Source organism: Hibiscus syriacus, unplaced genomic scaffold (assembly GCF_006381635.1).
Source record: "Hibiscus syriacus cultivar Baekdansim isolate YM2019G1 unplaced genomic scaffold, ASM638163v2 tig00110653_pilon, whole genome shotgun sequence".
Lineage (NCBI taxonomy): Eukaryota > Viridiplantae > Streptophyta > Magnoliopsida > Malvales > Malvaceae > Hibiscus > Hibiscus syriacus.
The window spans coordinates 33,376-105,464 of record NW_024062813.1 but is presented as its reverse complement, the minus strand read 5'-3'; the positions used below and the strand labels follow the sequence as shown (position 1 = coordinate 105,464).

General features: G+C 31.9%; 1 protein-coding gene and 3 pseudogenes across 3 annotated transcripts; all 4 read right to left on the bottom strand.

The window, feature by feature from the left end:
* Nucleotides 1–2,691: 2,691 nt before the first annotated feature.
* On the bottom strand, nucleotides 2,692–13,054 carry LOC120137198 (protein ENHANCED DISEASE RESISTANCE 2-like). Of its 3 annotated transcripts, none has more exons than XM_039153007.1 (11): nucleotides 12,966–13,054; nucleotides 12,798–12,851; nucleotides 12,646–12,711; nucleotides 12,494–12,552; nucleotides 12,129–12,286; nucleotides 12,009–12,055; nucleotides 11,841–11,938; nucleotides 11,238–11,333; nucleotides 11,086–11,150; nucleotides 10,931–10,988; nucleotides 2,692–2,733 (listed from the first exon to the last, which is right to left on the bottom strand). In XM_039153007.1, exons 5-11 carry the CDS (start codon nucleotides 12,190–12,192, stop codon nucleotides 2,718–2,720), a joined length of 444 nt encoding a protein of 147 aa, XP_039008938.1. In that variant the 5' UTR covers nucleotides 12,193–12,286; nucleotides 12,494–12,552; nucleotides 12,646–12,711; nucleotides 12,798–12,851; nucleotides 12,966–13,054; the 3' UTR covers nucleotides 2,692–2,717. The 3 variants fall into 3 exon arrangements, with proteins under 3 accessions (XP_039008938.1, XP_039008937.1, XP_039008939.1); XM_039153006.1 differs by having other exon boundaries at nucleotides 12,129–12,259; XM_039153008.1 differs by lacking the exon at nucleotides 11,238–11,333 and having other exon boundaries at nucleotides 12,129–12,259.
* A 16,003-nt stretch (nucleotides 13,055–29,057) lies between these two features.
* LOC120137197 lies at nucleotides 29,058–33,070 on the bottom strand (annotated as a pseudogene).
* Nucleotides 33,071–35,075: 2,005 nt separating this feature from the next.
* Nucleotides 35,076–56,405, bottom strand: LOC120137195 (annotated as a pseudogene).
* Nucleotides 56,406–58,773: 2,368 nt separating this feature from the next.
* LOC120137201 lies at nucleotides 58,774–61,297 on the bottom strand (annotated as a pseudogene).
* Nucleotides 61,298–72,089: the final 10,792 nt, after the last annotated feature.

The following is a 72,089-nucleotide window of genomic DNA, read 5'->3' as shown; positions in this document are numbered from 1 at the left end:
TAAATTATAATCTTTCAAAGTTTTACGATATGACTTAAACTCACCGTTTAATTTTGAAAATTTTCGTTTTAGTTTTTACACTTCTATTTCTTACAGTCCTATCTAAAAATTATTAGAAAATTCAATCTAAAATTATAAAAAGATGAAACAAAATCTCAACAACTTCCGACAATTTTATTAATATTATTCTTAATTATCAATGATTTTTAACTACTATCGTAAATTGTTATATTTATCATGTTTTTAAAATAATTTTTGACATTATTTTTCTGATTTAATTTATATTTCATTTTTGAAGATGATCTCATATGTAATACCCCAAATTTGTCTAGTGACTAAAGTGTAAGTTTTGAAAGTTTAGTGGTTAAAGTATAAAGTTTGAAAAGTTTAGGACCAAAATTATAATTTTTAAAAGCTATATTTTATCCTGTAAATGAACAGTTTGGATTAAAGCAAATATTTTAGTGGGAATCAGATTTTGGTACGGGAATTGTGTTAAAAGCTATAAAGTAGTAAAATTCGGTATTGAAATCGAATATTTAGATCGAATTGTAATTTTACGAAAATTTGAAACATGTTATAAAATGGTTGGAAATATTATTTTAATATTCTAGATCAGAGAAATTTGGCTCAGAACTGTGCAATGTTTCAGATTTAACTGAAACAGTGGAGTTTAGAGACTAAAATGTAATTTTTGAAAATTGCATGGTGAATTTCGTAAGTTAAAGTCAAGTTAATTCATCTTTGAGCAAGGAATATTTTAATGAAAAATATGATAATGGCAATTGATAATTTTTAAGTTTCATTAATGGAAAAAATGAAATTTTCTATTAAATTAAATAAAAAATCAATTTAATTATATTTAAGACATGTGTTAAAGATAATTATTATTATTATATTAAAGAAAGCTGAACATCTTTCAGCAGCAAGTTCTCTCCACCGACACTTGAGGTTCTTCAAGGTAAGAAATTTTATTTTCAAATTTTGAAGTTATTTACTTGATTTTTGAGTTTAGCTATTAGATAGAGAATTAATCTACATGAAATTCTATTATTGGTACCAAAAATTTCATGGTGAAGATAATGTGTGATGAGATTTTATGATTTGGGGTTATGAAGAGTTTAGTGGTTTTAAAGAATTAGTTTGTAAGAATTGATGAAGAACCTAAGGATGCAAATTAAGGATTTAGATTTTTGAATCTAGCAGTGAATTTGAAACTTCATTAGAAATTCTATAAAAATTATTTTGAGGTTATTTTTATATATTTGTGTTCTTATGTCTATCTAGTTTTGTTTAAACAAATGGGATCAATTTTAAGGTATATACAAAAAGATATGAATTTTTAATCGAAGAAAGGTCAAAAAAAGGGGCATCAGATTCTGATTATGTCGGTCAACTTTGAAAATTGACCATAAATTGTACAAAATGAACTAGAAGGAGTTATTTATATGGATATATTTGTATTTGAGTTTAGTTTTCAACGAAAGAAACAAAATTAAATTTCATTGTGTATATCAATACAGAATACTGATTCTTTAAAGGCAGTTCGAGTTGTCTGAATATGAAAATTTTAGAATTTAAGTGGAAATAGATTAGAAACTGAAGAGTAATGTTTAAATGTTTGATTTGAATGTTGAGTATAATTTTGGATGCTTGTAATTGAAGTTAAATGGCAAGAGACTATTTTGAATAAATTGGAAATGTATTTATGTTAGTATAATACTAACATATGTATCGATATGAATTTATGATTTTGTACAGATCGTGATTGACTCTGTGTTCAAAGCAAATCGAGTATAAAAAGGACTAAGTTGGAGCATAGTGAGGAAAAATCTTTTGAAAATTTTAAAGTGTCAATGTGAGTACAATACATGCATGACATTGCACATAGATGATTTACATCATGTACATAGATGTTTTATACATCAGGAAGACTTGAGATAAGTCTACCTTGTTTTATCAGCATGAAATTTTTTACATGGATGCTATTTTGGGTATGAACTGCCCTAATGTTTGTTTCATGGTTATACGTTGTCATGGATGATTTAATTCATGACTAAATGCTCAAGTATGTTATTGAGGTTCAGTGGTATTAATGACATGCCATAGAGTCTAGTAGCTGTGAAAATTTAAGTAGTACTAATGTGTAGTAAAGACACATAGTACAAGTTAGGTGGGCAAGACTCGACCTCAGCACTACAGTGCAATTTATTAGGTGATCATGGCTCGACCTTAGCGTTATTACGCAATCTTTGACTCCTATACCGGGTTCCTCATAGATTAATAAATTGGTAAAATTAAATTAAAAATAAATTAAAATAAATTTAGTCTTCCAATCAAATGATAACATGTGTCATGACATGTGTGTAACCAATGACACATGTCACCTCTTGATTCGTAGGTAAATTTATTATAATTTATTAAATTATTTTCTTCCAACCAGAGGGTGACATGTGTCACCCTCTGATTGGTAAAATTAAATTAAAATAAATTTAGTCTTCCAATCAAATGATAACATGTGTCATGACATATGTGTAACCAATAACACGTGGTACCTGTAATGCTTAGGAACAAGGTTAGGAGTATGCTAAATTTTAACCTACGAGGCTATAAAACAGTTTATGCTCCTATAGTGTATTATTATGTATATAGTAGGATACAGAGAACACATAAAGATGGAATTCTCTTTACTTATATATTTCAGGCATACATTACTTTTAAGGCAGGCTCAGATATAGCGTGTAACACCCCCAACCCGTACTCGACCTGGCTACGAGTCCGCGATGTCACATTGACTTTCAAAACCTTACTTGAACAAAATAGTGAATAATTTTAAAAACTTTTTTAAATACAATGACTAATTTACATAAATCAGTATCATATGATTTTACAAAAACCAATTCGAGTATATCAATTCAAATTTTTATTTACAGCCAATATACTATATTTTCTTATCTGAACTTTGTAAAGGAGATACTAACCTGTCTTGCTCCCCAATGTTCTCTATATCTTCTCGAACCTACGTGTAAAACAATCACACACTAAGTCGATGACTTAGTGAGGCAAATAAAACATATATAGAAATCATAAAATATTCCATATAACAAACCACATGAACATTTAATACTACTTGTCATACAAAATCATATAACAATTTCATACAAAATCACACACCTTTTATATAACAAATACCACTCATGTACATATATCATCATCTACTTCTTAGATTATCATATATATTATTATAACTATTTCATATCATCATCCATTATTTATCACCTAATATTGTTCTTATCATTAGGTATATCATATCACACATATATCATTTCCCAAGAAACACCCATAAATCATAATTCCTGTAACCAAAAGCACATACATTATATATATGTATTCATGTTATCTCTTTGATTAGCCCATGGTACACTTGTGAGAACTAGATATGTGAGTCTATAGAGGTTGTGCACTAATGCTGTCACCACAGCTCGTATAATGCACCGAAGTGTCGCGTAGAAATGCCCGTAGTGCCACGTAGAATTACACCGAAGTGCCACGTAGAAATGCACCGTAGTTCCATATAATGTCCATAGGACCACATAGAAATTCCTTAAGAATCATATACATATACCAAGGACCAAATATGTGTCTCAAAGACCTCATAAATGTTCCAAAGAATATACATATGTCCCGAAGGAACGCGTATACCTCGACTCTTGGCATGCCAACTATACCCCTAGCTTCATGACACATACATGGGCATTATCATTTATTTCATTTCAAATATTCACATAAACATGTAATTCACTTTCACATATCACGTATCACATAGCTTTCACATAACTCATAGTCATATGTTATCTCATAACATTACATGTTTTCGCCTATATAATTCATATCATTTCTATACCATCACATAATCATTTAACATACATACATATCATGTAACATTATAATAGAAATACTATAAGTCATATCACTTAGATTTCATATACATCTAGTCACATAGATCACTTTTCATGCTTATATCCACATATATTATCTCATGTATACCCATGAATCAAATGGCATATACAAATCATAAAAATATATATATAGTTTATGCAATCACGTACTTATACTCACATGGATCCATATCATAGAGCTTAGTTCCCTTGTACATGTTATCACACCGTCATATAATCTTATATCAATCCTATAGGTAAAGCTATTTATCTTTATCTCATTTTCCTTTGTATCAGCTTACATGATTTATTATACTAACATGTACAATAACATATAACCCTTATCACTTATCTCACGTTATTTAATTATGAATTATTTTATCCATTTAATTTAGTTCCATATAGCTCCTATAACCTCTAAGTTTTATAGTTCTTCATTTTATAACTTCTATATCATAGTTTTCTTTTAAGCATATCACTTTTTCCTATAGAGTTTATCCTATAGGTTCGTATCATTGTTATGCTCATGTCCCCTAATTTATAATATATACCATTTTCATAAAGTCTCTTAATTATTATCTTCTAATTTATATATTATTCTCTTAAATATTCTCATATTACTCCATAGTCTGGTCTTATTTAACTTATCACCATCTCATGTAGTCATAAATATATTATACTGATTATCATAATTAATCACCTATAACCTGTAACATGTATGGTCATCCATTATATAACTTATTTCACTTCCCATGCAATCATATAGATCATTCATATTAGATCCTATAACTGATCACACTACATGTATTCACACAAATCATTTAACACATACTGTAATTTATATCATATATACTCAAATCAAACATATACATATGATCATAAATTCATACATTCTAATATAGGAATAGACTCGTCGCAAGTCTTATTTCCATTAAACATCATAAACTAACTTGTATGCACTCACCTGGGCCTCGTTTGATTCGAATCAATCCTAATCCTTAGTTTGTTCCGGAACAAGCTTTCATTCTATATCATAATAATACATTTATACTTATCAGTATACTAATTGATATATTCGAAACTATTACTCCTTAGGTAAGAGAAAAGCCAATTTCGTCTTTTAATGAAGGTATGCATCGATGCACTGCACAGTGTATCGATGCATTCCCTAACGATGCATCGAGCACTACTTGTGCATCGGTGCTATAAATACATTCGATGTTTGTATTTTGAGAGTGCATCGATGCACATTGAATATGCATCGATGCACACAACCCATAAAATCCATTTTAAGCACGAAATTATTCAACTCTTCATTCAATTCTTCTATTTTAAGCCCCTATCATGTCCTTAAACTCAACTACCATTACTTAAACCAACTTATATCCATATAAACCATATTTATCTTTCATATCTCATCATGATTAAAATTAAGAATCTTACTAAATTGTCAACTTTGTTATAAATCCTTTCTAACTTCATAAATCTCTTATTTTTATTATAACAAGTCAAATTCTTTCTCAAAATTCACTTATTAACTCTTTTCCAACATTTCCTTTTAAAACTCATTTTCTTTAATCTTTCATAACTTCTTCATCTTTGATTTTAGGACAACCTAAGCTTTCCATAAGCTTAAATATTACCTAAGGATCAAAACCCACTCTTAAAATTAACAAATAATCAGTTACAAGGAATCTTACATTTGCCTTGGAGCTTTCACGGGGAAGAAGAAGATGAAGAGAAAAAGAGAGAAGAGATTTCTGGAAAATCTCTCATCCTTATCCATATATATATATATATATCATTATTTTATTCATCTCTTGGTCAAATGACCCTTTTGCCTTTAATACCTTTTATAATTACTAGCATCTTCAAGGTAATATTTCAATAAATCACTGAACTTTTCAACTATTCCACTTTAATCCAAATTCTAAAATATTACAATTGGTCACTAACCGGTATTAAGGATGTTACAAATCTCCCCTCTTTTAAAGAAAATTCGTCATCTAATTTTCACTGCACATCTTGATAAGAACATGTGTTCTAATGTTTCATATTGTTTCCTTTACTTAATCTTTCCTGTCACCATCAGAAAACTTACTTTCATTCCTTTAGTTCTTCATCTACCTTTTCTCTTATACATCCATATCATATCACTTATCAAGTATAAAATACATTAGTTCTTATCACTTAAAATCATAAATCAATCAATTTACTCATCAATTTATAATTACCTTGCAATCATACTCCAACTTTCATTCTATCATCACTTTACTATCTCTTAACTTCTTTAATCATATAATCATTCTTTATTTCTCTGACTACTTCTACTTGACCAAGAAACTAACTTTAAATCTTCATCATGGATGATTAAAACATACATTTTGTAGAATCAAGCAATCTTTCACATCCTCTGACAAACCTTTCTTATTCTAATCACTTATAAGTTATACTTCAACATAACCTTTATCATATCTGATCCTTTAAACTCAATCATTTCATTTCCTTATTCGATTACTTTCCCTAATTTAAATCTTCTTATAGCATAGGTCATATCTTTTCTTCAGACTCTCATAATTTTAGCTTCCTTTGGATACACAAATCCGTATCTTCTTAACTATACCTCATTTACGTTATCAGAATATACTACCATATCTAAATCCACATTAGACTTGATTGACTTAACCTTACATCTTTTGCAAATCTTACAACTTTATCACTTTACTATTACAACTCGTCAATAGCAACTGTTCAATCTAGGGCACAAGCCCTAATCAATCAATCATATACATCATTTCTATTCGAAAATATCTCAACAATAATTACTTAACTTATAAATCCACCTTTATTTCTACACCATGTAATTTCCATTATTCACACTTAACATTCTAACTTCTTTGTCTTATAAACGGATTAATGATGTATCCATTCTTAAATTCTTCTTATCCATCATTAGCTTTACTCAAACATACAAATCCTCACTTCCTTCCCTATATCACTTTACTATGATCACAGTATACAACTGTATCCAGATTCACTTCATATTTGGTTATCATATCCTGACAATATCTTAAAATCTTATAACTCCAATATATTTCATCACACAATCTTGTTAGCCAACGCTAACTCTTTCCATCTTGAATACAAACCTTTATCATATCCACAATCTTACTTATACACAATACTACCCCTTTGATTCAAATCCATAACTCTGATTTCATTTCTTATAAACATATCTGATGCACTTATTCTTAAACTCTTTTACAATTCTAACCACATCATTGATCCTTTAACGTTCTTATGGTGACACTTGTTCACCATATTCTAGCTTCTCCACTTAGTACGAAACTACTCAATTTAACTTCTCCATTTGCAGAAATGAAAACCTTCTAATCATTATCTTCATATCATTTAACCCAAAGGTCTGTAACAACAGAATCTTCCTCAAATCCACCCTTGAACTCGAGTGCTCTTAACTCTTTCAACTAATTCGATACATTCATTCTATGAGTTAAAGAAGTGGAAAATTGAAAACACATCAAAATATCAACATCATGAAGACATTTTCTAATCTTGTACAGGCATTCCCTGAGGTTTTTCGCTATTCTCCTGCCTGGCCAGGACAGATGAATGTTATTACCTTCAGGCCTATCGCCTTGTGCTTCACTTTTGAAGCTCTCATATCAAACATCTAATATAATAACTATTGAACTATTAACAAGACAACACACTTCTTACCGTTCAGACCAGAAACTTTTCACTTCGTGTTGGCATGTACATTTTTTTAAAACACTGTTGACTTCGATTTAAGCCTAGAATCAGCTAATTGTAGCTCTGATACCATTAAATGTAACACCCCCAACCCGTATCTGACCCAGCTACGAGTCCGAGATGTCACATGACTTTTCAAAACTTTTACTTGAACAAAATAGTGAATAATTTAAAACTTTTAAATACAATTGACTAATTTACATAAATTAGTATCATATGATTTTAAAAAAACTAATTCGAGTATATCGAATTCAAATTTTTATTTACATGCCAAATACATATTTTCTGATCTGAACTTTGTAAAGGAGATACTGACATGTCTTGCTCCCCAATGCTCTCTATATTCTTCTCGAACCTACGTGTGAAACAATCACACGCTAAGTCGATGACTTAGTGAGGCAAATAAAACATATAATAGAAATCATAAAACATTCCATATAACAACCACATGAACATTTAATACTAACTTGTCATACAAAATCATATAACAATTTCATACAAAATCACACACTTTTTATATAACAAATACACTCATGTACATATATCATCATCTACTTTCTTAGCATTATCATATATATTAACTATTTCTATCATTATCATCCAATTATTTATCACATGATCTTGTTCTATCATTTATGTATATCATATCACACATATCATTTCACCAAGAAACACCCATAAATCATAATTCCTGTAACCAAAAGCACATATAATATATATATATTGTATTCATGTTTCTCTTTGATTAGCCCATGGTACACTTGTGAGAACTATAGATATGTGAGTCTATAGAGGTTGTGTACTAATGCTGTCACCACAGCTCGTATAAATGCACCAAAGTGCCGCGTAGAAATGCCCGTAGTGCCATATAATGTCCATAAGGACCACATAGAAATTCCTTAAGATCATATACATATACCAAGGACCAAGTATGTGTCTCAAAGACCTCATAAATGTTCTAAAGAATATACATATGTCCCGAAGGACCGCGTAGACCCCGACTCTTGGGCATGCCAACTATACCCCTAGCTCTCATGACACATAACATGGGCATTATCATTTATTTCATTTCAAATATTCACATAAACATGTAATTCACTTTCACATATCACGTATCACATAGCTTTTCACATAACTCATAGTCATATGTCTTATCTCATAACATATACATGTTTTCGCCTATATAATTCATATCATTTCTTATACCATCACATAATTCATTTAACATACATACATATGTAATATTATAAAAACCTATACGTCATATCACTTAGATTTCATACATCTAGTCTCATATATCACTTTTGCATAGCTTATATCCACATATATTATCTACATGTATACCCAGGAATCAAATGACATATACCAAATCATAAAAATATATATATAGTTTATGCAATCACGTTACTTATACTCACATGGATCCATATCATAGAGCTTAGTTCCCTTGTACATGTTATCACACCGGCATATAATCTTATATCAATCCTATAGGTAAAAGCTATTTATCTTTATCTCATTTTCCCTTTGTACCAGCTTACATGATTTATTATACTAACATGTACAATAACATATAACCCTGATCACTTATCTCACTTATTTAATTATGAATTATTCTATCCATTTAATTTAGTTCCATTAGCTCCTATAACCTTCTCATAAGGTTTTATATTTCTTCATTTTATAACTTCTATATCATAGTTTTCTTTTAAGCATATCACTTTTTCCTATAGTGTTTATCCTATAGGTTCGTATCATTGTTATGCTCATGTCCCCTAATTTATATATATACCATTTTCATAAAGTTTCTTAATTTATTATCTTCTGATTTATATATTATTCTCTTAAATATTCTCATATTACTCCATAGTCTGGTCTTATTTAACTCATCACCCATCTCATGTAGTCATAAATATATTATACTGATTCTCATAATTAATCACCTATACCCTGTAACATGTATGGTCATCCATCATATAACTTATTTCACTTCCCATGCAATATAGATCATTCATATTAGATCCTATAACTGATCACACTACATGTATTCACACAAATCATTTAACACCTATTGTAATTTAGATCATATATACTCAAATCAAACATATACATATGATCATAAATTCATACATTATAATATAGGAAATAGACTCGTCGCAAGTCTTATTTCCATTAAACATCATAAACTAACTTGTATGCACTCACCTGGGCCTCGTTTGATTCGAATCAATCCTAATCCTTAGTTTGTTCCGGAACAAGCTTTCATTCTATATCTACATAATAATACATTTATACTTACTTATCAGTATACTAATTGATATATTCGAAACTATCACTCCCTAGGCTAAGAGAAAAGCCAATTTTCATCTTTTAATGAAGGTATGCATCGATGCATTGCACAGTGTATCGATGCATTCCCTAACGATGCATCGATGCACTACTTGTGCATCGGTGCATAAAATACATTCGATGTTTGTATTTTGAGAGTGCATCGATGCATATTGACACAACCCAGAAATTCCATTTTAAGCACGAAATTATTCAACTCTTCATTCAAATCTTCTATTTTAAGCCCCTATCATGTCCTTAAACTCAACTACCATTACTTAAACCAACTTATATACATATAAACCATATTTATCTTCCATATCTCATCATGATTCTTAAAATTAAGAATCTTACTAAATTTTTAACTTTGTTATAAATCCTTTCTAACTTCATAAATCTCTTATTTTTATTGATAACAAGTCAAATTCCTTCTCAAAATTCACTTATTAACTCTTTTCCAACATTTCCTTTAAAAACTCATTTTCTTTAATCTTTCATAACTTCTTCATCTTTTGATTTTAGGACAACCTAAGCTTTCCATAAGCTTAAATATTACCTAAGGATCAAAACTCACTCTTAAAATTAACAAATAATCAGCTACAAGGAATCTTACCTTTGCCTTGGAGCTTTCACGGGAGGAAGAAGAAGATGAAGAAGAAAAATAGAGAAGAGATTTCTGGAAAAATCTCTCATCCTTATCTATATATATATATATCATTATTTTATTCATCTCTTGGTCAAATGACCCTTTTGCCCTTTAATACTTTTTATAATTACTAGCATCTTCAAGGTAATATTTTCAAATAAATCACTGAACTTTTCAACTATTCCACTTTAATCACCAAATTCTGAAATATTACAATTTGGTCACTAATCCGGTATTAAGGATGTTACATAGCGTTTTTGTGGGGGGGGGGCACTTCTTGTGAAACACCGAGTGGTACAAAATAACTGTGATAAAATCAAAGAAAGAAAGTTTGCAATTTTAACTAGATCTGTCAGGACTTCTGAATAAATTTTTTGAGAATCTCCTCAAAGCAATTACTACCATATGTTCCATCATCTTCTCTTCTCCAATATCGTCGCAGCAAGAGATCTCTCATTTTCATTCCCCCGCAATTATATCAAGTTAGTGAATATATATAAACATAAATCTCTATCTTGCAAATATTATGACAAAATCGGGAGTTTGGATCTGAAAAAGGTAACCAATCACTATATAGCTGCTTGTGAACAATATCAGTATGACCATCAAGATGTTCGACCACACTACCCTTGTAGAAACAGAAGTCCCATCTGCAAGACAATCTGTAAAGTTCCATTGATTTTGGAAAAGAAAAAGTCAAATACATTGCTAGGTAATAGAATTCTAAGTTTGCAAATCTTTAAAACACACTGGATAGCATCAAGAGGACAAATAATAAGTAAAATAGATGCATTAAAATGCACCAAGTACAGATACCAAATCTATACACGCTATAATCTTCAAAGAGCAAGTTTCTTCTTTATCTTTTTCAAGTTATTAAACTACTTCATAAGTATCTAGACAAATTGAAGTTCACATCATCAAAAGCAAATATTGCATTGTTTCTATTTCTATCATGCATCAAAACCTAAGTTGACATTGATCACCTTTACAAACTCAGTGAGGAAAAATCTCCAACTAAACGTGAAAAATTATCCAATGCGAAACGGTCTAATGAATCGAAATTCTAGATTTACAACGATTGAAATCAAGCCCATCTCTTGCAAAAGAATACATGAGCTTAATTTAAGGAAAATACAGAGTACTGGCCCGTTTACTCCGTTCTTGAGGGTCCAAGAGACGTAAGTGTCTGGAAAATGGCTTCTGAAGTCCCATCTACGACACCCACAGCCATGATTGCCGGATGGTCATCCCACTGCCAATGAGGAGAGAAATGTCAAATGCAATTGCATGAAAACCATCACTGTTAAGCAAAAGATACCAACCTTTCCTTGAGAATCTCTATCTTTAGCTTCTTTAAACAATCTAAGACCTACATCACATCATGGTTTTAGTAAAACAGTTATGGCTATCTCAAAAGTAAAAAATATTTGTTTTGTAATTACCATTCTGACAGCCAAAGATTGTCCAAGGTGATGGTGCTACAACATCAGCTGTCACTCTGTCCATCTTTGTGGACGAAGAAAGTGTCTAGTCAATAGAGTTGTTATAATTTGCATTACTGGAACCACTCGATCTGCATGCAAGGAGTCCTTCTAAGAAACTGATAAATAATAACATCAGATAATAATCAAACAAGAGTTAAGTCCTCTTACACTCATTACTAGTAATATTCTAAACAATCCAACTAAAGTTATTCAAGCAATTAGCACAGAACTCAAATCGTGCCCAAGCATAGGTGAACAGACAGCGAAAAGCCAGAAATAATATATATTAAATAGCAATGCTGGATGGTAGCTCATTGTTATACCTGAAGGACTGCCATCTGCTCGTTGAACAAGCAACATCAATTCCAGAGTATGTACTACCCTGCATTAATACAATAAAAATATCAATCTCATATTATGCCAAAAATTTATGATGTTCATGTGCATTAACAAGAGGAAGAATTTCATTTCAGACCTTTAAAGCTGCTTCTTGGAAGGATTGAATCCATCTTGCTGCTTCTTCAGGACTACTAGCTCCTAGCTGTAATATTGATTCCATATCTCATACATGAGGTGACTGTATCATACATGTCAATTAAGAACCGTTTTGTGAAATATGTGCCTCACCTTAAGTTGATCATTGTGATTAGAACTATTATAAAGGGTGAAAATGAAGAATACCTACAAGTCAAACAATTATCTGTCCTTATAAAATCTCCAATGCCATGAACCAATCACAAAACGTAAACCAAAAAATTAACATAGTCCAAGAAAAAGAACACATAATTCACATACATTTCTGTGAATGCTCTCCCTCCCGTTGTCTGTAACTCGAATGCAGGAATCAATAATAGCACTTCTACCAGGCTCCTGAAAGGCAAATCAAGGTTCAATCCTTGAGCTTACTAAAATTGCCAAGCATTAGAAGAACAGTCTACATCTAAGAAATATAAACAAAAGAAAATTAACTAAAAATTGAATGTGCACATAAAGGCCATCTTAGAATCCTCATTTATTCATTCATTAAAATGACAAATATACGCAAAATTTCACAAGATAAAATTAATTACAACGGTAATAAACAGAGCACTAAGCTTGGTCATTGGGTATTCTTCCAACACACTTCCCTCTAAAGTGAAGTGTGCCGCATCACACTGTATAATTATGCTATAAGTTAGCTAACAACTTGCCCAGCTTATGATTATCATCGAATCAACTTAACTTTCACTGAAATCTAAAAATTAAACAGTTCAAAGACTGTGACATATGAATGCGAAAGTACAATATTACTGACATAAAGTCCCCCCCCCCCAACACACACTCACACACACACAACCCCCTCCAAAAAAAAAAAACTCTGAAAGGCTGGTCGAAGGAAAGAACCAATTCAAAAGAAGTAAAAGAGCAAAAGATGTCAGGTACATAAAAAAGCATATATGTATTCAATGAAGCTCACTCTCCAACCTACCTATCAAAGCCCTCAAATCGGCATGATAAATTAAAGCATGTTCAAGTAATCCATTACTAAGCAGCTAAAATCATTATTAAATGTACATATAAATACTATAAGAAAATCAATAATAGACGATCATTTTAAAAGGTTTATCCACTAAAAACTAGTTATTCATTTATTAGTGCAGTTGTCGATTAATAAAAAGTCAATTCGAAAAATTTGATATTCGAGTTTAATCCCATTAATTCTTTACAACTTCTTTAAATGAGTAACGAAATTTGCAGCTTTCAGAATGCTTGAGAGGGTAAATTTGCAGCTTTGTCTTGAATGGGGATTTATTGATATCCTCCTGCTTGGGTTGATGGGTAGTTTTTTTGGCTGTATAGGAATGCTTTGTATCGACTTATAGTTTGTACAGCTTTGCTGTTTTCTTTTGGATATGGAATGAATATGACTTATCCAAAAAGAAAAGAAAAAAAATAGAGCTTTCAGAATATAATATTAATTAATACAGTATTACAGAAATGTTATATCATTTTGTTTTATTTATTTTTAAAAATATAAAAACATGTTTAGTTGTAATATAATTTAAATAAATTTAATTTATAAATTGAAATTATTCAATTAATTAATGAAATTATTGACATCTTAAAACTTTTGGTTAAAAATCAACAAAAACGTTCAATTACAAAAATTAAAACTTAATGACTAATTCTTAAATATAATGTCACGTCAACATATATTGATCTATACTTTTAATTTAAAGGGACGCAAAATATGATGGTCAATAAAAAAATTGACTTTGAGGAAGATATGCTAAAGGGTCATGCAGCAATGTATAGCACTATAGCCAAAGGATATGTGAACAAATTGACTTTGGTATCCTTAAACACATTTTTCAGTATCGGGCTAAAATGATATATATATATATATATTAACGTAAGATTTTATGTTAAAGGAGACGAACTTATAAAATTTTAGGAGGATCACGCTAATAAAATTTTAGAGGAGAAAACATATTATCAATGAAAAGTATAAAGAAAATATCTAAAATATATAAGAATTAAAAATTTTTAATCACCATTTTTAGCCTGCAGCAGCCCCTCCACGTTACAAATTCCAGTAACTTCCAACAATGACAGTAGCCCCTCCACGTTTCAGAAGCTTCCGGCAGCTCCACCTGTGGCCTCCCAAGCACCGTCCACGTCGCAGCTATAGGGTGAGTCACCACCATAGTTCGGTGACTCACCAAACTTTTCCCCTTTACCCGGTCCAAAGGCAGATTCATGGTGGCCTATAAAGGCCACCGAATCTGCAAAGAAAGGAAAAGAGAGAGCAAAAACCAAAGACAGAGACAAGAATAGAGAGGAACAACCACTGACGGACAGCAACCATAGAGCAAACAACGAAGTAAAAACGAGCAACATCGACAGCAACCAACACAAGCAACGAAAAACAAAGAGAAAAAGAGAATGAACTCACCACCGAGGATAGCCGAACGTCGTTAGAGCCGTTGCAAAATCGAAGGTAATACCTATGGTTTCTTTTAGATTTAGGGAAATCTAGAGGGTTTTAGGATGAAAGTAGGCCATATTCGGCCTTAGAATTAAAAGAGGAACATTCGGAGCTATTTACCCGAATTCCTGCCACCGTAAACGGTGGCCGACGGTAGTGCCAGCGTCGGAACGAGGCGGCCGACCGATGATTATCTTCCTTCGGGCGGAGCCTTTAAGAGAGAGTAGAGAGAATTTTTCATCTCTCTCACTTAGAGAGAGAATGAAAAAAAGAAGGAAATGAAAAAATGGCCTTATGGCCGGTTAGCTTAGGGGATATATACCCTCACCAAAACAACGTAGTTTTGGTGAGGGCCTTTGTGTAAATACGAGTATGGGTTAATTATACCCGTAGCCACTATAACTTTAAAACTTTGTAATTTAATCCTTAAAAGCATATTTATTTATTATAATTTGGTATTCGAATTTTACTTATTTATAATTTAATCATTGACCTGTATATATTTATTTTAGGTTAAATATCATTATTAATCCTGTAATTTTAATAATTTACATTTTAAACCCCAAATAATTAATAAGGGTTAATTACACTATTAGTAGTTACTTTTTTTATAATTCTAATTATGTCCATTAATTGTTCACATTTTATAATTTGATAATCTTTATAATTTTCATTTTAATCATAAGTTTTATTATTTTTACATTTTAAGCTTATATATTTATGAATATGATGCTATAATTTTAATTTTTTATTTTTATCATTATTTTATTGCAATTTTATTCTATTTTTCTTTTTGATATGTTTCAATTATTATTTCAATTATTATGTTATTATTATGTAGTCATATAAACATATATAATAAATAATATTTATTTACATATTTTTTTATATATTAATCCTATTTATAAATTTAATTTTATATAAATTACTTTTAATAAAAATAATAATATTTTAATATTTATTTATTTTTTAATATTAAGAAATGGGATGTCTTAAAGCACCTAGAAGTCATTTTCTGATATTCTTAAATAAATAAATATCTTATTTTTATAAATTATATATATTAATTTATTTTAATTATTTTTAGAGAAATGTTTATTAATATTTATTTATTTTAATATTAAGAAATGGACTGTCTTAAAGCACCTAGAAGTCCTTTTCTATTTCTAAGTAAATAAATATCTTATTTATAATTAAAAATAATAAAAATAATATATTTTTTCTTAAAATTAGACTAATAAATTTGAAATAACAAGATTGTGAATTAATATATTTTTGAATTTTTAAATTTCCAATAATAGAGAATTTAATAATAATAAGTACCAATTTTGAGCATTGTGGGGGTGCTAATCCTTCCCCAAATGTAATCGACCTCAAATACATTTTTATTATTAAAAAAAATGAATTTTTGGTTAAAACAAACTCTTTAAAAGATATTTTAAGTATTCGACCTACCGACCCAAAAGGCCGATGGCGACTCCCAAAACATTTTAAAAACCATTTATTCACATCACTTTCCGCCAAGTTAAAAATTCGTGCCCGGGCGAAAAAAAATCGGTTATGCTTGCGACTCTGCTGGAGACCTGGTCAACTTTAAAATCAATTATAAATGTCTCTCAATTAGAAAGTAAAAATCATATATTTAATTTTTAATTTTTTCTTTCAAATATTTATATATATACTTATTACATATTATTTTTATATATCCTTCTTTATTATTTTTTTTTTATTTTCAGAATAAATTTCATTGTTTATTTGTTTGTCAAAGGTTTGAATATTTCACCTCACACACAAAACACTTGCATTGCATAACATAAGCTTTATAATCAAGCTTGTCCCTTTTAAGTGGGAGTGAAAGCGACGTCTTCATGAGAATTTATTCTCTGTGTCAGACCTAGCAGTAGCTTTCGGGGTTTTTTTATTTTCAGGAATTGTTTATTTGTTTGTCAAAGGTTTGAATATTTCACCTCACACACAAAACACTTGCATTGCATAACATAAGCTTTATAATCAAGCTTGTCCCTTTTAAGTGGGAGTGAAAGCGACGTCTTCATGAGAATTTATTCTCTGTCAGACCTAGCAGTAGCTTTCGGGGTTTATATGCTCTATGTCTTCGTGAGAATTTATTCTCCGTGTCAGGCATAGAGAAATGTGTCCCCTCTAATTGAACTCGATCCGCTTGAGTCTGTAATGGACTAGGATTGAGGGTTTGGCAGCCTAAGGGGCACCAACAAGGACGGTTCGAGTACTTTTACTCTTAGAATCGAAACCCTGCATATAATAAACCCTAGAAATTCTCCTGATCTAAGACAGTACTGAACCTCTGTCCGTAGGTTTACACAAAGGAGAAATAAGTTCTAACTTTTTGTCTTTTTAATTTATTTGATTTTTTTCTTTTTCTGAATAAATGCCTGCGAATTAGAAATCATGCAGTTAGGTTAATTTTTCCAAACAAAGCATGGAACTAGAAAGCATGAGGTTAGGATTTATACCTTGATAGATAGGATCTTTTATTTCCATTAATTGGTACTAACCAATTTATTTTTTCCTTTCTTATTTTTATTTTTCATACATTTGCTCTAACTTGTTTATATTAATTTCTTTTGTATGCTTGCATGATCATGGCATAATAAGAAGGCGTTGATTTGAAAGACTGTTCATCAAATTGGAAAGAAATCATAAATGGACAAAAGTTTTATGATCAACAAAATATGACGTAACCATGGAATGACATCCTAAGGGAACTCCTGCACAAAAAGAGAGCATATGTCCAAGATGATGGGTAGAATATCTGTTTTGGCCAAAGGAAAAGAGACTCCTGCACAAAAAGAGAGAGAGATCAATGAACATAACCCTGCAATCTCATATATACAAGGAACTTCTGATCCTAATCAATTTGAGAAATTACAGACAGTCATCATTCGTATTCATAAATCATCTGGAGATACCAAAGAAGTGGTGACAACTGTAAAAGCTCCCAGAGATGAGAAGAAATCATGTAATTTGAAATCGTCGAAGTTTAGTATGCTCCTGACGTCTAAAACTCAGGTTCAATCCAAAACAAAATGTGGTTCTCATTTTGATGAAGCGCGAGAAGTGGCTCCCTACTACATAAAACAATTCCAACCTCCATATCCGAATTGGTATGACATCAACGTTTATTGTGAATATCATGTCGGAGCTCAAGGACATACCATCGAGAATTGTCTTGCCTTCAAACGTCAAGTCCAAAGTCTTTTGGAGCATGGAACCTTACAATTTATGATAAATGATCAACCTAGTTTGGTAACTGAAGGTTCTACTAGATTAATACCAAAAGTAGTCAAAGGTAAGAATATCAGTGGGGCGCCCAAAAAGAAGAAGATTTGCTAAGGTCTGAGGCTCAAATACGTCATTTAAAGATTGAAAACGATAAATTGAGCACCAAAATGGAAACCTTGCATGAAGATTTTCATAAGGTCAGTCAAACATTTCAAAATGCTGACATAGGAAATACCCCAGAAGAGTGGATAACAGGGGTCACCAAACTGAAAAAGAACTGTAACATACATGAAGGTCGAGCCAAGAAGTTTTCTCATGATTTACGAGTTGTAGAAGAAAGACGTAATACATCTGTCAGTGAATTGAAAATATGCCAAGTCGAAAATCAAAGGTTGAATAGTGCTATGACTAATATGGAAGTAACATATCAAATCCATCAGCGTGAGATTGATACTGAATTAAAAGCTACTATCGACAAGAATAAGACATTGAAGAAATGTTTAGATGATTATGGAGATCTTGTACGAGAACTTATTGAGCACAAAGATTCTCTCACAAGAAAAAATGAACAATATTGTTTACAACTTCGAGAGTTGACACAGAGGATGAAGGAGAAAGACAATGTCGTGAAGGAAGTTGTTGTTCAAACAAGTAATGTGGCTCATAAGCTGGTGAACTTAGCTGGCTTCACGAGAGACTTAAAGTAGATTGATAACTCCACACCTGAGCATGAATGGAAGTTAATTTGGCTTTTAAGGGAAATAGAGAAATTATGACTGAAAATTGTCCCCTATATGTAAAGTTTTGTTTGATGCACGTAAACTTTTGTGTTCAATGAAATCTGTTCTAAGATGATCACTCTTGAGTAACACCTTTTCATACATGCATTTGCATTTTGCTTCTTTGCATTTTCATTTTGTATTCATACTTTTATGTTTGCTTTTGTATTGTACAATTTTCATTCTTATTATGCATTTTCACATTTACGTTACATTTGTTATTTTAAATATTGTTATATATATTAATTATAAAAACATGTAAATAATTAATGAAAGGTTTTGTAACAGTAAAATCAAGATCATCCATTCATTTTACTGTACCATCATCATAAAAACAATGGAGTAATCTTATGAAGGACTACAAGATCAGTGGCTAGAACAATTGACAGGGTTACCTAAGGATACAAGGAAAGAAGCATCAGATTCAATACCAGATGGATCAAATCAAATTAGTCAGAGGATGGCATCTGATAAAGAAGAGATAACTGATAAAGAGCGACCATGCTATTAGATTGAAGAGTCGAGAATGATAACATACCCTGGGACATCCCAATCAAACCCAAAGAATAGCCTCATTAATTATTCACAATATGAGGAGAGATTCAAGAGAATGGTTGAAGCAATCATAAATATGAAAGGTGTTAATGCCTCCCACAAAGAATTAGAGGCAAGGGAGTTGTTGGCCACTGTTAAAAGAAATAGAGACGCTTGTTGACAAGGGGGTCTTGACACAAGAGATGTCAAGAAATGGGGAGCAAATAAGGATGAAAATCCTAGGCCGATTACACACCCAACATTAGAGGAGTAATGATGCATATACAAGTGGAAGTGTTATCTACCACTGTAGTACCTTTTTATTTTCAGCATCTTTTTTGAACTTGTTTTGGTTCCTTTCTCCACCTTTTGTGCAATAAATAAATTTGTGTTGTTTGTAAGGTTATGAGCATTGAATCAATTTTGCAATCTTGCAGTTCTTTTAATATCAACTGGATTAAAAAACTCTGCATTATTAGAGTTATAATCTTTGACAAAATATCAAGATTGAAAACCAGAAAAACAGTGACCCTTGACCTTACTTCAGAAGAAATACACCCAAACACTATCCTATTACGAATATGAGATAGCCTTCTCCTATTGAAAGAAATTACAAAAAGGCTTGGTATTTATATATAGGAGCGTATAACATAGGGCATCGTTGGTGTATTACATTACAAAACCGACTAGAATATTTTTCTATTAATGACATTCGATGATGAACATAATTTTTACAAATAGGTAAATCTAGTTTAAGTCAGTTGCTTGGGAATTGAACTCTAACAAAGAGATTTTCTGAATTCCACCAAAACACCTAGACTATAACAGGTTCTTCTTAACAAGCTTAAGAAATTGGATTTGGATACCCATGTTATATTATTATATACAATAAAGCTTGATTTGTCCCACTAAAGCAAATGGTTAATCGCCCAAGCTTTATGGATAATATTCAGCTAACCTATTATACTATTATATGCAATAAAAATGTCCCTCTAGAGCAATTGGTTAATCGCCCCGGTTTTATGGATAAGTTTCAATTAGCTTTGATAAAGGTGATTATATTATTATATACAATAAAGCTGAATTCAGTGAGCCAAAATGGAAAATGTGTTAACAAATAGACTAAGGGAGTTGCGAAACACATGTTATAGTCAACTTCACACAAGCTCTCAGAAATTTCATTTTTAGATCGATATTTTCGCACTACTTTGATTAGATGAGTCTAAATGAAAGATTCCAGAGAATTGAAATGGAAGGACTCTAGAAGGTCTAGTAATTGGCAATCCTAGTTGCGTCATTTTGTACACATCCGATTAAAATATCAAGTCCTTAAAGTGAGGTATGTGACAAAGTTCACAAAGAGAGAGAGGAGTGACATCTTAAATAGATGTAACCATAGAAAATAAGAAGGCCATCTTGAAACCAACTCAAGTTTTGATACTTGTCAAAGAGCTATAATTCTTAAATTTTAAAGAGTTGTTAATTCTTTTGATATTCTTTGAATTCATGCTTATGATTTGATTCTATTGTGAACCTGTGATAGGCAACATTTTACAAAATTCTTTCATTCTTCGATAAAGAAAGGAGGAAAAACATTTTCAAACATGACAGTCTCAAATGAGAAAGGTCCTTGAAGCAAGTTGCTGCTTATTCTTCTTCTAATGTAGAAAAAGAAAGTGATGCAAAAAAGATGAAACATTTCACATTCTTAAAAGTAAAGTAGTCCAATAAGCCAGAAAGTCCAGAGAATTGAACTTTTGAACGTTCTTCTGTGACATCATTAGCAATCCATCAAGAAAGATTATCACTTATCTCATGTTGAGGGCAATAAGCATCACCAAACAAATTATTTTCCCCAGCCATCAATTTATCCTTCAATCACAGAGCTATAAGTCCCATTAAGGTGTATTATGGGAATGACCAAGTCAACAACTACACTCTGGTTATACCGTGATGCTGGCTCAAGTCTTGATACATCATTGTTATTTCTTTTATGCCGATCATTTTCTTTGTCAGGATTATATCCATTATGTCCTTCAGAAGATTTCTGAACTTGAATTTGAGAACATATGACACAGAATAAGACATTGGAACAGATTCTACACTTGTAGGCCTTACAGGATTCCAAAAGAAGAAATAACCAGTTTTACTATCAACTAAACCTTTACATGGTTCGAGAAGAGTGGGATATGTAGGTGTGTATCTTAAAGCAGCAGTCACTGTAGCAGTCATTGTAAGAAAATGCACCAACAAAAATCTTCTAGTTCATCCTGATGATGTTTATTTCTTACGGAAAGGTTGTTACATTGGATGCCACCGACAACAAGGTCGAATTCGACAAGTTCACTCATCAATTGTTCTAACCGATCACTATTCAGTTCTTGTGCATCTATTTTCAAAGGTATGCCAAGACAAATAGAAGGTAACCTTTGCATTACTGATCCCAGAAAAAAGAGACAGGACATTGATACCCACCGGGGAACATGTCTCTAGCAGATCCTCATCCTCGTGTATGGTTTTTAGGGAAACCTAGAAGCATTTCCACCTCATCAGGTTCAAGTGGAGCAACTTTATTCCTTCCAACCCATACCAGATTCCATTTTCGGCACTCATCAAGAACATACTTCTGGACACTCGAAGGTAGCTCATCGTCATAAGCTTCAAGAGCCTTACGGATCCTTTCTGTCAATTTGGCACTTCCTGTACATGTTTGTAAACAGTTCAACTTTGTTCTTATATCCCAAGAAGGCCACCATTTTATTGTCAATGGAAAAGCTTCATGTATGGTGCATGGAGGAAGCGAAATAAGAGGAAATCTGTTCTCAATTGGCAAATTATGATTATAGCCCCTTTTCCGTGCAGCAGCTCAAAAATACTTTGAATCTAAAAATTCTAGCTCTACATCATATAAGTACCGTGACATTTCGGTCCAAACACCAACTGGAGCAAGTGTCACGTTCTCGTAGTAGAAATAAGGAGACTCAATAGCATCTTCTGGAAGTGTTTTTTTTAATTATCAAATCCGGTTTGGTAAAGAACCCCAAAACTAATCATTAGATTTGGGAGATGAATTGCATGATCATCTTCATTAAAAAGCTTCTTTTCAAGCTTCCTATGCTTCTTCCTTTTCCAAAAATCATAGCTCGAGTTTCGCCTTTTCTTGTAATTGGGGGTTATTACATAATAGCTTCCTATCTTCTACCAGAAGAAGTGCATCAGCAGCCTTAGCCATTTGAGCAGCACATATAAAATCTATCAACTCTGCAATTGATGAATCCGGACCACATCTCCATGGCTATTGAAGCCTCAGCCTCTGAGTACCCCATTTTTATCAAGTATAACAGTTTATTCTCCTCATCAGAATTAGAATTCATGATTTCCTCGGTATCAGAAGAACTATCAATATCTGTGAAATCATCCTGAAAGATTGCTTCATAATCAGATGAGTAGTTATCAAAATCAACATGTTGCATGGGTGAAGATTTTCAAGAGACTGTACCACTGTATATGTAGTCATGCTATTAAATCAGATTACTATTCACATAAATTGGTTTCTCCCACAAAAAAGTATATTCCAAAAATAGTCTTCACTGAAAACAAGGTTCACTGTGTCAGCATGAAATAAATTACTAAGCGATTTATACCACTCTGTCCGATTAGATCCCTCCAGATCCAAAAAATGTGCACCTCATTCAGAAGAGGCACATATCTCAGACGTTTCTGTCAGAATGATTGATTACTTCTTAAGTTTGTGACAACATGAAGAGAATTCCTCCAGTTACTTGACAACATTGCTGTTTTGTAACACCAGAATGAGAGTATTCAATATAAATATATTTGGGGCACGAATAAAACCACAAATACCTACAACAGTGCATTGTCAAAATTAGACCTCGTTCGGATCATGATATTCCAATCAAACCGACATTGAGAGTGAATCAGAAGCAAAATATTGGGGCATCTCGAAAGCCCATTTCAGACAGAAATATTTCATGTGGGGCATTATGAGGGCCTATATTGGTATGAATATTTGGGCATTTTTGAAGGCTCATCTCAACAAGAAGTAATGTGAATGAATTTTTAACATCTGTATCAGCAAATGTTGGGACATTTCAAAGGCCACTTCAGACATATCTATGTGGGGCATTTTGAAGGCTCAGATCAACAAGAAGCAAATTTTGGGGCATGCTGAAAGCCCATTTCAATCAAAATCAGGAATGTTGATGTATTTTGATACGTTCATATCAGCAAATACTGGGCATGCTGAAGGCCCACATCATCATGTGTTAAATATCATTGATTGCAAATACTTCCAATGAGGCAGAAAGATATGAAGAATGAAAATGGTGAAACAATGACAGTCGAGCTGACTATACATATTGCTTCGTTTGTCAGGCAGTTGTATTAGGGTCTTGTTGTTGTACAAAATTTTATTCAACAAGAATGGTTTCAAATACTCAATCTTCTTAACCATGTGTCACATAACAGCATGTTCTTTATTAAGCTACATCACAGTTGCATGAATAAAGATGGTCCCCAAGCAGACCATTCGATCTAGGGTTCAGTTCCTCAAGATCTCAGCTTTTAATTTGGTCTTTTGTGTATCAGTGATGATTAGAAATATTTTTTGAGGTTTTTGGAAGTTAGTTTCAATCATACTGATGGGGCTACAAAGCTGTTTTTCACAATAGTTTTTGCTTACTTGATGACATTGAAGAAAGAGGCTCATCTTACGTATATTACCCTTATTCTCGTTGTTACTGGGGTTATCATTGCCAGTCAAGATGAAATGAGTTTTCATCTATTTGGTTTTATCTTGTGCGTTTCATCTACAGTAGCAAGAATTCCATGGACATCCTTCTGTACATGGATCATATAGCTGATGTGTTTATACTTCCTACAACACTCATTACGGAAGAAAACATGATCGGTATCACACTAGCTCAAAATGATATCAAGATCAGTTGGTATCTCTTATTCAACTCGGCACTAGCATATTTTGTGAATTTGACCAACTTTTTTGTCATACCAGAATTTCATTTGTATTCCCATTAAGTTTTGGTCTCAAGTGGTCTTGTGACATCATACAAAAAGTTCTGAACACTATGAAAGAGTTTCCCTGACCAGAAATTTGTGCAGAAGCCACAGGAAAGGATGAATATGTTGTCAAATATTTTACGAACCAGTTATTATGGTTCTGAACCACTGTTGCAATCATATGGTATTTCCATTTATGGATCCAAGATGAAGTCTATTTTCTTCAACCACAAGGTTAGAAATGAGATATGATGAAGATTTCTTTCCACAGAAGGGAAGCATAATTTTTTAACAACAAGAAACTAGTGGAGCCAACTAAGGTTGAAAGACAGGTTGTTGTTAAGCATCTCGACATGATATGGTCCAAGTTGCCTTGTTCGAGATCCAATTAGGTATGGAGACATGAAAGAAATTAGGATAAATCCTCCTTATGATGTGTTTCAAGATACAAATCAGAACAGATTCTACTCTCCTAATTAATTTGCTGAGTCAGACATATCTACATCTACACTCTTCAAAGATGATAGATTCTTTCTTCAAAGATGATTGATTTTCTCTTCAAAGATGACAGATTCTCTTTTCAAAGATGAACGCTTTATTGGATTTCTACACAAGTCCAGACAAAGAAAGTCGATGTTATCAAAGACAATATGGGGCATTAAGGTCATAATTCTGACTATGGCAAGAGTTTCATAAATGAAACATTTCTTCTGAGACTTAAATGAAGCAAAGAAGACACAAAGATACAAGTTGATCAAATGGTTCTTCAGCTTTATGGCATAGATTGCTACACTGATATCCAAATGTAACCATGGCAATAAAAGATCAAGTGAAGGAAGACCAAGTTCACTACTTTGAAGTCAAATGAAGATTGCATCAACATTCATGCATTCATAAGAATATCATTTGCACAATAGACAAATCATTACATTGATACATCGGATTGCATTCAAACATAAAGTTTTTTTTTTAGATTTTCGTATGAAAAAGAAGATTCATGATGAAAAATACCTTACAAGAAGAAGGTAGAATTCAAAACCTCAAATGCAAGAATCACACAAACATCTGAAGAATAGATGGACGCAATTCATGGAAGAAACATTATTCTGAAATGGGGCATGCTACTCAATTAACAAGTTATTTCAATGAGAAAACGCTTTCCAAAGTTTCTCATTTAATCTTTTCTAAAAATGAAATTGTTGAATTGTAAGAAAATGATTTTCATAGTTTCTTACTTAGTAAACTATTTCCCACATCTGTAAGCCCTTCAGTGCATGATGTTATCAAAAACCTTCGGGTCATCCGTAAGCCCTACAGTGTAGGATGCTTTTCAAAAAGCCTTCGAGAACTTTTTGATGTTTTCAAAACCTTCGGGTCATCCGTAAGCCCTACAGTGCAAGATGCTTTCAAAAAGCCTTTAGGAGCTTTTTGATGTTTTCAAAATCCTTCGGGTCATCTGTAAGCCCTTCAGTGTATTATGTTATCAAAAACCTTCAGGTTATCTGTAAGACCTACAGTGCATGATGTTTTCAAAAAGCCTTCGGAGCTTTTTGATATTTAAAACCTTCGGGTCATCCACAAGACCTTTAGTGCAGGATGTTTTCAAAAAACCTTCAGGTCATCCATAATTCCTTCAGTGCAAGATGTTTTCAACATTTCTGTTGTTTGATTCACGATAGTTCGAATCAACGACATCTATCAAAACAAATTTTATCTCACCTGAGATAATTCCTTTTTAAACAAATTTCTTTGCATTCATTTCACATTTTTATTTAGATATTTGACAGGAATTCTAGAGATTAGCAAATATTTCAGAAAAGATTCAAAACCTCACTCGAGGGATCAACATTTCCAGAAGGGGATAAAACAGCAGAGCCATTTCCAAAAGGAGATAGATCAACATCAACATTATTCAACCTTTTCTCAAATCCATAACAAAATGATGTGGATCGTCATTCCCAGTAGAAGAATTCATAATGAAAAGAACTTATAGCTCAGAAGTTTGAACAATTCAAGATAAAAATAGTGCTTCATATCTTTGCCCTATTCTTGTTAACATAAGAATGAGCAAAGAGGGCCAGCTGTAATCACCATTTTTAGCCTGCAGCAGCCCCTCCACGTTGCAAATTCCAGTAACTTCCAACAATGATAGCAGCCCCTCCACGTTTCAGAAGCTTCCAGCAGCTCCACCTGTGGCCTCCCAAGCACCATCCACGTCGCAACTATAGGGTGAGTCACCACCATAGTTCGGTGACTCACCGAACTTTTCCCCTTTACCCGGTCCAAAGGCAGATTCGTGGTGGCCTATAAAGGCCACCGAATCTGCAAAGAAAGGAAAGGAGATAGCAAAAACCAAAGATAGAGACAAGAACATAGAGGAACAACCACCGACGGACAGCAACCATAGAGCAAACAACGAAGCAAAAACGAGCAACATCGACAGCAACCAACACAAGCAACGAAAAACAAAGAGGAAAAGAGAATGAACTCACCACCGAGGATAGCCGAACGTCGTTGGAGCCGTTGTAAAATCGAAGGTAATACCTATGGTTTCTTTTAGATTTAGAGAAATCTAGAGGGTTTTAGGATGAAAGTAGGCCATATTCGGCCTTAGAATTAAAAGAGGAACATTCGAAGCTATTTACCCGAATTCCGGCCAACGTAAACGGTGGCCGACGGTAGTGCCGGCGTCGGAACGAGGCGGCCAACCGATGATTATCTTCCTCCGAGCGGAGCCTTTAAGAGAGAGTAGAGAGAATTTTTCATCTCTCTCACTTAGAGAGAGAATGAAAAAAGAAGGAAATGAAAAAATGGCCTTATGACCGATTAGCTTAGGGGATATATACCCTCACCAAAACGACGTAGTTTTGGTGAGGGACTTTGTGTAAATACGAGTATGGGTTAATTATACCCGTAGCCACTATAACTTTAAAACTTTGCAATTTAATCCTTAAAAGCATATTTTTATTTATTATAATTTGGTATTCGAATTTTACTTATTTATAATTTAATCATTGACCTGTATATATTTATTTTAGGTTAAATATCATTATTAATCCTGTAATTTTAATAATTTACATTTTAAACCCCAAATAATTAATAAGGGTTAATTACACTATTAGTAGTTACTTTTTTTTATAATTCTAATTATGTCCATTAATTGTTCACATTTTATAATTTGATCATTAATCTTTTTGATATGTTTCAATTATTATTTTAATTATTATGTTATTATTATGTAGTCATATAAACATATATAATAAATAATATTTATTTACATATTTTTTATATATTAATCCTATTTATAAATTTAATTTTATATAAATTACTTTTAATAAAAATAAAATATTTTAATATTTATTTATTTTTTAATATTAAGAAATGTGATGTCTTAAAGCACCTAGAAGTCATTTTCTGATATTCTTAAATAAATATATATCTTATTTTTATAAATTATATATATTAATTTATTTTAATTATTTTTAGAGAAATGTTTTATTAATATTTATTTATTTTTTAATATTAAAAATGGACTGTCTTAAAGCACCTAGAAGTCATTTTCTAATATTTCTAAGTAAATAAATATCTTATTTATAATTATAAAAATAAAAAAATAATATATTTTTTCTTAAAATTAGACTAATAAATTTGAAATAACAAGATTGTGAATTAAATATATTTTTGAATTTTTAAATTTCCAATAATAGAGAATTTATAATTAATAAGTACCAATTTTGGGCGTTGTGGGATGCTAATACTTCCCCAAATGTAATCGACCTCAAATACCTTTTTATTATTAAAAAAATGAATTTTTGGTTAAAACGCAGACCGAACGTATCTTTTAACTGATATTTTCTTAAAAACTCTTTTAAAAGATAATTTTTAAGTATTCGACCTACCTAACCCAAAAGATCGATGGCGACTCCCAAAACATTTTAAAAACCATTTATTCACATCACTTTTCCCGCCAAGTTAAAAATTCGTGCCCGGACGAAAATCGGTTACGACACATGTATGGTTGTAAGAGTGAAGTTAACATGATAGGATCCAATGGAGGTAAACCCAAGGCTAAAGTTGAGAAGTCCAATGGAAACAGCAGTGAGGATGGGAAAGAGCATTGATGTCAATTGGGTTTATTTTCAAAAAGATTGAAGCGTCGGGCCTTGTGAAGGGTGCAAAATGTCAGCATCAGATGCCACGTAGTAAGTGTTGTGGCTGAAGGAGAAATAAACAGAAATTCAATCATGATAGAAATGGAAGTAGAAACATGAGCAACTCAAGAGGAAGGTAGATATAAAAGATCCCCCCCGCCCTCCCTTCTATAGCTGTAGAAATCTTAAGATACAAAAAAGAATGTGGCTCGGGGAAATGAGTCAACCCTCTATCACCAAAAAAAAATGTCACTCACACTGAACCCTACAAACATCAGATGCGGTAATGTCATGTACAAATGGGGGTGAAATAAAATCAGGGAGGGCTCTGAGAAAAAGAAATCAATGAAATTAATATTTAGTTCTCTTTTCCAAGCTGAGCAAGGTATTCCTTGTCTGCACTCGAGAGTCGTTTTTGAAACATTGACCATTCGTTTTTGCACCTTGCTCTAACCTGCGAGTAAAAAAGGAAGAAATAACTGAGTTGGCTTACAGATTAACCCTTCTTTTACAACGACAAGTTTCAAATGCCGAGATTCATAATATGCATACCCCTTCCCAAGGAGCTTTCCCAGCCTCCGAATTGCCCTGAAATTTTATGCGATTATAATCAGGACGGCCATGATAAAATGAGGAAAAAGGTCTACAGTTATAGATCAAAAGCTATATTCATATCATTAATAATTCACATAAACATCCGAGGAAATAAGCTAACACATCATTTGGCATTGAAACCAATATTAACTGGTAAGCTGACGAGAATGCACCTGCTTCCCAAGGGAAGGGATTACTTGATGTATAATCCACTGTGAATCTACCACGCCGATTTTTTCATGTGCAGGCTGCGAAGAAGAAAATGGCAATTTAGTACAAGAGAAAATAAGAGGCCGGATTGAGATAAACATGAAGCTCTGACTTTTCACAGGGCTAAGAGAAGCCAGCTTGGCATGTTATTGGATAGTTGAAACAATTACAGTCTCACTAGAAAATTAACAATTTTTATAAACTAGCCACTTTAGTCTTTCTGCATTAGTTGTCATAAGAATGCCTTCAAAAATTCAAGTGTTGCTGATTTTCCAATGAAGAGAGTCCAAAAAGAGCCGGTAATTTTAAAGCATTTTACCGATGCTTTGTATTCTCTATCAATTAAAGACTTCCACAGGTTCATATATTGTTCACTGTAGAGCAGTGAATGGCGAAAAAGGAAATGTTAAAAAAAAGAGACAGAAACCACTAACCTCAACACATCTTCTGAGAGCAAAATCCAATCCCCATCCATGCACCAAATCATTCTACAAGAACAAGATTTGCTAAGCACTTCGGTAGCATCAAAAGGAAAGGGCTCAAGAAATTAAGCATCCATGCACCGAACTGATATACAAGAATCTCATTTTTGGTAGTATCATAAGGAGCTCAGGGAATTGTACCAAGTTATGAAGTAAATTTTTAGCTAAAGGTATTCCAAGCTCCTGATTGATCTGTGTCTTCATTCTTAATTCCATCATTGGAGATATTGAGAATTTAGGGAACTCGTCCCAAATTGTGCTGGTATTTGAGCTGGTTCTAATCAAATTATTTTTCTTTCTAAAAAACCTCATTCAAGAACTACAATGAGTCCATCAATTAAGAGTTCTCTTTAGATTTAAGTTTTTCTATTTACTTGGGCATGTAAACAATCTGGCTAAAGAATGGAATTCTTAGCTACACCTTCACCTGAATCATATGCCACACACATCTCCAAGCCTCCCGAGAAAATACAGGTGCCATAATTTCCACAAAACTGAAAGAAAGCAAACAAGGTTAAATGCATCTGGTTGAAGGGAAAATCAACAGTGGCATAGAGAGAGAGCATACGCGGCACATGGTGGCAAATGAGGATCACTGCACCAGCCTGGTTTCTCTCTGTAATCCTGTGAACCAAGTTCAAATGCAGAATTAGATGATACCCAAAAAAATCCTTTATGATCCTAAAGTAATTGCGACTTCATATGGATGAGTAATAGAGAGAGAAAAGCCTACTTGTGAACTTCTTTGTCACCTCTCCTCTTTGTCATCTGCCATGTCAATCCATTATTGGGCTCCAAACCTGGTTGTGAGATCTCCAGACCATGCTTCTTGACCAGTTGTATGTATCTGACAATTTGTGTAGAGAAAATAAGAAACATATACATGTTGAAACTAGTGAAAAACATAAATGGTTTATAGGACAAACCTCTCCGAATTGAAGTGTTCCACTCCCAGGTCTTCATCCCAGATGAAAATATATTCATAAGCGGAAACAACATCTGGATGCAAAAACCTTTTCGCATACCACCTGATAAAATATATATATTAGAATGAATATCAGGAATGCAGCAACTTATCGTCCATCTAGCAAGGCTGCAACTGGAATTGAAGGAAGCAAGGAATAGGCAAAAGCTTATCCTTTCTTCAAAATTCCCTCTAACTAAAAAGGATCCATCAACATAGAAACTGCAAACCATTCCGAACACCATAAAACTTACCATTTTGTTTGCTTCTTTACGCTAACATGGATTGCATTCTTTGACCACTCATATTGGTCCCATTCAGTCGTCCGCCCATCATAATGAAAAAGCATGATTTGGAAATCCTCAGAAAACTACCATACGAGAGAATACATAAGCATCAAAATCCTCAGAAACCCATCATAATGAAAAAGCATGATTTGGAAATCCTCAGAAAACTACCATACGTGAGAATACATAAGCATAAAAAACCCTGGAAAACAAATTTTAAAAAATGGAATGTCCCATTGACTGACCTTTTTAACACATTTATCTATATTATCCCTCTGATCAAAACCGACCGTAAATGTCACTAAATACTTTGGTTTCTTCTTCAGATCCTGCAGAGTTAAGGAAAATCATGATAAGAGACATCTATTAATCAAGAATATTAAGACATGGATGTATATTTCAGCACCCAGCAAGACATAAATTCCAAAACTGAGAATGTAGTGATTTAGGGGCAAAATGACCCTCATGCATTAGAATTTTTCTTTTGGAATTTGGAAAGAACAATTAAGTTGTATTTAATGTTCCTAGGCGGTGAAGATATTAAAAGAAAAAGACAGTTCCTGCCTGTTTCAGTTACTTAGATGGTATTAGTTAAGCACCATGATTATGATGTTTCTGCGTAAATATCACTTTTGGATCTTACCTCACTAGGTTCACCCCATAACCTGCGCAAATAAAGGTCAGTTTCTGGAACAACAATTCCAGGAGGTAACATTTCTGCACCACGAGGATTTGTGGGAACATATATCTGGAAAAAATAGAAGCAGAAAACAATTAACAAAACATATCAAAACCATGCACAGTGTGGTAATTGTGACAAATAGCTCAGCTCCACAAAAGAACGCAGAAAATAGGTAGATAAGACAAGCTTATCTAAGACAAAAATAAACAGTGGTAAACAAAAGTTGCACTGATAATTTGAAAAATATATACAATCCGTGTCAATAAAATGTCTTCTCCTTCCAAACAACAAATGGTTAAAAGAGCAAAGGGGACAGGGAGTAAGCAAACAGGCACCTTAGGCAGATTGTCTGAGGTTCTCTCAGGAGACCTGACTATAAAGTCTTGGTCATTAGATATGGATACATCAAAAGTTGATCTAAGGCTTGAAGGTAAGTGAATCTGCAGGGAGTGAAAACAAATCATATGGATGATAGATTGACTGCAGAATAGCTTAATTATTAATGAAGGCAAACGTACCTTGTAATGGGAAACTGATGGAAATGAAACACCAATAAAAAATCCCAACACCATTCCAAGAATTGTTGCGATAACAAGCCTGGCTCTCTCATTTGTTTTCTTAAAAACTCCACTGCCAAGACAATAAGTTTAGTTAAAACACATTATTTACAAACTAAAAAAAAGAATTCAAACCCAAGAATGGGTTGCAAAAGATTATGCTTTTCACTCTATTTGATCTATTTGTTTTATATTTGAAGTGTCTAATAGTGAGAGGTAACAATTAGTAAATCCTAACCTGCGGTGCATGGTGGCCATATCTGTATGCTCTCTTGCTCTTGATTTAGAAGGTTAGACGCCCTCAAGGACAATTATCTCCCATAAGCACCTTCAGGAGCAATGGGGAATCTTCAAGAACACCAAAGCAAAATTGCTCGTCTTCAATTGAGCTTGATCTTTTGATCAGTGCAACGTTCCTAGCTTCAGACTAAACTACTATAACAAGTTTGCAATATTTTAGATGGTTAGAAAATAAATCTAGAACACCAATTACAAGTTTCATATTGTAAGACAATGCCAATAAAAATCAAATCCAAAAACTTAAACGCTAATCAAGCAAGTCTCCATGTTAGTTGCTGCTTTGCCTGAAACGACTACTAAAATTTCAACTGCTTAAAACCAGAGACATAGTTCAATATGTTTGACTATAGTTTGCTCTTATAGTACAATTAACTGTAAAAACTTGAAATGAAAATGTAAGCAAAAATTTCTTAAATAAAAGCAGCCATAAATCGGATTTAAAAAAAAAGAGTCACCAATTCTTCTATTTATTTATGTTGTTTTAACTCTCCAGAGCAAGTACATCATGCTTTACCACTTTAGGGATCAAACCATTTCCCAATCCCGGATCCACCACATCTTCTCTAAATCCCAAACTCAAAACGACTTTAACATGGTAAAACAACCGCCAAATTACAAAGAAAACATGAATGCCCAGTTAATCAAAAATTAAAATTTGCAACTAAAAAGATGACACTCTTACTATTATCTGATGAAAAAAAAAGTTCAGCCTTTTCATTCAATTTCCTGATCTGCATATTGAAAAAGAAATTTCCCGATCACATTCAACAAAGCCAGACACTGGAGCTCACACTAGTAAAAATACCCTTTTTAATAAGTAATGGCAATGTTAGATTTCAAGATCAAAGCCGAGAAGACGGGAAAAACGTACGTACATAAGATTTCACACTTCAAGTTATTACTTCAATGAAAATACTAAAATAACCCATAAAGAAATTCAAATTTTGAGAAGAAAAACCTAGGGTTAGAAACATACCTCGTTCTTTATTGATTGAAGATCAGTTGATCTTGATCTTATACCACAAAAAAAAAAAGAGAGAGAGAATAAAGTGTTTCTTTTCTAATAAAATGTTGTCTGAAGACTAAGAGAGACAATGAAAGAAAAACAGTATACAATCTGGTATTTGTTGTCTATGCGGTGGCTTAATTTTACTATTGAGTTAATTAATTATATTTTTTAATTATATAATTACAATTAAAATTAATTATTATAAGTATTAAATATGATTTATTTAACATTAATATTAAAAACGTAAAAACTTTATTAATTAAATTTAATAAAAAGCTAAGAACTTTATTTGAATTGAAAAGAGATGAGATAGTATACTGAAATATTATTTTTATCTAATCAGTCACCACTTTATATAAAAAAAAATCAGTTTCAACTTTAAAAACCCGTTTTGTTGTGTACTTATTATTTAATTATCTTTAATCAGTTAACACTTAACAGTTGTCAGACTTTAAGCTATGTTTTGGGAACATATGACTACTGATTTGACATTTTAAATGTCATTACGACTCGGATTTTGGTTGGATCTTTTGTTTTTTCCCCTTAAGTTTTTACAGTATTTTATTAGATGAGCAATATTTATCAGGAGAATAGGTTAATAGTAACAAAGACAAATATCCTGGTTGATTTAATTTATTAAAATTTGATACTTTATTTCTAAATTAGTATTTTAAGAAAACCTAAGTTTTTATATGGAGAAATAAAAATACAAACTTTAGGGGCTACATAATACAAATGTAATGTTTACTTCAAGCCATGAAATTTGTTTGGCTCAAACCACAATGGCCTTTTCAGGGAAGTTGGCATTTGCATTTCCATGGGATTTTGGTGATCAATCAAATTTCATAAAGAGATCAAAACAAATAAATGTGTATCATGTTTACTGTTAACTGACGCACTCCTCACCAAAATCTTGATATTCAAGCAATCCTCAAACCATCTACATATTGTATGTTCTAGTTATTGCAGAGGTATGCATTTTATAAAAGAAAATGCTGGTTTGGTTTCAGTTTTTGAAGACAATTAATTACAGACAGCAGAGCCAGTTCTGCATTCATATGAACAAAGTAAGAAAAGAAGACAGACGAAAAAATTATATTTGGGGTGATTTTTCTTTTTAGATGAAAGAAATAAAGAATAACAAACAACGGCTTGATCGTGTGAATTTCGAGCACCATAGTGGCAGACCTTTTACATGGTCAACTGTCACAATCTCTGTAGCATTGTTGCATCGCAATACATCTTGTCCCAACTTGGCACCAGCGGCCTTGAGCCCTTTGAGTGACACAGGTTGGTTGAAAAGGTTTAGTAATGGCAACTTCCCATTAGGCAATAAGGTTCTAAAATCTTCCACCAATAGTGGGACTTCAAAATTTGCTTTATCGTGCTGAACAACATTGTCCTTCGCACTGATATGAGCCCCTGGTTCCATATGGTTGGTTGAAAAGCTAGCTTGGTTCTGAAAGTTTGGATAAATGCCAATGTATCCTCTGATGTACATCATGTCAATGAGGAACTTCTTCCATAAGCTTGCCATTCATTCGTTCTCGACTTCAGGATTTGAACTGGATTCACTTTGGCGTCTTCTTCGGTGAATCTCATGTTCATGTAAACATAGAATTCTCTCCAATGCTTGGGGAAGAATACTGCACCCCAACTACAAGGTAGCTGGTGAAGGTAAGGTGTAAATCTGCTTGAAAACTCGATTGCGTTCCATCTCGGCCTCTCTTTCACAACTTCAACTAATCGAGGAGTATAAAGAAAGATCAACAAGAGCTCGGGAAGGATACTTGAGGGTCATAGTGGTAGGCTAAGAGAGCATATTTAATCCATAGATAGTAGCAAGAGAGACTTCGATATCGTCATCAAGTAGTAGACCGTAGTCGTTATCCGATGTTGGATACCAACTCTCACTAACAGCTCGAATGAGACCTCCTTGAATGATTCTCCTTCTGAGGGTTTTAGGGCAATGAGGCCATTGAAATGAATCTACAAGTCTAATAGTTGCCTCATCCAATTTACTTTCCATGTTGAAACTGATAGGTATCTCATCTCCTATATAGTATGCATCACTCAAGACTTAAGAAGCCTTGTTAAAGAATGTGCGCGGTTTTGAGTAATTATATTGATAGAGATCCACATACGGTTCCAATCTGCAATACAAAATGATCATTTAGATGATTTAACAATCAAAATCCTTCTAGAACATGTTAGCATTCTTACTTTGCAATGATTTTGATCTTAGATCTGCCATCCATAGAACCTTTGAGACAGAAGGCCTTGGTAAAACTACGAGTGTAGTACTATTCGGATTCGTCTCTGATGCCATCTTCAAATCTTTTTTCACATTGAGATCAATGTCTGCCACTGTGATAATCATACTGGGGTTATGAATTTTGATCAATCCTTTCAAAATAGAGTATACTGGCTGCAGAATTGGGACCTCAGAGTTCGATGTTCCTGAAAGTGTTCCAATTTGTAAATCGAAAATCTTAAATCTTCGCTCTTTGCAAACTGACTTTGGTCAGTTTAGAGCTACTGCAACATCTTCACAAGGGAAGAAATTATCTCCAGAAACTACAATGTAAGCCTTTTTTCCGACAGAAGATCTGAACTTTTCGAGCAGCGGTGCAAGTGCCTTGACCTCATCGACACTGTGAGCATAAAAGAAAGCGTTGATCTTTTGAGGGTATATTGCAGCCCACTGAGTTACATAACCAGTAGTTAGTTCCCTCCACCATTGTTCATCTCTGACTTGAACAATGTCCTTAAAGATCACAGTGGTTTCCGAGATGTAAGCAAGCATGGGTTCACTATCACCCTATGTTTCTTTGTCAGTAGAGTCAACTGGAACAACAAATGACCCTGTATTTCTGTACTTTTGAAGCTGATAGCTGTTCAAGTTTGGAAAAAGGTTTATAACCTTTTGAACTTTGGAAACTGCAACTTTAGAACAAAAACAATCATCCAATGCTTAAAACTGTGTTTTACGGCGATAAAAAACATTATAACACGTAAAACACATTTTTAACTGTGCTACAATATTAAAAATTAACACTGAATAATGTGCAAGTAAATAATTTAGTATAAAAATCAATAATGCTGAAATTATTAGTAGCGAAACAGGATACAGAGCATCAACCCATAACCGAAACTAATGTATAAAATATCCATCATTTTCTTCAAAAGAGAATAGAATATTAAGAAAAAGTTGACCAACTCAGTACTAATAAATTGAAGCATGAGTTAAAAGATTCTTTCATAGAATTAAGTAGCAAATTAGTACTTTAAATGCTTTCTGAGTCAACTTTCAGCATTGTGCCCTCTTATTCTAGCACAATTCATCAAATATGTAGAGATCCCTTTGGTACAATCAGTTTCCTCAAGATATAATTAAATCATATTTAGCAATGGCACAGTAGTCTTTATCACCACTAACATATATATATATTATTCAACAGATGACCAAACACGAAAAAATATTCCATTTTTGTACCAAACCAAAACGAGTCAGTGACATTTTTTTTCTTCCGGACTATTACTATACCAACTTTTTTTTGATAAATTGTGTGACATGAAAATTTTGTAAACGTACCTAAGATAAAGATCTTCATCGGTCATGAATGTGAATGGCTTCTCTGTTGGGAAATAAACGAGTAATTTCCCTATAACCAGATTAGTGAGAATGCGAAATAAAAGCGAAAAATGATACCCGAAATTGATAACGGAGTTAGCCAATTATGCTTACGTCTCCGGACTGCTGCATATATTTTACTAAAGAGAGAAAATTTACAGGTGTTTACAAAATACTCACAACTCACAAGAAAACTCTCTAAACTCTTTAGTATTGGGAGAAAAAAATGATTTGGGATATTTTAAAGCTAAATGGGTTAGGATAATTATAGTTTAAACTTAAGGACTAATCTTGTAAATATATAAAGTTCAAGGACTCAATTTTATAATTATCCATTGCCAAAATCCAACAAAATTGGCTGCCCACTTTGAACCACTAGTTGCCCCATTAATGCTTCCAAGCTGTCGGCTGCTAAATGCATCAATTCAACCCTTACTGCCATGCATTTCAATTCTTGCGATCATGCATTATTAGGTCAACTTTCAACAATCTCCCACTTGAAGAATGGTTTTAATTTGTCTTCACACCTCGATCAATGCAACAACATTTCTGGTCTGTTATTCTAGCATGCCAACTGAAGCTGAACACAACTTCAGTTTGTACGTAGTCACCATCTTTGTCAACATGTCTGCCAAATTTTGAGCTCCATTAATCTTTTCAAGTTTCAAAATCCCATCTTCCAGAAGAGACCGGATAAAATGATATCTCAATTGTATGTGCTTCGTCCTGAATGAAAAGATGGATTATTTTCTAGATGGATAGCACTTTGACTACCGTAATACAAGACATTGTCTTCTTGTTTCTTGCCTAACTCTTCAAGAAACTTTGGAGCCAAATCATCTCCTTGTTGGCTTCCGTAACAGCGACATATTCTGCTTCAGTTGTGAAAAGAGCAACTATCTTTTGTAGTTGAGAAACCCAACTCACCGCGATTTCTCCTAGAGTATAGACATACCCTGTATTGCTCCTTCTGATGTCAACATTTCCGGCTAAGTCATCATCTACATAGCTTGTCAGTATTGTATCTCCACCTTTGAAACAAAGTGCTTTGTTTTTGGTACCTAGCATATATCTGATGATCCATTTAATTGCTTCCCAATGTACATTGCCTGGATTATTCATGTACCTGCTAACAACTCTCACTACTTGAGCAATATCTGATCTGATACAAACCATGGCATACATCATACTTCCAATTGCTGAGGCATACGACACCTTCACCATGTGTGCACGTTCTTCCTCCGTCTTTGGTGATTGTTATTTGGAGAGTTAAAATGAACACCTAAAGGTGTACTTACTGGTTTAGCATTTTTTATGTTGAACCTGGAGAGTACTTGGTTGATGTACTCAGCCTGTGATAACATCAAAGTCCCTGACTTTGTGTCTCTCTTAATCCTCATCCAAAATTTGCTTTGTAACGCCCAAATCTTTCATTGCAAACTGCTTCGACAATTTTTGCTTTAAGTTTATAATCTCTTGTATGTCTGAGCCTGCAACGAGCATGTCATCAACGTACAACAATAAAATAATGAAGTTGTTATCGAACTTCTTGATGTAGCAACAATGATCTGCTTGGCATCTGGTAAAACCACTGCTACCCATGAAACTATCGAACTTCTTGTACCACTGTCTAGGAGCTTGCTTTAAATCATACAAGATCTTCTTCAACCTGTATACTAAGTTTTTCTTGTCTGCCTTTATGAAGCCTTCTGGCTGCCTCATATAGATTTCTTCCTCCAAATCACCATGAAAGAAATCTGTCTTCACATCTAACTGCTCAAGATGTAGATTCTCTGCAGCTAATATTTGCAACACCAGTCTGATTGTAGACAACTTCACGATTGGAAAGAAAATTTCATTGTAGTCAATACTTTCTTTTTGTTGAAAACCTTTGACAACCAATCTTTCTTTGTAGTGTTTGCTCCCATCGTGCTTTTTTTTGATCCTGTAAACCCACTTGTTATGGAGCGCCTTCTTGCCTGTTGGTAATTCAACTAATTCCCACGTCTGATTTGACATAAGCAAGTCCATATCATCTTTCATGGAAGACTCCTACTTGACTGAATCCTCCACCTGTATTGCTTCATTATAGCACTCTGGTTCACCATTGTCAGTCAGCAACAAGTAGGGCAAAGAAGGCGAATAACGCTGGTTGGTTTAGGAATTCTGGAGGAGCGTCTTAGTTCTGGTGTGCCTTGTTCTTCTTGAACTTCTTCAGGACTGATCTGAACATCATTTCCAGAAATCTCCTCAAACTCAACAAATTCCTTTGTTTCAGCTTCGGAATTGGAGCTACTTGATTATATAGTTGACATCTTTGTACATCACATTCTCATTGAAAATGACATCTCTGCTTCTGATGATCTTTTGATTTTCATAGTCCCAAAACCGGTAACCGAACTCATCACCACCATAACCAACAAAGACACATTTGTTGGACTTGGCATCAAGTTTACTTCTTTCAGCAGAATTTATGTGTACATAAGAAATACAACCAAACACTCTTAAGTGTGAAAGGTTTATTTCTTTCTTGCTCCAAACTTCCTCTGGTATTCCACCATCTAGGGGAATTGAGGGCCCACGGTTGATCAGGTAAGTTACAGTGTTGATAACTTCAGCCTATAGCAATTTGGGCAATCAGACATGTATCCCATGCTTCTGAAACGTCCATTCAGAGTTATGTTCATGCGCTCTGCTATGTCATTCTGTTACGGTGTCATGGGAATTATTGTCTCTATCTTGATCCTATTGTTTACGCAGAAATCTCTGAATCTACTATTTTTGTTCTCTCATCCATTATCAGACCTCAACCGCTTGACTTTCAAACCAGTCTCATTTTCCACCATGGCCTTCCATTTTCTGAAGGTATCAAATACTTCTGATTTCTTCTTCAAAAAATAAACTCACACCTTCCTTGTAGAATCATCGATGAATGTGACATAATATAGTGAGCCTACAAGAGATGAAACTAGAGATGGTCCCCATACATCAGTATGAACCAACTCTAACTTTTCAGCCTTGGGTGTCTTACCAATCTTTGCAAAACTGACTTTCTTTTGTTTTCCAAATATGCAATCCTCACATAATCGACATCTATATTCTTTAGATCCGACAGTTTCCCTTTTGACAAAAGTGTCTTCATCTTTTTTGCTCATATGGCCAAGCCTTTGGTGCCATAGGTTTGATTTTCCATCAGCATCTGCTACTTAATGATATTCTCTAAATTTGAGGTTAAATAGAGAGTATCAATCTTGTTACCACGAGCAATAATTAGTGCTCATTTGGTAATCATCCATTCACAGCCTGAAAAGGTTATACTATATCATTCTCCATCAAGCTGTCCTACATAAATCGAATTTCTTTTGAGGTCAGGAATATGTCTCACTCTTTTCAGCTTCCAGGTGGTCTGGTTTGGTAACTTTAATTGGATGTCTCCTTTTCGAATGATGTTCAAAGTTTCATCATCAGATAGATGAACCTTCTTAAAATCACCACTGACATAGTTATCCATGATTTCTTGGCATGGGGTAGAGTGGAAAGATTCCCCTGAATCCAAGATCCATGATTCAATCAGACTGTTGACACTTAGAATCATGGCATCACCTGTCTCCTCTGTCATGTTGGTAGATTCTGTGTGCCGGTATCTTTCTTGGGGCTTGACAATCTATTTTAAAGTGACCCTTCTTGCAACAATTATAACAGTTAAAATCTTTATTTCCCGTTTTTGGATTTTCGTGTAACATCCCAAACTATGGGTTAGTGACTAAATTGTAAAATAATTTTAGAATATGGTGATTAAAGTGGAAAAGTTGAAAATTCCAATGATTTATTTGAAAATAATATCTTAAGGGTTATTGGTAATTATTAAAAGAATTAAAGGGCAAAATGGTCATTTGACTTGAAAATGATATATAGGCATGTGGGGATAAGGATGATGATATATTTTCTCCACTTCATCATCTTCTTCTTCTTCATGTACGAGAGAAAGAGAGAGCCAAGCTTGCAAATGTAAGTTTTCGAATTAGTTGATTATTTGTTGATTTAAAAGTTGGGTTTTGATCCTTAGATAATAATTAAGCTTAAGGAAGCTTAATTTGTCTTAAAATCAACAGATGAAAAAGTTATGAAAGATTAAAGAAAATGGGTTTTTAAGTGAAATTTTGAATAAGAAGGTTAGAATGAATTTGGAGGATGAATTTGACTTGTCATCTATGAGAATAAGAAGTTAGAAGTGTTAGAATTAAGTTTGGATAACATGGAAAATTTGGTATGATTCTTAACCTTTAGAATTTGGATGAAATATGGGAAATTATAAAGTGTTGGAATGATAGAAATTAGTTAAAGTTGTTATAGATGAGTTTAGTAGTATGATAAGGATTTTATATATGAAAATTTGGGTGAAGTGTTGATGATTTTCAGATGAAATAGCCTATTCTGGGCAGGTGCATCGATGCACTATGAGTGTGTACCGATGCACTAAGACAAAATTTGAAGGTGCATTGATGCATTAAGGGGTGCATCGATGTATTAAGGGGTGCATCGATGCCTAGGAATTTCGAAGCTATTTATTGTACCGATGCACCCATAGTGCATCGATACACCCCTAAAGGAAAAATAGAATTTTGGTTCATTAAACTAGCTTAAGTTATTAACATCAAGTTATAAGGTTTAGGCTTCTGATAATTATCTTGGAAATTATATAGATATTGAGCCTAAACAATTTTGAAACAATCAAATAATTAGGATCAAATCAAAGCAAGGCTAAGGTGTGCAATTTAAATTGTACTTATGTTATTGAACAGACATTCACTATAACAAATTTGTCAATTTATGATGAAATTTCTATATGACATTGTGTATAACGTCACAAAACATACTATATGTGACGTTTTTTTTTCTTTTCGTTATATTTATTGATTAATGGTATATTTTTTATGACAATTTCAAAAATAGTCATTGATTTTCGTCACTATATGCTTGGCGCCAAAATTTCCCACCAAATTTTTTAGTTGGAAACGTTTTAATGGCATTTAGATAAAATAATGACATTATAAAATTGTCTCCAATGAAAAAAGGTATTAGTGACAATTTATTATAATGACAATTCGATTTCAATTAGTGACGTTGCACATTTGTCACAAATAAGTTTTTATTCGTGACAATTTAATTCGTCATATTTTATAAGACATTAAAAGTGACTTTTTATTATTGTCAAAAAAATAGTTTTAGCATGACGAAATCAATATTTGTCACTTATTTTTATCTTTTTTTTATATGACAATTTTAAAAGACGTCATGAATTTACGTCACTTAATGTTAAAAATAAGATAATCTAAAAACATTATTAAACAATGCAATTTATAGAGATTTTTTGTGTTTTAAATTTTATTGACATTATTATGTATTAGATGATCTCACATTCAAATATTTCTTTAGAGAAAAACATAAAATAATAAATCGTAAAAAAATGACCAAATGATTTTTTATATATTACTACACTTCTATAATTTCCATGATGTTACATCAAATTGTTTAGGGAAAAATAGATATTTATACTTGATCATAGAAATACTCATAAAGCTCCAATATATTTAGATACATATACCATCAACAATCTTAAAATATAAAATATTACTCTTTTAATAAAAATAAAACAAAAGAAAAAAAACTAATATTATAAAACAAGTGTCATACAAAAAATTAAATTATAAAACTCTTAGATTATCAAAACAATAAGTCATGACAAGACCAATGAAACCTTACATGAATACAAGTCATATTTATGTGTATATAAAAAGTCAAATACTTATGTCAAATTATTTTTAATAATTAAAAAACAATACTTTTTGATTATTTTAAATTTATTAATTTATTAATCTATATTTTATTTTTATTTGTTTTTTTACTATTTTATTTTTTATTAATAATATTAAAGTGATATACCTACGTTTAAAATTGGAGGCAAATTTTCATCTCCCCATCAAAATTCCCTCTAAGCAAATTCCTGATTCCTTATTTATAGCAAGAAATTATACCTTTTAATAATAAATTATTTATTTCCTTAGTTAAGACTTGCCATTACATAAAGTAACTGCATATTCGATTTGATTTAGAGTTAATAAGATTATCAAGTAAGTGAAATAAAAATATTTTTCTTTTTATTTTATTTTGAGTGATCTTGTTTTAGAATTCTATTATTTTACAATTACTTTCTTTGTTTTGCTCCATATTATAGTAGAAGCGGTTTGTCAATTTCAATATTCAGGTAATTAAGTTTTTTTAATTTATTTTTATTTTACTGATAAATATAATTGAATATTGTATAAAAGATTTGATTTAGGATTAAAAAGATTATCAAGAAAGTGAAATAGAAATCTCATTCTATGTATTTTACTTTTGAAATAATCTTGTTTTAGAGTTATATTATTTTGCAAATTTTTTAGTTTACACCAGATTATAGAACTAGAAGCGGTTCATCAATTTCTAGGATTGAAATTTGCGAGTTGTCTCGATAGTGAGTCAAAGTCCTCCATAGGAGCTTTACCAATGGCTGTCAATTCTTCCAAGAGAACCTCTTCCTTATTCCTGTTTTTTATTCTTTCTTTTGCGGTTATGCCATTAAAGTTTTTTTTGGGCACAATTTTCTTTAGTTTACATAATTACTTTTGGAGATTAGTTTTCGGTGATTTCGAATACTTTTGTTTTGAATTGTTTCAATTCATAATTACATTTTGCTCCTGTAATTGAATTGGATTTTGTGCATGAAAATTGAATTCATTTAATTCTTAACCTTTTGCGATTAGTTTTATGGAATATATATTATTAAAATATATATTTAATCCGAATCGATTAAAATTTCAGTTTTAATCGTTGGATATTATTTTGGCATTTGGTTATTTTCTCAAGTCATTGTATGGTGCTTTATTTGGATTTAGTTCAAATATGATCGGTGGTTTATTTTTTTTGTTTATTATGAAATTTAAATCACGGTAAAGTTAAGGTTGTACAATCACAAACTATACATTCTCAATCGGAGAAGCAACGATCAAAGATATAAAACAAAGTATTGAGAGAAACCAACTCACCTCGAGGCAACTCGTTGAGTTTTATCTCAGAGAAATCTCAAGACTCAACGGTCTCCTTAAAGGGATCATAGAAGTGAGCCCCGATGTGTTGTTCCAAGCTGATGATGCTAATAAAGAAATCTCAATTTCAATATCCAGGTAATTGGCATATTTTTTAATATTTTTATTTTACTTTAAATATAATTGATTTTTTGTATAGTTTAGATGGTTTCGTCAATTTTATTTTAATGTGTACTTTGACAATTTTACATAGTTGTATTTGCTATGGTTTTAGTTTTAGGGTCTTTTTGTTCTTACCCAAAGTAGTTGCATTTTTACATAATTGAATATTTTATATAGTTGAGATGGTTTAGTCAAACTCAAATGAAGGTTATGAGATACGCTTTGTTAGCCGACGGAATTCTTGTGCCCTCATTTCAATTTTCAGGTAAACAATATATTTAAATAAATAAAATAATTATATAATTTTAACTATGACAATTAACGTTCTAATTATTTTGTAGCTTCAAATGATACCACAAACTTATCATCAATAGATTCGCAGTCGACACAAGATATGGATTGAGATTTTGGCAAAAAGTTATTCCACAAGTCATATTATGGTCATATTATTTTATTTTCTTTGAACATTTTTATGTTTTCTAGTGAAACATTCGTATAAATTTTATTATTTTACAATAAGTAAACTATGTTATTTTTTCTTTAGATTAATATAAATATTTTCATTTTAATATATATTGTCATATTATGGTGACAATCTTTATTTTATCATTGTATTGGAGATAATCGTATAAGGTGGCGTTATGCGTAATCATCATTCAAAATACTATTACATAACGTTATATTATGTTACTAAAAATTTGACAATATCTCTTTCGTAACATATAAGTTGATTTTATTGTATTATTCATGACGATATAAATTATTAATAAAATTATTATATAATTTAGTGACGTAACTAACTGTCATGCAATATAAGTTATAAAATGACGTTATGCATAAGTGTCATTCATAATACTATTAGGTAACGTTATATTACGTCACTAAAAATGAAACAATATATCTTTCATCACATATAGATTGATTTTAATGTATTATCCGTGACGATGTGAATTATTAATAACAAAATTTTCTATAATTTAGTTACGTAACCAGTTGTCATTAAGTATCAAATATAAAGTGACTTATGCATAACCATCATTTATACCGCTAATAGGTAACCATGTATTGCGTCACTGTTATTGTGATAACTTTTTCTTTCGTCGCTTATACAAATAAATTATTGAGTTATTGGTGACGATATGGTTTATCAATGACGAACACATACATTATTTGGTGACGTAATTAATTGTCATTGAATGCAAATTATAATGTGACATTATCCATTAACATCACTATATGTTTAATAATAAGTGACAAAATCTTATACATCGTCACATTTGACATTTAGTGACGCACCTAAGGTGACGTTCGTCGTGACGTCAATTTTTATGTCACAAAATACAAATAGTGACATAAATGTATGTTTCAGTGACAATATTTTAGATGCCACAAATAATCAAATTTGTTGTAGTGATTGGCTTGCGATGAGCCAGGGACGAAGTTACTATGGTAAGAAGTAACCTTTAAAATGTTATGTGATTCTTATGTGTGCATTAGTATATGGAAATGGGTGTATGTTATTATAAGTTACATGATCTACATGTTTACAAGAATATGCAATATGTGATATATGATGTATATATGAACATATGTGAACAAGATATGACATGCATGTTTACATGCACACATGTGATATATGTTATATGTTATATGATACGGATCTATGTGACTACGTGAGAAAGAATATATGTCTATGAGAAGATATAAGAACACGGTATAAGCTATGTGACATATGAATATGAATCATATGAAAATGTTCTACGTGTAAGTGAACTATGTGCTGATATGAATATGTGATAATTATAAAAGATAATGTCCATGTTATGTGTCATGATATCTATAGGTATAGTTGGCATGCCAAGAGTCGAGGGTCTATGCGGTCCTTCGGGAAATTCTACGTGGTCCTTCAGGACATATATGTAATTCCGTGAAACATGTATGTGGTACTTCGGTACACTTTTTTGGTCCATTGTATTATGTATATGGTTCTTAAGGAGTGGTCCTTCGGGACACATGTGATATGTGGTCCTTCGGAACATAGTGGTCATTCGGGACATAGTGGTCTTTCAGGACATTTCTACGCGGTCCTTCGGGACAAATGTTCAGTGCCCCTAGTGGGAATTTATACGAGCTATGATGACAGCATTTGTGCACAACCTCAATGTACTCGAATACCTTCAGTTCTCAACAGTGTACATAGGCTAATAAAGAGATTTCATAAGTATACTGAATATGATATGTATATGTGACATGTTATATGGAATAGATCACAGATTTATGTAATAGTGTATTGCTTGGTTAGTGCATGATATGTTATGTATAAGATTGTTAAATTATAAGGATTAATGATAATGAATATGAAATATTAAACTGTTGATAAAGATATAGATGTATGTGGATATATGTTACAGAAATAATATATGTTTTTATATGATACGATCGTAATAAATGTTTATAATCACTAAGTCCATGACTTAGCGTGTGATTGTTTCACACGTAGGTTTGGAAAGCGAAAAGAGAAGAAAAGAGGAACAAGACAGGTCAGTTCTCCTTACCAAAGATCAGATCAGAATATAGATCGAATTACATGTATTTTGTTAAATAGAATTTTAGTTGGTATGTAATAAAAGGATTTTTATTGGATACGCTCTGATTGAATTTTGGAATGTTTTAAACATATAAATGTAAATGTAAATGCATAGAAATAAACGATTAAATTTTTACGAGTTTTATGTACATTTTAAGAAAATCACTGTAGCAGCACTGTAGCGGTGCATCGATGCACTGTAGCACTATTCATGGCAATGTTCATCACTGTTCACGGTATTGTTCATACCGTATTTTACTGTTCATAAATATATTTTTGCCTCAAAATTTTATAACAAATACAATTCAACAATATATGAATGTATTTTCTTAATATAAGTTCAAATGTTCTGTTATTTTGCAAGAATAAAGGTTTTGAAATGTCAATGTGACATCTCGGACTCGTATCCGGGTCGGATACGAGTTGGGGTGTTACATTTAATAGTATAAGAGCTACGGTTTAGCCGATTTAGGCTAAAAACGAAGTCAAAAGTGTTTTAAAAAGTATACATGCCAACACAAAGTGAAAATTTTTCTGATATGATAGTGTAAGGAGTATGTTGTCTTGATAATAGAGTTAAAGTGTTATGTTATATTAGATGTATGATTATGATAGCTTCTAAAGTGAAGCACAAGGCCATAGACCTGAAGGTAATAGCATTCACCTGCCCTGGCCAGGCAGGGAGAAGAGCGAAAACCTCAAGGAGTGCCTGTATAAGATTAGAGAATGTTTTATGATGTTGAATGATATTATGATGTGTTTTCAATTTTATACTTCTATAATTCATAAATGAATGTATCGAAAAGAGTTAAGAGCAAACGATTTTAATGGTAAATTTGAGGTAGGTTATGTTGTTACAGACCTTTGGTTAAATGATATAAAAATAATGTTAGAAGGTATTCATTTCTTCTAAGTGAAGAAGTTGAATTGAATAGTTTTGTTACTACGTGGGCAAGCTAGATTATGGTAGACAAATGTCACCATGACAATGTTAAAAGACACAGTGATGTAGGTATTATTTGTAGAAGAATTCAAGAATAAGTACATGGATGACCAGTTCATAAGAAAAATGAAGCTCGAATATTTGAGCTTGAAGCAAGGGAATTACACATGCATGTATATGAGTATAAGTTTAATAAGTTAAACATATTTATTACTGAGTTGATTCTGATTAAGAAGGATAAGAAGGAACATGTGATTGGTTGTTTAGGGCTTGCGCCTTAAATTAAAAGAGTGTTATTGGTTTTGAAATTATTCTCATTTCAAGAAATGGTTAATCGCGCTAAATCTCTAGAAAGAGCTCAGAATGAAAGGATTGGAGAATAAAAATCTCAGATGATTAAGAAAAATTAGTGCTTCATAAAGTTAAGCACCATCACAGAAAGTTAGAGATTTTGGTTTTCAATTTTAACCAGATATAAATTAATTGTATTCTCCGCTAGAGAATCAAATCAGATGAGAGTCAGACAGACTCAAGCAGTAGGGTCTGATATTGGAAGATTAAACAAGTAGTTAATTGATAATAAGTCAGGGTTAAGGATAACCTTTATGAATTGGGTTAAAAGCTCTGTTAGAAGTTTATGAAAATTGAAGCAGGAAAAGTATTTTAAAGGGATGAGATGAGTATTGAGATCTGGTAATTGTTGAAACAAGTAGAGGAGATGAATGTTAATTAGAGAATATTAAAAAACCAAGGAATGGTTTAAGAATATGTATATCAGTGATCAGTTATAAGACAAAAGTTAATGGAATGGTTGAATTCAAACCAAAGGAATGTATTATAAACAAGTGAGAATGAAGGTTTGATAAGTAAAGGAAATAGAGGATGAATTATTTTGACTGGAAAATATATATATATATATATATATATATATATATATATGAATAGTTTGATGAAGGTTTACGTTTTGATTGAAAGAAATAAGTTGAATAATAAAGTAGTGTGATAGTGAATGTATTAAAGTTAAAGGATTTGTATGTTTGAAGGAAACTAAGGATTGATCGAAAAGTTAAAAAGGATAAAGAAGGAAAAGTATAAATGATATAAAAGGGATGTAAAAGAATAAGGGAAAAGGTAATGAAAGAATTAAAGTAATGAAGTGAAGTTTATGATAGCACGAAAGATTTATTAAAGAGTGATATGTAAAAAGAAATAGTAGACGTGTAAATAATATTGTGTATAAGCAAGAGTGTGGATATGATAAGGGGTTTGCATTATAGATGGCAAGAGTTAGTGATGTGGAAATATATTGGAATTATAAGGTATTGTTAAGTTATGATAACCAAATATGAAGTAGATCCAGATACAGTTTTATATCTTGATTATGTAATGTGGTGAAGAAAATAAGGATTTATATGTTTAAGAGAAGATAAAAAGTAATAGAAGAGTTTAAGAATGAGTATATTGGTGAACAGTTTATAAGAAAAAGAAAGTTTTAACGTTTGATTCTGAAACAAAAGAATAGTACCGTGAGTAAGTAAAAATTTGAGTTTAAAAAAAAGTATATGATCGGGTTGGATACGGTGATCAGTTGTGAAAGGTTAAGGATTGTATTCAGAAATTGATGTGCAATAGAACAATGTTAAATGATCTCCACTATTCTAAAGTAGAGAATTTAGATGATATGCGGTTGAGTTAAAGTATGGTAAACAAATGTTATAATAGGAATAATAAAAGATTTATCGATGTGAATATTGTTTCGGAAGAGTTTAAAGAAATATGTACATCGATGATTATTTTATAAGATAGAAGACATTGAATGATGAGTGTGAACAAAGAAAATTTCATGGTGTATGAGAATGAATGTGGATTTGATAAGTTAAGTAAATTATTGTTGAGATAATTATGATTGGAAAAAAAGGTATATGATTAATTAATTAATTAGGCTTATGCCTTAGATTGAACAGTTGTTATCGACTAGCCGTAAGAGTAAAGGTGATAGAGTTATAAGATTGGAAGAAAAGATAGAGTTATAAGATTGGAAGAAAAGATAAAGTGAGTTAATTAAGTTTAATATGGATTTGAATATGGTTATGTATTTGGATCATATAAATATGATGAAGGCAAAGAGAAGATTATTTACAAGTTTTAAAGGGAGCTTTGAGGAAGAAAAATACAAGTATAAAAGATGGCGAAGAATAAGGTTTTGTATAAGTAAAGTGATTATCAAAGTTATAAAGGTGTGATAAAGATCAATAATGAGTATGTGAACATGAATTAAAAGATATGGCCTATGTATAAGGATATTTAGATTTGTGAAGGAATGAAGGACTAAGGAAATTAAATGATGGAGTTTAAAAGCTCAAGTATGACAAGGATTATGATGAGGTATAAAGTATGAGTTAATATAAAGTAAAAAAATGTTCGTAAGATTATATGAAAAATTGTTGGATTTTGGCAAAGTGTATGTATTAATCATCTGCAGTGAGGATTTAAGGTTATTTTTCTTGGTCAAGTGGACGTGGACAGAGAGATAAAGAATGATTCATACGTATTAAGGAAGTTAAGATGTAGTTGAATAATGATAGAATAAAAGTTTGGTAATTAGATACTTATGAGAAAAGTCAATAATTTGGGATTTTGAGTAATAAGAATTGATGTTACTATTATATGATAAGGGATATGATATAGATGTATAAAAGAAAAAGGTAATGGAATGATTGAAGTAAGTTAGCACCTTTTGTTATAAAATGGTGATTATTCCTTAGACAAGTATGTGAGATTATATAAAAAAGAATTTTGCGTATTGTAGTACATACAAGAATTAAGGAATGGTGTAAAGTGATTAAAGAATGATGAAGGAAATCAATTGATTCATAATATTGAGTAGTAAGGATTGGAGTACTGTCTATATGATGAATGACATTATATGGATTTATAAAAGTAGGATGTATATGAAGAATTGAGTAAGAGAACAAGATAAGTCTGTTAGCGATGAACAGGAAATATTAAGTAAAGAAGAAACATGAGAATATTAGAAGATATGTTCTTATCAATGTGGACAATGAAAATTCGAGGATGAATTTTATTAAAAGGAGGGGAGATTTGTAACATCTCAAACTATGGATTAGTGACTAAATTGTAAAAAAATTCAGATTATGGTGATTAAAGTGGAAAAGTTGAAAATTCCAATGATTTATTTGAAAATAATATCTGAAGGGTTATTGGTAATTATTAAAAGAATTAAAGGGCAAAATGGTCATTTGACTTGAAAATGATATATAGGCATGTGGGGATAAGGATGAGGAGATATTTTCTCCACTTCTTCTTCTTCTTCTTCTTCATGTACGAGAGAAAGAGAGAGCCAAGCTTGCAAATGTAAGTTTTCGAATTAGTTGATTATTTGTTGATTTAAAAGTTGGGTTTTGATCCTTAGATAATAATTAAGCTTAAAGAAAGATTAATTTGTCTTAAAATCAACAGATGAAGAAGTTATGAAAGATTAAATAAAATGAGTTTTTAAGTGAAATTTTGAATAAGAAGGTTAGAATGAATTTGGAGGATGAATTTGACTTGTCATCTATGAGAATAAGAAGTTAGAAGTGCTAGAATTAAGTTTGGATAACATGGAAAATTTGGTATGATTCTTAACCTTTAGAATTTGGATGAAATATGGGAAATTATAAAGTGTTGGAATGATAGAAATTAGTTAAAGTTGTTATAGATGAGTTTAGTAGTATGATAAGGATTTTATATATGAAAATTTGGGTGAAGTGTTGATGATTTTCGGATGAAATAGCCTATTATGGGCAGGTGCATCGATGCACTATGAGTGTGTACCGATGCACTAAGACAAAATTTGAAGGTGCATCGATGCATTGGAATTTCGAAGCTATTTTGTGTACCGATGCACCCATAGTGCATCGATACACCCCTAAAGGAAAAATAGAATTTTGGTTCATTAAACTAGCTTAAGTTATTAACATCAAGTTATAAGGTTTAGGCTTCTGATAATTATCTTGGAAATTATGTTTATGTAGATATTGAGCCTAAACAAGTTTTGGAATAATCAAATAATTAGGATCGAATCAAAGAAAGGTTAAGGTGAGTGCAATTTAAATTGTACTTATGTTATTGAACAAACATTGGCTTGTGATGAGCCAGTGACGAAGTTACTATGGTAAGAAGTAACCTTTAAAATGTTATGTGATTCTTATGTGTGCATTAGTATATGAAAATGGGTGTATGTTATTATAGGTTACATGATCTACATGCTTACATGAATATGCAATATGTGATATATATGATGTATATATGAACATATGTGAACAAGATATGACATGCATATTTAAATGAACACATGTGATATATGTTATATGATACAGATCTATGTGACTACGTGAGAAAGAATATATGTCTATGAGAATATATAAGAACAAGGTATAAGCTATGTGACATATGAATATAATCATATGAAAATGTTCTACGTGTAAGTGAACTATGTGCTGATATGAATATGTGATAATTATAAAAGATAATGCTTATGTTATGTGTCATGAGATCTAGAGGTATAGTTGGCATGCCAAGAGTCGAGGGTCTACGCGGTTCCTTCGGGACAATTCTACGTGGTCCTTCGGGATATATATGTAATTTCGTGGAACATGTATGTGGTTCTTCGGTACACTTATTTGGTCCATTGTATTATGTATATGGTTCTTAAGGAGTGGTCCTTCGGGACATATGTGATATGTGGTCTTCGGGATAGTGGTCTTTCAGGACATTTCTACGCGGTTCTTCGGGACAAATGTTCAGTGCCCCTAATGGGAATTTATACGAGCTGTGGTGACAGCATTTGTGCACAACCTCAATGTACTCGAATACCTTCAGTTCTCAACAGTGTACATGGGCTAATAAAGAGATTTAATAAGTATATTGAATATGATATGTATATGTGACATGTTATATGGAATAGATCACAGGATTTATGTAATAGTGTATTGCTTGGTTAATGCATGATATGTTATGTATAAGATTGTTAAATTATAAGGATTAATGATAATGAATATGAAAAGTTAAACGTGTTGATAAAGATATAGGTGTATGGATATGTGTTACAGAAAAGATATATGTTTTTATATGATACGATCGTAATAAATATTTATATGCATCACTAAGTTTATGACTTAGCGTGTGATTGTTTCACACGTAGGTTTGGAAAGCGAAAAGAGAAGTAAAGAGGAACAAGACAGGTCAGTTCTCCTTACCAAAGATCAGATCAGAATATAATCGAATTACATGTATTTTGTTAAATAGAATTTTAGTTGGCATGTAATAAAAATGGTTTTTATTGGATACACTCTGATTGAATTTTGGAATGTTTTAAACGTATAAATGTAAATGTAAATGCATAGAAATGAACGGTTAAATTTTACGAGTTTTATGTACATTTTACGAAAATCATTGTAGCAGTACTATAGCAGTGCTTCGATGCACAATTTTGCTTAGAAATGTTAGTGCATCGATGCACTGTAGCATTGTTCATCATGTTCACGATACTGTTCATACTGTATTTTACTGTTCATAAATACGTTTTGCCTTAAACTTTTATAACAAATACAATTCGACAATATATAAATGTATTTTCTTAATATAAGTTCAAATGTTCTGTTATTTTGCAAGAATTTTGAAATGTCAATGTGACATCTCGGACTCGTATCCGGGTCGAATGCGGGTTGGGTGTTACATTTCCTCTTCTGGATTTCGATTTGCCACGATTTGAATTTCTCTATGAAGTTCTCCCTCTAGACTCCGTGTGCAAGGCTGAGGAGCTTGATGCTTCACCCAATTCTCTCCGTCGAATTTCTTCACTTGATACCAAATCCCGAATATCGTCGAATTTTAATTTACTGTTTCCCGACGAGCTATTGACTGTTGTAACAGTAGCATTCCAACTGTCTGGTAGAGATGATAAGAGAATTAAAGCTCAAACTTCATCATCGAATTCAATTTCCACATAACTCAATGGGTTGTGATTGTGTTGAGTTCATTTAGGTGTTGAGCTACTGATGCCCCTTTTGTCATCCGCAAATTGAATAATCGCCTCATGAAGTGAACTTTGTTTGAGGCCGATGGCTTCTCATACATACTGGAGAGAGCCGCCATAAGACCCGCCATGGTCTTTTCCTTTGCTATGTTGAAAGCAATATTGCGGGATAATGTCAGTCGGATAACTCCGAGGGCTTGTTTGCCAAGAAGAGCCCAATCTTCATTCTTCATGTCCTCTGGTTGCTTTCCTGAGAGAGGTTGATATAGATTTTTCTGGTACAGAAAATCTTCAATCTGCATCTTCCAAAAGCCAAAGTCCGCACCATCGAACTTCTCAATTTTCACATTCCCTTCGTCTGCACCATCGCTCCCACTCGAATATGGCTTCTTTTGGATCGTTTCTGACAATTCTTGTAAACCACAGTGTATTAGAACACCTCCGTCGACAAATTCGTATCGCCGACCAAATTTTACTATTCACAAAATTCACTATTCATAAAATTCACTATTCATATGAATAGTAACCCCGTAGAAAAACGACAAAATAACCACAAAAAGCTCTGATGCCAGTTGTTGAGAAATAAACGAGTAATTTCCCTATAACCAGATTAGTGAGAATGTGAAATAAAAACGGAAAAATAATACCCGAAATTAATAACGAAGTTCAGCCAATTATGCCTACGTCTCCGGGCTGCTGCAGATCTTTTACTAAAGAGGGAAAATTTACAGATTTTTACGAAACACTCACAACTCACAAGAAAAGTCTCTAAACTCTTTAGTATTTTGAGAAAGAAATGATTTGGGATGATTTTGAAGCTAAATGGGTTAGGGTATTTATAGTTGAAGCTTAAGGACTAATCTTATAAATACTCTAAAGTTCAAGGACTCAATTTTGTAATTATCCCTTGTCAATTTTCAATAAAATTGGCTGCCCACTTTGAACCACTAGCTGCCCATTAATGCTTCCAAGTCGCCGGCTGCCAAATGCATCAATTCAACCCTTGTTGCCATGCATTTCAATTATTGCGACCATGCATAATTAAGTCAACTTTCAACATTCTCAAGGAAAAGTGCCTTGATAAGCTCAGCCGACAAGAACCATGAACTGGAAAGAAAATCCACCTGTACAATTTTTTGGACTGTAATATCGTATGCAGGGTCAGGCAAGTAAAGCCCTGTTTCCTTGAATCGGAACTTCCTATAGCTCGGGAACGAAAAATCCTTCTTCTGAAAGGCAAGATCATTGCAATGCTACCCAAAACAGAGTTCTTATACTTTTCAATTCCTGCTACATGAGATAAAATCTGTAACGTTTTCTTTCCAGGAATCATGTCATCATCCACGATATACACAAAACCAGCTTTTGTTTGTAAAGCCATTTGAAACCTGCCATAGTACTTGAAATCATTGCTTGAACTAATGAAGCTAAACCTCGAATCGTTGTAGCTGTCTACGATTCTCTTTAGAGAGTGCTTGATCAGACTTCCGAATGAAAGAACCCAAACTTGATGGAATGGAAGCGATTATTGAACCAAAGAATCAAGCTGGGAACAAAGTGTTTTTCTCTTGAAATGGTTCAAGAGAACTGTCACTTTTGGCTTATTTGGACCGCGCGTACTCCATCGGGATTTCATTGCCATTAGTTCAACTAGAGTTTCTGTACCGTTGGTCTTGCTTTGAAAACTCAGTATCTCATCATACAGTTTTCTCTTCAACTTGATCATTTGAGCATCATTCGACTTCTTCTACACGAAATCGATCTTCTCGTGCTTGCAAACTTGTGATGGGGTAATGGGAGGGATGGTTTCAGCTGTGATGAAAAAAGCAGCCTCCTGGAAGCGACCATGAACATGTGGTTGGATGGTCAACTGTTTCATGTTCCTTGCTATTCTTGTTGCCCAAGTAAACTCTGGTTTAGTTCTTAAATCTATCGATGGGCTCATGTAATACAAAAAGGATCGTTTCATTTCAAAATTCAGATATCAAGAAAATTATACCTGTAAAAAGGAAACGAAAAGAAATTTTGTATCAGTCAAACCAAAGTACAAACATCAACTCAGTGTTAAGCTCGACACTAACCAAAACGAAGTCAATATCAACGTATATCGATAAGCCGTCACCGTGGGTGTCGTAAACACAAATGCTTAGAAGAATTCAAGTTTGGAGATATGGGAAATGGAAGAGAGAAAGTGAAGGTGTTGAAGAAGGTGGTGGAACCTGTGCTATCGTACATCTATATAAATATGTTAATGGAAAGTTATAAATTCTAAAAAAGTGAAGGTGAAGTGCCCCATGAGAAATGCAGGAAAGGTCACTTGGGGCTAAACGTTTAGACTAATAAAGATAGTTAACAATATATGTTGAATTTGAAGCGTTACTTTCACTACATCTCTATCGCGTAGTCGCACTTGAGACAAGCCAGTTTTAATGGCGTATAAAAAGGGCTACTCCTGTGTTTTTGGCACAGCCCACAGAGAGATTCCATATGCTTTTCATTAATTTGTCCTCTCGAAAAGCTTACTAACACTAAAATTTATTAGATATCCCAACGAGATTCAACCAAAATTACAAATAAATAAATATATGATATAACATGAAAATATCATTTTTAAATATATAATAAATAAAATACAAAATATAGAAATCTTTAGTCTTTTTTTTTACCTATAAAGAAACTGAACCCTACTACGGAGCCTTTTCTTCTTCAGCAAATGAAGCAAGAGAATAATTAAAAAAAATTGGATCGAACAAAAAACTTTTTTTTAATCAAAAGACTGTTTTCAATGGCTAAAAAGGTGCAGCGTATAGATGCCGACAGACCGGGGAAGCATATTAGGCTTAGGGAAGTGGAAGGTTGAGTTGTATAAGATTTTTTTTAAGCAAATAGAGAAGTTAATTTTATTGGAAAAAAAGAGAAAATATTTGAAATTATAACAAAGTTTGTAAATCAAAACATATAATTTGAGTATTTTATTATAATCATTGACACAATAAAGTAATCATTCGATATCATATAGGGACTATACAAAAGGAAAATGTTAAAACTCATCTAAAAGACTCAAATATTAACAAATACAAACAAATCTGATTACATCAGTAAACAAATAAATCTTAATTCTAATTTAAATAAAAAATTTGTTGTATAAGATTAATATATAAATGAAATAAATTTGGTATATATATATAGAGAGAGAAATGGTTGACTTTGCATGTAAATACGTCCTAAATGAAGATTGCAGCAAGTTCTCGACCTCTTTGCTAATGGCTTGTCACCAAACTTTTGAGCAAATTTTAATCAGTGCAAGCAACGGAAGCCTTGACCGGTTTTTCCCTAACAATGGACTAGACATATTCGAAAAGGTTTGGTCCTACTTAGTGATACCATGATTTATACAATAACGGATTTAAAAATATTTTTTAAATTAAATGCATATATATTAATCATACAAAATTTTTATATGGGCTAAACACAAATAAAATTTTAAGGTGAGTACAATTAATAATATAAATCATTAATTAAAATAAATTTAAAATACACACGTACTCATTCTAACATAAACGTGCGTCCATATCTGAGTAACATATCATTTCTATTAAAAGACATGGTGTTTAATTTCCGCAGTGGTCACTTTCTTCTCCAATTCAATATTTGTTTTCTAATTTCAGTAAACTCTCCATTACCTATCAATTAGTCCTTTAAACTTTGTTGATTTTACAATCAAATTTTTTAAAATATATATTTTATATGTAAATTCTCTTTTTATGTTTTGTAATTGTATTTAAAATTTTGGTGAGATTTTTGTTATTTTTAGAGGTTTAGGTTTGAACGTCAAAGATTTCAAGATATTTGAGTTTTTATTGTCAAATGATTAAAAATATTTAGAATATATATTACTTTATAATCACCTTATATTAATAAAAAAAAATCGTTGTTGATGTTTGTTCAGAACTTCATTTATATGCATCCATGAATGTTGTTAATTATGAAGGTCATTTGTTATTGCTTAATTTAATCAACGATTTCATAATTAAGTTGAAGAACCAATATCCAAGAAAGAAAAACAGTGAATTTAGTGGAAAAATAAACCCATGAATTTAAACAAGAAGAAATTTATACAACATAAGTCCAGCCCATGGGGAAAATTTATTGTCATTTAACAGCAACTTTAGTCACAAAAAGGTTGAACATTACATGAATCAAAATTCAACGAAAAAAAAAGTTAATTGGAGTATTAGTATATATAATTTTTTTATCATAATAAATTTCCAATTCCTATCTATACATATATTCTAGGAAAAATCTTCATCTCTTAAAATTAGTTTCTCAGAAATCTATTATCATCTGTTAAATCCTTATGGTCATCTTGAAATTTCACATTTTGTCGAATAATTTAATTGTTCCTCCTCCCAGCTTAGCTTCGAAGCAACTATCTCGTGTTGTGGTTCATACTCCTAAATATAATCAGAAAAAAACTATCATTAAATTTGACTCTAAAAATGTTGGGGGTTTTTTAAAAGATTTTTCATGTTGTCTGCCAAAAAAATGGAAAAATGATGGGTAAAAAACGAAATAAAAACCTCCATATTGTGGATCAGCTCTTTTGCAGTGGGAGCCGAGATTATGATATGGCGAGCATTTGGACTGATGAAACCTTCTTCCACTGCTTTGTCAATAAATGACAACAACGAGTTGTAGTACCCATCCACATTCAATAATCCCACCTTCAATTTCAACAAATAATTTAGTTTAATCTTATACTTTCAACAATAAAAACTATTTTTCCAAAAGAAAAAAAGGAGGGGAAATACAGGTTTATCGTGGATTCCAAGTTGGGCCCAGGTTATGACTTCAAGAAGTTCCTCGAGAGTTCCATAGCCACCTTCACAAAATTCAACACATTGGGTGAAATGTGCAGAGGCACAGGCAAGATCTTTAAAAGTATGGGTGTCCCGGATGTGGTCCAGGAAAAGGACCACCAAAGGAACACACAAAGCTATCAAACAAAGATTGTTTAAGGGTATGGTACACAATTCTGATAAGGACCATTTTTTTTTATAGAGATATAACAAGAGTTTCACAATTATTTTAGTTCATAATATCTGGTAGAAAGGATGGTACTTTTAAACCACACACTGGGGGATTACTGCTGCAGATGGACCGTTGCATTCTCTCCACATGAAGGTTTTAAGCATACTAATTTAGATGATATCGGATTCGACACAACACGAATATATAATACGGAAAATAATTAAAATATGAACGGCCTATTAAGAACGAGTGTTTGGGTTTTTTTACCGACCAGGTAAGGCAATGAAGGCATCAGATTGTCTAGCCATCTCAGCTTTTCTTTGGTGCATGTCTGCTACTGCCTTAATTTCCCCTACTGTTTCTCAGTGATCTGCAAATGTTTGATCAAAGTCAATGCAAAGCAACGCCATATAATACCCGACTTTCAGTGAGAGAAATAAAAAACTTTTCTTCACTGGAAAAGCAATGATGAGAGTAGCACAAGTGGTTCCTAAATCATCATACTAGGGAGTTTGCTTGGCAAGTCAACACCCATTTCACAACAACAACAAAGAAAAAACAATGAGAAGAAAATGCTTGCACCATATAAACCTGATTTTATACTAAGAATGAGAATCTTGGTGGTGGGCTAACAAACACCATTGGTGAGGGGACAAGAGAAATGGTGAAGACCCATTTGCACACGCAGGTGTGAAAACCCATTTATACACGCAGGTGTGAAAACCCATGATTAAAAGATAACAAAAGTGAGGTGGAAATTCATGCCATGGGAGCTACCACTTGAAAAAGAAATAATACCTATTTTCATTTTTAAAAAAGGTGGCAGATAATGTTCTTCTTCTTTAGAAAGGTAATATTAATTCAAAACATACAATGCAAATGGAAGACAAACCTCTCTTTGCATAAGTGTCTTGGGAATCACTCTGCAGATATTAAAGACGAAGAACAACATTAGAACTCAATCAATCCATTTTTATGCTATATGTTTTGATTCTTTGAATGTCAAAAAGGAAGAAATGCCTACCCGATGACATGGCGGCCACCATCGAAAACTGCTTGCGAAATCAAACCCATTAGCCCAATACTACCTCCTCCATAAACCAGATCGATGTTTCTTGAAACCTTCATTTGGGAGAAGTAAAGGGAAAATCTAACATTTCAATATGTTCTTTGGAATGAACCAACAAAAATCTGCAACATCTGGTACTTTCATCAAAGTACACTTCAGTTCACTTCATGAAATGAATTTTATGTTAATCAGATTTTTTGTGATTAAAGTAAACCCCTAATCAAAGTAAGCTAAAATTACTCTAACCCTTTTATTAAGAATTTTAAGATTAACAACTTTAACTCTTGGACAAAGTTTAAAGATTTAGAGTGGAGCAAACAGTTTGATGAAGAAATGGAGCTGAAAATAATACTCCAAGGTAACCACTGTAAACATTATCAGTGAAGAAGCGTAAAGTAGTAAATGGAAAAGGCGTGCAAATAAAGTTTAGAAACAATTCATGCAAATAGAGAGAGGCGGAATTAAAGAGTGCAAGTACCAATTCCCTGCCGAGCTCAATAGCAGCTTCTTTATAAGTGCTCTTCTTTCCAGGGCTACTCCCACAGAAGACGCAGATTCTCTTGAACTTTGATTGTTTGATTTTCATATCTCCCTCCATTTTTTTTAAAGGAACAAAGCAAATATCCTCTGCTTCAATGAACAAAGAGAAATGAGAAAAAGATTGACAATTTGGGTGTGTGACTTGGTGTGCATATATATAACGCAGGAGAGGGCAGAAAGGTTTTAGTTGTAGAGTAGCATGCGTAAATCCATGCTCTAATGGTCCATTGCCCCCTTGACGACCAATACAGAAATGATTACATCACCCTTTGATTTTATCTTATTAACTCGCTCCCAATCAAACTGCTCCTCTTTCTTTATGTTAAAAAATTAGAGGAGGTAAAAGAGAATATTTTTCTTGTTACAAGATTCGGACATGAGTAGTTGAGTTTGAAGCGTATATGTAATTTGTTATTAGGTTAAGAAAGAATCTGAACAACTATTATCTTGTAGTGGCTCGTAGTAGGGGCGAATGCACTAAACCCTTTAAGGAGTCAAGTGCATCTCATTATTTTAAAAAAAATAGTTAAATTTAATTTAATGTCTTAAGGAAAAAAATGAAAAAAATTTGCATCCCATCATTTTTAAGAAAAGAATATTAAAATTTTGGGTCCTCATTTTTAAATTTTTGGATATGTCACTGGCTCGCAGGATATATGTGATGTTAATAGAATAAAAAAATTATAAACATATACTATTTTGTAATTATCCTAGACTATTCAAAAAATATATCCACATATAAAGGGATTAAAATGTAATTTTCTCATATTAATCAATGAGCCCCGGGGCCTTATGCTCGTCTCTCGGATACGTCTTTGCGGTTAAATTTGTAAATTTCAATCCTTTTACAATTGAATTAGTCTTGGATTAATTAGGTATTAAAATCTTTTAATAATCACACTTCTCTCTTTAACAGGAAGATTATTTTAAGTTTGAATATCCTTTTCTAACATTTAACGGGGGGAATAAAGATTTATTCAAGATTAGTTCAAGAACTTTAAAAGGTGTTTACATGAGCTTTTTTTCACCATATTCTATTTTTTTTCAAATATCACTAACTTGTAATTTGAATGAGCTTGTTGGAAGAATTTAATAGGTATGAACATGTATGGTCTGTGGAAAAGGGGATTTCAGGTTGTTAATAATCCACTTAATACCTCACAAAATCATTCCCTTTGAGATGCTTTGATGCTTATTCCAAATACAATTCATTGGAGTAGAAATTTCACGTCTTCCAACTCTGTTTTCTCATTTGAAGTTTATAGTAATGTATAAATCAAACGATCTCAGTAATTAAATATTTATTTCTTATTTTTAGAGATTCTGAGTTTGAACATGACATTTACAGGAGTTTTGAAGAGAATTCATTTTTAAATAATTGAAATTCTTTCAAACAAATACTATTTTATAATCGTCTCATACTAATAAACAAAAGAATTTTTTTTAAAATATCAAGTTACCAATCAAATCTAGATACGTTCTTGGACCTAGTCTGCCAAGTCATTTACCCATCTCATCCCTATATGAAATTCATTGTAGTAACTATCATTATTCTTTTTTAATGGAATGGAATGATTACAATTTAGTATTTATTTATAATTTTCTTAATCAATTGATAATGCACATACATCGCATACGTAACTGCTTAAACTCAAAATCTCTAAAGATATCAATATTTCATTTTACTATTGAGACCACTAGATGAGTTCACTACCATTATTCTTTTGGGGAAAAAAACTATGGTGTATGGGAAAGAAGATGATAATTCACATAATAAATGAAAATGAAAAACAAAAACAGTAAAGTGTTGGATGCTAAAATCTGGAGTGTATAGGGTCTACAAAAATAAAGACAATGAGTGGAGATGCATAATGAGAATAGCCAATGAGCCAACGACGCATTTTATTTGTACCCTTCACCACCCCCACTCAACTTCAATGTTCTTCGTAAAGGAAACACTTTTATATGAGGGTAGAAATGAGATTTACAAGTTATTTAAGTTTGATTTTCTATAAAAAAAATCATTATTTTTTAGCTAACATTAAAATTTTGAATGAGCGGGGTTTTAGTTTATTACCGGTTAATTCATAAATTTGATTTATAATATTTTTGTATTAAGTTTATATTGTATCCAAAATATTAGTATAACTTACGAGTGTCGAGCTAAAATTTAAACTCTAATTATGGATTTTGCATTTAGGAAGTTACTACCAGTTTTTGTCGTTGAGGGCAGCGGTGGTGGTGGTTTTGCCCGGCCACTATCTTGTTCTTTTTTATTTTTCAGTCGTTTTTGTTATTATTTAGTTATTTTTAATATATTTACGATACTATTTTCTCTCAGTCATTTTTTTGACAGAGGGTATTATAACTACCGACATCTTTAGATTTTCAATGCAGGTTTCTTTCATTGGTTTCTATTCGGTTCCTAATCTCAATTTTCTTATGATGTCATCATTTGGTCATGACGACTTGATTTTTATCCTCCCTCAATTATTTTTTAGATGGTAAAATGAGACTATGATTAACAAAAGATTGATTTTTCATTCGTCTATGTAATACCCAAAATTTTGACCAGTGACTAAAATGTAAATTTTGAAAGTTTAGTAGCTAAAGTATAAACTTTGAAAAGTTTAGGACCCGAAATTTGTAAATTTTAAAAGATATATATTTTAGCCTGTAAATGAAAAGTTTGGATTAAAACAGAGATTTTAGTGGGGATCATATTTTTTTTGGTACGGGAATTATGATAAAAGCTATGAAGCAGTGAAGTTCGATATTGAAATCAGATAATCGGATCGAACTGGAATTTTACGAAAATTTGAAGGATGTTATAAAATTTTGGAAATATTATTTTCATATTTTAGATCAGAGAAATTTGGCTCAGAACAATGCAATTTTTCAGATTTGACTGAACAGTTGAATTTTAGTGACTAAAATGCAATTTTTGAAAATTGCATGGTCAATTTCAAAATTCAAAGTCAAATTGTATCATCTTTGATCAATGAATATTTTATTGGAAGATAATACAATGGCATTTGGTAATTTTCAAGATTTATTAAGGGTATTTTTGAGATTTTTCATTAAATGAATATTAAATTCAATTAAAGTGATTTTGCCAAGTGTATCAAGTATTATATGCTAGAAACCACGAGAGAATTCAGACATTTTGAGCATTCAACCCCTTCAAGGCTGAAACTTTAAGTTCTCCAAGGTAAGGATTTTTATTTTGATTTTTGAAGTAAAATACTTCATTTTTGGATTTAGCTATTAGATAGAGAATTAATCTACATGAAATTCTCTATCATTTGGTACCAATATTTCATGGTGAAGATGATTGTGTGATGAGATTTTATGATTTGGGTTTATGAAGAGTTAAGTGATTTTAAAGAATTGGTTGTAAGAATTGATGAATAACCTAAGGATACAAATTAATGGAAACAATTTAGATTTTCGAATTTGGCCGTGAGTTTGAAAATTCACCAGAAATTCTATAAAAAAATTTTGGAGGTGATTTTTATATATTGTGTTCTTATATCAATCTAGTTTTGTTTAAAACAAACGTTGATCAATTTCAAGGTTTATACAAAAAGATACGAATTTTTAACCGAAGAAAGGTCAGAAAAACGGGAAATAAATTCTGTCAGTCAACTTTGAAAATTCACCATAAATTGTAAATAATTAATTATAAGGATTTATTTATATGGATAGATTCGTATTCGAGTATAGTTTTCAACGGAAGAAACGGAAATAAATAAATTCCAGTGTGTATATCAATACATAATACTGATTCTTTAAAGGTGGTTCAAATTGTCTGAATATGGAAATTTTAGAATTTAAGTTGAAATGGATTAGAAGATGAAGAAAAATGTTTAAATGTTGAGTATATTTTTTGATGCTTGGAATTGAAGTTAAATGGTAAGAGATCATTTTGAATAAATTGGAAATGTTGAGAAGAATTCTAAAAGAATTCATTTTAATGTTTAGATGGTGGAATTCGAAAGGTTCCAAAACTTTGGGGACTTGTTTGCAAGTTCTTAAATGAAGAAGTATTATTTGAGTAAATTATTGAATGCTGGAAAATTTATTAGTATGTTGAATTTTGAATTAAATATTGAGTTGAGGTTGAATTACAAATTTATAAAGTTAAGTGTTGAAAATCGAAAGTTTAGGAAAGTTTGGGTCGAAATTTATAATGTTTTGAATATTGAAGAATTGATTTGGGTATTTTATTCAAGTGTTGGAATTTTAGTAATTAATGTACAATTATCATAATGGTGTGAATTTTACGAAAATTTGAAGGATGTTATAAAATTGTTGGAAATATTATTTTCATATTTTAGATCAGAGAAATTGGGCTCAGAACAATGCAATTTTTCAGATTTGACCGAACAATTGAATTTTAGTGACTAAAATGTAATTTTTGAAAATTGCATGGCCAATTTCGAAAGTCAAAGTCTTGTTGATTCATGTTTGACCAAGAAATATTTTATTGAAAGATAATACAATGGCATTTGGTAATTTTCAAGATTTATTAAGGGTATTTTTGATATTTTTCATTAAATGAATATTAAATTCAATTAAAGTGATTTTAGCCAAGTGTATCAAGTATTATATGCTAGAAACCACGAGAGAATTTAAACATTTTCAGCATCCAACCTCTTCAAGGCTGAAACTTCAAGTTCTCCAGAGGTAAGATTTTTATTTTGATTTTTGAAGCAATACACTTGATTTTTGCATTTAGCTATTAGATAGAGAATTAATCTACACAAAATTCTCTATCATTTAGTACCAATATTTCGTGGTGAAGATGATTGTGTGATGAGATTTTATGATTTGGATTATGAAAAGTTAAGTGATTTTAAAGAATTGGTTGTAAGAATTGATGAAGAACCTAAGAATGCAAATTAATAGAAACAATTTAGATTTTCGAATCTGGCAGTGAGTTTGAAAACTCACCAGAAATTATATAAAAATTATTTGGAGATGATTTTTATATATTGTGTTCTTATATCAATATAGTTTTGTTTAAAACAAACGGGGATCAATTTCAAGGTGTATACAAAAATATATGAATTTTTAACCGAGGAAATATCAAAAAAACGGGCAGCAGATTCTGCACAAAACAGATTCTGTCAGTCAACTTTGAAAACTCACCAAAAATTGTATAGAATGAATTAGAAGGAGTTATTTATATGGATAAATTCATATTCGAGTCTAGTTTTCAACGGAAGAAACATAATTAAATTTCAGTGTGTATATCAATACAAAATATTGATTCTTTAAAGGTAGTGCATAGTTTGTAATTGAAAGTTATAGAAAGTTCTTTAGAAGTTTAAGTTGAAATTTATTAGTATGCTGAATTTTGAATTAAATATTGAGTTGAGGTGAATTACAAATTTATAAAGTTAAGTGTTGAAAATCGAAAGTTTAGGAAAGTTTGGGTTGAAATTTATAATGTTTTGAATATTGAAGAATTGATTTGGGTATTTTTTCAAGTACTGGAATTTTAGTAATTAATGTACAATTATCATAATGGTGAAGGACCATTATGAATTAAAGGAAAAGTTGAATTGAATTCTAGAAAGAATTTAAAATATGTGGTTTGATTTTATAATTGGTAAAAATAGAAGAATCGTGTTGAGAATAATTATTTATGGAATTGAATAAGTGTTTTGATAATTTGAATTATTTTTGGAGTTACCATTTGACGAATTTGAGATTATATCATGCATGGATTGGTTATATCGGCATTATGGTTGGAATTGACTGTCGCATGAAGCGATTATTTATAAAGGATGTAAAGGATTCCGAGATAATAGTAACTGAGAAAAGGCTAAATCTTTGTCTAATGTAATATTAGCAGTGACAACAATGAAAATGATGGAAAAAATTATATAGTTTTCTTAGCAAATGTGATTGATATCCGAACATCTAAAATTCAATTGGAGGATATTCTGATATTTTAAGAATTTCCATATGTATTTCCTGATGAATTACCCAGATTATCTCTTGATCGAGAAGTAGAGTTTAAAATTTATATTTTCCAGGCACTGCACCTATTTCAATGGCTCCGTACAGGATGGTTCCAATGGAACTCAGAGAATTAAAGACGCAATTACAGGAGATACTTGATCTAGGTTTTATTTGACCGAGTATATCTATGTGGGGTGCACCAGTACTTTTTTTGTTAAAAAATTAAAAATGGATCGATGTGATTATGTATTGATTATCGTAAACTGAATAAAGTGACGGTAAAGTATAAATACCCTCTTCTGAGGATTGATGGTCTGTTTGATCAGCTCTAGGTTGCTTAAGTATTTTCTAAGATCGATCTTTGATTAGGGTATCACTAGCTAAAGATAAAATAAGAAGATTTTCCAAAGATGGCTTTCAAAACCCGATATGTCATTATGAATTTGTTGTGATGTTGTTTGGACTAACCAATGCTCCAGTAGCATTTATTGATTTAATGAATTGGGTGTTTAAGCCATTTTTGGATCAATTTGTTGTGGTGTTCAATGATGATATTTTGGTGTATTCTAAGACTAAAGAGGAGCATGATGCACATATCCATATTCATATCGTACTACAGATATTGCGAGGTAAAAAGTTATATGCTAGATTATCAAAATGTGAAATTTGACAGTCAGAGGTCGCTTTTCTGGGCCACGTGATTTCAGTGGAAGGAATTATAGTAGATTCCAAGAAAGTGCAAGCGATAGTGGAATGGAAACCTCCGCAAAATATTTCGGAAGTCCGACGTTTCTTAGTGTTAGTTGGATATTATCGGATATTTGTGAAGAATTTTTCAATAATTGCATCTCCTTACGATACTATTTTCTCTCAGTCATTTTTCTGACAGAGGGTATTATGGCTACCAACATCTTTAGATTTTCAATGCAGATTTCTTTCATTGGTTTCTATTCGGTTCCTGATCTCAATTTTCTTATGATGCCATCATTTGGTTATGTTTTCCTTTATATGGGCCATGACTTGTTTTGGACGACTTGTTTTTTGTCCTCCCTCAGTTATTTTTCAGATGGTAAAATGAGATTACGATTAATAGAAGATTGATTTTTCATTCGTCTACGTTGGATCCTCTCCAAGTTCTTCTCTTCTATGTTTGTTGTTTAGAGATGTTGGAATGATCCGTCTCTATATGTCGTTGTCTCAATAATTTACGATTTTGTTCATTCAGCTGTCACTACACGTTCAATGTTATATTTTGTTTATGATTGGCATGGATGTATCTTTGATATCATTGTAAATGATACCTTTTATGGCTAATGTAATATACATACCTATTTAAATAAAACAGTTAAACTGCACGTAATAAGTTTAGTCAAACTTAAATAATTGTTTTTAATTATAATTGAAATTTAGATAATAATATGAAACATTTTTTTATTTTAAGAGTAAATTATAAATGTGTTCCGAAGTCCACGAATAGGAGATCAAAAGTGATGAAAATGAAACATTTTAGTTGAGATTCATTAGTTTTGAGACATTTTCCGGTGAAACAACCATTAGATTCGGACTCAACGTGTCAAAGTGAGTCTTCTGATACAATTTGAGATCAAACGGACGTCGTTTCCGAAGATCGACGATGGTCGACAATGACAGCAAGCGAAGATGATTATTTTAAATACTTTTAAATTTAATTATAATAAAATATTATTTTATGATTTATTTTGAATTATTTTTATATTTACTAATATTTAGAAAAATATCATGTCATAAAAAGAACAATAGAATAATAGAGAATGACAAAATCGTATTCAATATAAAAAATACAGTGAATAAATTAAAAAAAAAGTTGAAAATACAATGATGAAATAAAAGAGAAAATAAAGTTAAGCGAGTAAAATTGTAGTTTACCCTTATTTAAATTGAACTCAACTTCACTCTATTAAAGCCCTGTATATTACTTGACAAAGTCTCCTCATTCACCCCACCTTGTCTCATTGCACTTCGCTGGACCAAACATATGCCTGTCTTTCCATCCCCACTCCATGAGTTCATCTTCCAGCTCCTTTTTCTTTCTCAACATCTTTATCCAAATTTTGGATATGTCGTTTACCATTATTGCATCGAATTTATCTATATTTTTCTATGGACTTCATACTTGTAAGTGATCTAATTTTGTAGGGTTTTAACCATGTTGAATGTGAATTGTGAAGTGATTTCATTTGTTTTATGTTTTGATTGCCGTATTACGAGAATAAATAAATCTGAATATTTAGTAATTTATGTTACATATGTAATGATGTAGTCATGTAAGAATTATTTTATTTAAACTTTTATAAAATTTATTATTCTTTAAATATTTGAAATTATTTCACAACAAATACATATAAATGCAATTATGTAAAACGGATATTGATGGAATAAGATTAGTTGTCAAATTAAGTAAAAAATCCAAGTCAAATTAATTAAAGAGGTAAATGTTGAGGGCTGAATATAAACTATACTAATAATTTATATATTAAAAACACGATTGATTCGCAAAAGAATCTTTCTCCCTTTCTCGACACGCGTACCAGCCCCCACCCAAAAAAAGAATCAGGGCGCTAGACATTTGGACATGTACCTTCCAAGTTCTATTTCATGTCAATAATGTGGTAAAGAAAATGGTGGATTTATAATACAGTAATGACCTTATTTTTATAATTTCCGAAGAAAAAGGTAAAAACTCACCATAGCAAGGTCGACACCTGTTGAGAACTTTGTCCTAAATTAGGATAAATTGACTTTGGCCAAATGTGGTAAAAGATTAAACCACTTTGTCTTCACACGTTCAAAGTAAATTTTGAGCTCAAAGTTGAAGCTGTTGTGCCAATAAGATTGAATAACTTTCATTTATATGACTACACGAAACACCCTTTTTCTTTCTTTGCTTTGCTTGCCTGCCCTAAAAACAACCCAACAATTTCTTTCTGCCTTTTGAGCTTATTAGGGTATCTGAAATGACAAGAATAAGGATTGTTGTCCAATTTTAATTAGATGTTGAGCTTTCCACTGTGGCAAGTGGAACATTCCATCACTTTTCCTTTTCTTTTCCTCTCACGAAGAGGAGACCGAACATGAGCTCATGTATTTCATCATTGTTAATTTTTAACAAATTTTTATATATTTTTTCTACGATCATTCGTTTAAATCAAACAGATAAATTACAATAGAACACCATCAATTTTATCATCTAATTGTACATCAATAAAAATGGATTTCTACAATAATAGTCTTACATTATTTTGTTTTAAAAAATGTCACAAGTATCCCGTTTGTTGGATAAGTTCCCATGAAAATGCTTTTGAATATTATTAATTAACATGATTAATAATTAAATTTACGGGTTCTACTAAGAAAAGAAATGGTGGAATTCTTCGTCGGAGGTAACTGATTGATCTCCACTGCTTTTTCCGTTTCCCCACTTTCCATCATCCATTGAACATATCATGTGCGTAAATACTTTTGGTTATATGGTCATTGCCTTTTCCACTAATGCAACATATGCTAACCATGGATATCTCTTCTTGTCCCTACTCTTACCAACATTAACGTCCCCATGCTCAAACTACATCTTCTCCCTTTCATTTCGATACCCAAAAAATAAAATTCTATCTAATAATTTTATTAAAATTTAGGGTAAATTATGCATATACCAATTAATATGATAATAAACAAATTTTATAATTTAAAGAAAATGCGTCCAAAGCTAATTGCAAAGAAAATATTTTATTTATATGAAAACCATATTATATTATAATAGTTTCTTCTCTTTTTTATAAAACAATTTTTAAAAAATTCCATTGACATTTGGCTCCAAAAATCCAACCATACAGGAAGAAAACAGGGAATATATAAGAAGAATCCAAAACCGCCACAGAGCTAAAGTTTGAAGCTTGTTAATTCCCTTGTCGCTGGGGAATTTCAGATGAACTGATTAAACACCGAAGTTGGGGAGCAAAGACAAAGCTTTGCTTTTATTCATTATTATTTTTCGTTTACATCATCGCATGGTACAAAACATTGGGTAGCCATTTTACCTTTTGAGATAGGGCAAACATCCTTTTCACAATACTATTTTAACAATAATATGATAAATTTTGCCAACTTTTATACCCGTTGCATTTGTATCCACTGATGTGCATATCGGAGAAGATGGATCACCTAACCAAAAAAAAACAAAGAGAATTTAATAAAGTCATCAATGCATACTAACAAGTATTAAATATAATGATAAGACACATTTATTCGAATTTAAGACATCTAAGAAAAATAATGTTCTTTTTTATTATTGTGATCTTGATGACTTTACTTACAATATTTACATTTGATTTATATAAATCTCGTAAATTTTTAATAACGTAAGAGAATTGCTTTGAGAGAAATTCAAACATCGTATTAATAATTTATTATTTCTTGATTAATCGAGTATACACACTTTGGTTAGTTAATTAACATAATTTAAGTCTTCCGTCTATGATACATTATTTGTTTTACTAACGGAGATGACTAGAAAGTTGATAGTGTTAGATTTGTCTAGAAATTAAGTTGACAAGTTGGAAATTTCATCTTGGTTGGTGGCCAACTTATTGGAAATTTCATCTTGGTTGGTGGCCAACTTATTGGAAATTTCATATTGGTTGGTGGCCAAACTTTGAACATGTGAATTTCATATTTGGTGGCTAACTTGTACACATTGGAAAATTCTTTGGTAGGTGGCCAAACTTTGAACATATTGTTCTTGAAACTCAACTATAAATAGGCCTAAGTATTTCCATTAGAAATTATCCCAAAAACAAGTTCTCTCTTCCTCTTGTATTCTTCATTCTCCCACTTTGGGAATTCCAAAGAATTCCATTTGTTGTAATATTGGCGATATAGTGAAGTTATCATCCGGTGTGGTGCCCGAGGAGTAGATGATATTCTAATCGAACCTCGTAAATTTGGTGTGTTCTCTCCTTTATTGTTTTTTATTCGGTTCTTTTTCATTGTGTTTCAATATTCAAT

What these genes read in the sequence shown, in the direction of transcription:
- LOC120137198 (XM_039153007.1), bottom strand. Translation starts at nt 12,192, where the DNA reads ATGGACAGAGTGACAGCTGATGTTGTAGCACCATCACCTTGGACAATC. An exon ending in AATCTTTGGCTGTCAGAATG is followed by an intron (nt 12,056 to 12,128) that starts GTAATTACAAAA and finishes GATGTGATGTAG; the next exon opens with GTCTTAGATTGTTTAAAGAA. An exon ending in CTTGGACCCTCAAGAACGGA is followed by an intron (nt 11,334 to 11,840) that starts GTAAACGGGCCA and finishes ATTGTCTTGCAG; the next exon opens with ATGGGACTTCTGTTTCTACA.